The sequence below is a fragment of the Hibiscus syriacus genome, unplaced genomic scaffold, assembly GCF_006381635.1.
Source record: "Hibiscus syriacus cultivar Baekdansim isolate YM2019G1 unplaced genomic scaffold, ASM638163v2 tig00110372_pilon, whole genome shotgun sequence".
In the NCBI taxonomy this organism is placed as follows: Eukaryota; Viridiplantae; Streptophyta; class Magnoliopsida; order Malvales; family Malvaceae; genus Hibiscus; species Hibiscus syriacus.
The window spans coordinates 1,710,957-1,761,533 of NW_024062709.1; the positions used below are offsets into that span (position 1 = coordinate 1,710,957).

The 50,577-nt window shown below is 34.6% G+C and overlaps 3 protein-coding genes and 2 pseudogenes across 5 annotated transcripts; 2 read left to right on the plus strand and 3 right to left on the minus strand.

Annotated features, from left to right (window-relative positions):
- Positions 1-8,148: 8,148 nt before the first annotated feature.
- LOC120121395 (TATA-binding protein-associated factor BTAF1-like) lies at positions 8,149-9,261 on the minus strand. The gene is made up of 2 exons (XM_039140751.1): positions 9,109-9,261; positions 8,149-8,761 (listed from the first exon to the last, which is right to left on the minus strand). Exons 1-2 carry the CDS (start codon positions 9,259-9,261, stop codon positions 8,591-8,593), a joined length of 324 nt encoding a protein of 107 aa, XP_038996682.1. The 3' UTR covers positions 8,149-8,590.
- Positions 9,262-17,413: 8,152 nt separating this feature from the next.
- Positions 17,414-27,255, plus strand: LOC120121396 (annotated as a pseudogene).
- A 9,159-nt stretch (positions 27,256-36,414) lies between these two features.
- LOC120121397 lies at positions 36,415-41,546 on the plus strand (annotated as a pseudogene).
- A 260-nt stretch (positions 41,547-41,806) lies between these two features.
- LOC120121464 (protein GrpE-like) lies at positions 41,807-44,814 on the minus strand. 2 transcript variants are annotated; one of them, XM_039140814.1, is made up of 3 exons: positions 44,476-44,814; positions 42,410-42,928; positions 41,807-42,097 (listed from the first exon to the last, which is right to left on the minus strand). In XM_039140814.1, exons 1-3 carry the CDS (start codon positions 44,716-44,718, stop codon positions 41,822-41,824), a joined length of 1,038 nt encoding a protein of 345 aa, XP_038996745.1. In that variant the 5' UTR covers positions 44,719-44,814; the 3' UTR covers positions 41,807-41,821. The 2 variants fall into 2 exon arrangements, with proteins under 2 accessions (XP_038996745.1, XP_038996747.1); XM_039140816.1 differs by lacking the exon at positions 41,807-42,097 and adding an exon at positions 42,244-42,327 and having other exon boundaries at positions 44,476-44,781.
- Positions 44,815-47,329: 2,515 nt separating this feature from the next.
- LOC120121455 (F-box protein At5g07610-like) lies at positions 47,330-48,642 on the minus strand. Of its 2 annotated transcripts, XM_039140808.1 has the most exons (2): positions 48,345-48,642; positions 47,330-48,266 (listed from the first exon to the last, which is right to left on the minus strand). In XM_039140808.1, the coding sequence occupies exons 1-2, from the start codon at positions 48,619-48,621 to the stop codon at positions 47,416-47,418; spliced, it is 1,128 nt and encodes a 375-aa protein (XP_038996739.1). In that variant the 5' UTR covers positions 48,622-48,642; the 3' UTR covers positions 47,330-47,415. The 2 variants fall into 2 exon arrangements, with proteins under 2 accessions (XP_038996739.1, XP_038996738.1); XM_039140807.1 differs by having other exon boundaries at positions 47,330-48,642.
- Between the last annotated feature and the right edge of the window lie 1,935 nt (positions 48,643-50,577).

Genomic DNA, 50,577 nt, shown 5'->3' on the forward strand with positions numbered 1-50,577 from the left:
TTAGTTTCTAACCTTAATTTGTTCTTATAACTGGTAACTTAAAGTTGGTGACTTGTTTATTATTTTTAAATCTAACAAAATGTGCTTTTCAGGTTACTTTCAGCTGGTTACTTCTTTCATTTTTTATTATTTTTAAATTTCCATGTCACTGATCTGTTAAGAGGTAAATAGCAGGTAATGGTGAATGACTTAAATCGAACAAAATGATAACGACAGGTATCATTTCCTTTTAATTTTTTTCCGGTGACCAAAGTCGTTCATAGCAAAAACAAAAGGGACTATTCGCATAGTTTATCCTAAATTAAATTTGTTAACTGATGACACGTCAAAGAATTTGTTAAAAAAATTATATCGACTTGATGAACATAGGTGATGTGCATGATGCATGCCAGTTGTAGTTGTTATACACAATCATGCCAAATTTGACTAACTAATTAGTTATGACACTTTCACTCACTCACCGCAAATCATTTGAATACAACTAATCACTTACACTTTGCACATAGGTTTATTTCTTTATCTTCATATACCATCACCCCCTTTGCTCACCAATACTATATTTATGTATTCGTTTATAGTTCATATACTGTACAAAGTAAAAATAAAAATAAATAAATTTTATAGGTATAATTCCATATAATTTATATACAAATAGTTGTTTACTTTTCCATTTACTTTTTTAATTTGATTTAATTAAGTTATTTAAAATAATATTATTATGAAGATCTTTTAATAATTAACAAATTATTTTGTATTTTATTTAAATATGTGTGATATCACATTTTTAACTAGAAGATATTAGATGATATTATATGATTAAATATATTCGAACATACGTTACACTGAAAACGACATCAATCGAATTACACTCAATTAAATACACAATACACCTTTTGACATATAATACTAATAATGTAAGTCTTTGCCAAATAACATTTTGTAGTTTGTTTCTGTATTTTAGGTAAAGGTATCTAATCATGCAAGCCTCTCAACAAAATAGCATTACTTTTAAGCAAAGTGTCACACCTTCAGAACTTTAACGCCTCAAACCGTCGGAATATCAGAGTCAAGGTCTGACGGGGCGTGCGACCTTAGACGCTTCTTGACGTTCATCGGTCTTCTCTGCGACTAAGTAAGCCTTACCCAAGCCTAGTGAGCGTGCAAATTCACAAAGGTTGGAACCAAGCCCTCAAGGCTTCGGATTGCAGAAGCTTTAACACCAACGTTGCTACTCCAAGCCACAAGGTCGGATTATCGTGTGGAAGTGCAAACACGAAGGTGGCTACTCCTGGCCACCAAGAACAAAGAACTAAAAAACTCAGAAAGAATAGAGTAAATGTCTCAGAGCTATATTACTCTCTCACAAAGAGAAGAATGGAATGAGTGATTACAAATGAGGAGGAGAGCTCTTTATTTATAGGAGAGCTCCCTCTCAATCGATGGCAAATATCGTTTTACATGAAGGGCTAGGATTGATTCCCACCTTACCCACCTCCCTTAATTTAAGGCAATCCCACCTAACCTTATCGTTCTAGAATCCTCCAAGGAATGGGCCAGATCTGATGGTTCTGGGTAAGCCCAATAGTCTGTATAATTCTCTTACAGATATATGCTCACATGTCTCGGTTCGAATCTATGAGCCTTGACAGAATTTCCCCCATCACCCTCTTTGCTTCTCTCGGATGCCTCGGAATAGATCTTTCACGAACTTGTTAAGCATTCTCCAAGAATGGGCTAAGTCTGGTGGTCACGGTAAGCCCGATACTCCATATTGAACCTCTTTGTCGGACGCTTACACCAATGTGTCGGACCCAAGTTTCTAGCTCGTGACATTCTCCCCCACCGAACCTAGCGACGCCCTCGTCGCTATACTCGACGATCCTGGACAACACCATCTTGGATATCATTCGATGCCTTGGCTAGTTGCGGTTCTCCCATACGAACTGCTTGCCTTGACTTTTGCCTCATGTAACTTCCAAATCTTTCGCGCCATACTTCACATCAACTTGGTTGCATTTTGATGCCTCTACTTGCTCATGTCCCCCTATAAGGACTCGGCCTCCCATAATGGTTGTGCTTGCTTCGGCTCTTGCCGCCAAGTGATGAAACGGGCTAACACGCCCTCAAGTGCATCTCTACCGTATGAACTCTTTCCTACAAGTCTTGCTTTGCCTCGGCTTGGACCCTCTTATCCCTTGCGGTAAAGTCTTGGATCTCATCCAAACTTTGTTCCCTCCGCGTTAAAGGTTAGGTCTTGCCCGACCTACACTTGCTTAAAACGGCAAATCAAACTCAAAAGAACACATGATAATTGAGATGTACCTTCCCTCTGATTAGTTGGCATTTACTCAAAATTTTGCATCAACCCTTCTTATTCCATGAAGTCTGACATTCCTCGCATCGAACCCTTATCATTGGAGTTCTTTGCGTTACCATGCATCGGCACTTTCTCACGAAAAAGTCCGATGCCCCTTCTTGCATCATCCCTTCTAACACGAAGGTTGGAGCTCGCTTTTCACATTTGAAATGGGTGGTGTCTCCACGGTTGCCTTGTCCCTCAACGGTTTGGCCCCCTTCGACTATTCTCTACGAGTCTTTGAAGGATTGTTCCTCACTTGAACATCCTCGGTAAGCCCTTGCTTCGACCCTTCTTTTATGATGGTATCAGAAGCCATGTTCTCTACACGAACATGCTTGTCAAACTCCTTGGGCATGGGCAACGCCTCTTGCTCTTGGCTTCTACTCGCCTTGGCATAAATGAACCTTACTGAGCCAAGTCTCAACGCCCCTCTCGATCCTTGGTTCGTCATCTTCTCCGGACAACTCGATCCTGGGCTCATCCATCACCTTGGATGACTTGGCTCCCATCGGGTAATCTTACAACACTGTTGGCACCTCAAGTTTTCTTCCCTTTGCTTGCTCGACTCTTACCCTCGGCTTAGCGTCTGTGTCACTTGAACTAGTGTACACATCATCCCTAGATCCACCGTTTGGTTCATCATTGAGTAGACTTGCTCTGCCACTCGATGAACAACATTCCTCATCATCCGACTTGTCTTCATCTCGAAATCTTTTGCCGCTACCCTCGGCTTTGGGTTTTGGTTTGGAAGTCTTGTTCTTCTTGACCCCAAACTCCTTGATATACTCGACGGTTGTCAAGGCTTTAGATAACTCCTTGACTTCCCTTCGCTCGAACACTTTCTTCGCCCACGGCTTCAGTCCGAACATGAAGGTGAAGAACGTATCTTCTTCAGTCAAACTCGGGACTTTGAGCATGAGTCTTTTGAATCGGCTTACATCCTCTTTAAGTATCCCCTTATGCCTGAGACGCCTCAACTTGGACCACGCCTCCATCTTGGCATATTGTGAGCGAACTTGCTCACTTTGCACCCTCGGCTTGACGACTTTATCATTCACTATCGCACCGGGTCCTTTCCTGTGCTCGACTGCTTTGACACCCGCATTCTCGGCACGTCTCGATCCTGGGCGAACTACTTGATAGCTTGTAGTCTCACTATATATGTCCCTTGATTCGGCTACTTTGGAACATGTGGCCTCATCAAGTCTTGCCCTTGACTTGATTGCTTGAGCACCCGCAATCGCATCGGGCTTCCTTCTGGGTTCGACTGTCTCGACATCAACAACCTTACCTCGTCTCGATTCTTGCTTGGCCACATTGATCCCTTCAATCAGACCAAGTCTTTTTATATACTTGCCAGCTTTACTTGTGCCTCCGCCAATTCATGCTACTTCTCTTTCTCCCATCACCTTCAGGATGGTTGTGAGGCGATGCTTCTCGGGACATCCTCTAATCATGTGAGGACCATCACAAAAATAACACTTCAGCTTTTCTTTGCTCGCCTTCTTCTTTGCACCGGACTTAGCCTTGTCATTCTTTCCCGATGGCTTTCCTTGGCTACGAACAGTCGATGGCTCAACTTGGCCACTCGAAGAGCTTTCTATACCATCTCCCCGCTGCACCTTTTCCCGGTCTCCCCCATCATTGCCACTATCCTTGGGCATGTGCCTGGACGATACATTGCTACTTGGCTTGACATCAGCCCCTGGTATGAGTCATTCCAAGAAGGTCTTGAGCGCACCCCATTCACTCATTGCTCCCTTGTATATGAGTAGCTCCCTCTTGAGCTCATCCACCTCATTCCTCAAAGCTGTTACCTCGGCTTCTTAGGCATTACTCCCTCGAACTGTCTCGAACTCGTTTAGAACTCGTTGCGTCTCGACCTTGAATCTACCCTCCATGGACTCCAATCTATCAAGGCGAGACTCCACAACATCTTGAGCCTGGTTAGCCTCATCCTCGGCTTGTTCAAGTCAACCGACCCGTTGTTCCCACGAAGTTGAGATATACTCTAGATTAATGAGCCTTTCTGTGTGGTCAGCAATACATTCCATCCAATAGGCCCATTTCTCGTACAATGATAGTTCTTCTTCTTGTCTTCATGAGAGAACTTGTCATCTCCCTCGGACATGCCTTCAGCGTCACCCTTGAGCCTCTCTACCTCGAGAACTGGCTTATCTTGACGTGTTATTGTTGCTTCGAGCATTCATTGCAAACTCATCACGACATCCTTATGCTTGGACACCGACGATGCTCTTGAGCCCAACGGACTCTCTTCCCGTTTCCCACCATGGCACTCCTTGCCTTTGCTTGCGGAAACTCCTTTTCTCTTGTGCCTCATCTCAATTATCAAAGTAAATTGATTGAAAGTAAGTAAAATAAACTTACCCGGTTTCGCACCTTCCACCAAAACACGGTCGAAACGATCGTTGCTTGCCTACAATGACTCGCTCTAATACCACTTGTCACGCCCTCAGAACTTCGACGCCTCAAATCGTCGGAATATCAGAGTCAAGGTCTGACGGATCGTGAGGCCTTAGACGCTTCTTGACGCTCCTCGGTCTTCTTTGCAACTAAGTAAGCCTTACCTAAGCCTAGTGAGCGTGCAAACTCACAAAGGTTGGAACCAAGCCCTCAAGGCTTCGGATTGCAGAAGCTTTAACACCAACGTGGCTACTCCAAGCCACAAAGTCAGATTATTATGTGGAAGTGCAAACACGAAGGTGGCTACTCATGGCCACCAAGATAGGCAACAAGAACAAAGAACTAAAGAACTCAGAAAGAATAGAGAAAATGCCTTAGAGCTATATTACTCTCTCACAAAGAGAATAATGGAATGGGTGATTACAAATGAGGAGGAGAGCTCTCTATTTATAGGAGAGCTCCCTCTCAATCGATGGCCAATATCGTTTTACATGAAAGGCTAGGATTGATTCCCACCTAACCCACCTCCCTTAATTTAAGGCAATCTCACCTAACCTTATCCTTCTAGAATCCTCCAAGGAATGGGCCAGATCTGATGGTTCTGGGCAAGCCCAATAGTCTGTATAATTCTCTTACAGATATCTGCTCACATGTCTTAGTTCGAATCCACGAGCCTTGATAGAATTAACCTCATCGCCCTCGTCGCTTCTCTCGGACACCTCGTAATAGATCTTTCACGGACTTGCTAAGCATTCTCCAAGAATGGGATAAGTCTGGTGGTCACGGTAAGTCCGATACTCCATATTGAACCTCTTTGTCGGACGCTTACACCAATGTCTCGGACCCAAGTTTCTAGCTCGTGACAAAAGCAACTCTTATTTATTTATTTATTTCAATTTTTGTCTCATTCATGAACACAAAAAATATAAATTACCATTATCATAATATGTATATTATTAAATATAATAAAAATCTAAGCAAGAGTACGCTGCACGTTATAATTGTATCTAACTACATTGAATCATTATTTTCATATTAATTATTATGCATGTAAAATAACCGATCATTCAACGATTCATTTGTGAACCGTTTGACAAGAAGGTAGTTTATGTTCGTTTATTTATTTAAATGAATGAATATGAACAAAATTTTATGTTCGTTTAATTAAATAAACAAACATGAACAAAAGTCTTGTTCGTTCATTTACGTTCATAAACGTTCGGTAACTCATTTGTTTATGTTCACTCGTTTGTATTTGTTTGTTTATGTTATCCATATCCGTTTTGAAATATTAATACTTAATAAATTTCAACCTTAAACCCATTAATATTTTTAAATTCAATAAATTTGTAACCTAAATAAAAATAATCTCAAATCAATTAAAAACAATATAAATCCTAAAACTATTTGGAAATAAAAAAATCTTATAAAATATAAACCCAATTAATTTTATGTTCATTCATTTATATTCATTTATGTTCTTTCGTTTGTGTTCATTTATGTTCGTTCGTTTGTGTTTGTTTATCATTTTAACATACGGACATAAACGAACACGAACAAGCTAATTTTTTTAATGAATGAACACAAATAAGAAATTCCATTCATTTAGTTGTTCATTTTCATTCGTTTGTTCAGTTAAAACTAAACGAACGAACATGAACATACTCTCATTTGTGTTCGTTCGTTTCGTTTATAGACCTATTAATTATACATTTTATATTACTGACATTCAAAATTACTAAATCTAATCCAACCCAACACGAAAATAAAGTGGTTTTAGTAAAATGTTGGATGAAATTGTAAGTCAAGTAGTTAGCCGCTATTAAAGTTTTATAACATACGAGGTAGTGACCGATCTAGAAATTTAAGAATGATGATCTAAAATTTTAATTTTATTTTAAATAATAGGTATGTAAATTTTTTTTATTTTTTTCTTTAACACATTAAACTAAATTTAATAATTTTTCTAAAATAATAGGATGCATTTCACCTTTATGGAGGCTGAGTGCATCCACCCCTAATTAATATGAGGTTAGATGCATCAAACTTAGTTTTTTTTCAAATGATTATTGACTTTCTCTTTTTTAATTTACCATTGTAGATCTAAACCTCAAATACTAAAAGTTTAAATGTTCATTTAATTAATCTAATTTGGTTAAAAATATAAATTAATTCATTCTATATATTTAAATTTTTTAAAATCTCATATAATATAAAAAAATTTGATAGATATCAAAAACAAAAATTACTTTTATAAATCATTTTATAACGATAACAAATGTTACATCTATTTGCTTTTTAAATTTTAAATGTTACATCAAATTCATAAAATAATATAGTTTTGTTTTTATAAAAATAAGATATTCATCATGAATCAGTAGTAATGATTGATTCTTTATTGTATATGAAGATTGAACTCCAACCTCATTATTGAATGATGAAATGAGTAACTATCACATGTGTCCTACGATTAATATTTAATAAATTATGCCCTTATTGAGTTATAGAAAATAAAGTTCATTGAAATATATATTTTTAAAACAATTTTTTTGTAGAGAATGATATCTATTAAAGTGGATAAATGATATGAATAATTTTAAAACATAATGAGTTTAAATTACATTAAAATGATTCTAAGAAGATATATTGTTTAACTAGGAATTTTGTACCGTATTTCCCCCCCTCCTTTGAGGCTGTGGATTCTTCCATAAACCACGACCACCTTGGTACCTTAAACACGTTTCTGCCCACCCTACTCTACAATCCCCCCCCCCTCGGTTGATTTATGAAGTACGGTTTGTATATGACCATTTATTAAATTAGATTGGAAAATTGAACGTACCTTGTTTCATGCAGTTACCTTGTTGTTTCTTCCCCTTTGGACTTTGAAGTCAAAAATACAAATGTTGATGTGCATGACATCCAAATAGCAAAAGAAAACACGAATCAATTGACCTCAACGGTAAATAAATTAATGTTATTCCTTAAGGTATCGGGCTCGATCACTATAAATATTAGAATGTGAGCGTTTAATCTTAAAAGAATTGAGAATTATATTTGAATATATACTATCTTGTACTTACCCAAATTAATAAAAAAACAAACCAAAAGAACAAACAATAAAATTAACCGACCGCCGAAAAGAACAAAGCTCGATTTGAGGAGCAAAATCACATTGAATATGATCCGTCACCCCTCGCCCGTGACTAGAAAATGTGAAGACATTACCATTATTTAATACCTCTCTCTCGTCCGTCATTTAATCTAAACTTCATATATACCAAAAGGTTTCTAACAGACGATTCATGTTCATTCATATATATATATATATATTGTCGCTTAGGGATTGAAACTTTTTGCGCTATGACAAATCTATAGATTTATGAGAAAAGAAAGTTATATACAATAATCGGCTTTACAACTCTCTACCTGTAATTTCCGACCAACTCAAACTCTGATCTCCGGACTTGGGACCAACCACTTCAAAACCAGCCTTCGTTCTTTTCTTCCTTCTCTCCCCCGTCTCACTTGTGCAAACTTCGGGATAGACAAAATTTTGGCAATAACATCCCAAATTTTGGGTGAATATATTTCAAAAATTGAAAGCTAAACCTAAAATTTACCAAAATTAGGGTCCTAAATTAGATATATACATTTTCTTTTACAGATGAGCAGCTGGCTTCCGTCGATTAGCTTCAGTACTAACTGGCAGGAATCAAAATCTAGCATGCCGTGATCCAAAAACCCGAGTGGTCATCCGGGAATGATCTCTCGACCATTTGAAGTTTGTCTTTGAACAGCTTGATCTCAGCCATTAAGTTTAGCTAAAAACTGGTTCAAATTGTATTCCTCTGTATATTGTGATTGATCCCAAAGCTCCTCCAAACCACCAAGAATGGCTTTTAATCCCTTCTCCGTACCCATTAATTTAGGGTCTCCGTCAATACCGCTCTCTGCACGTTTTGAAGAACTAGCTCCCTGCAAACGAAATACATTGGTATCTCTCTTCTCAGAAGAACTGAAAAGATGAGCTACATTACTTGTACTCGAATGTAAGTGTCAAATACATAACGTCTAGACATAAACATGTTTAATCCATTCGAAGTTTCATCATGTTTTCAGAGGGTCATTCTCATGTCCAAATAAACCTCTATTTTGATAAAATGAAGAGTTGAAGTAATGTAGGGAAGGAACATGGAAATTCAATGGATTTCTTTCATTTTTGTATCTTGAGAAGAACACGAGACCACCATACTCAAACATTGAAAAAAGAAAACAAAAACCGATTAAGGAACAAAAAATGATGAAGTTCGAAATAAAAATACTTTTTTAGATGTTTCAGCAGAGGCAAATAGATCGAGCAACTGGTCAGCATTCATGGTTTTCAAACTGGCATCCTCGGCATTGACAACAGCAGTGGCAACCGATAGTTTGAACCTCTGAAGGCTCATAACTTTTTCCTCTAGGGTCCCTCGCATGATAAGCCGGTTGACATTCACAAATTTAAGTTGGCCCAATCTATGGGCTCTGTCCATTGCCTGAAAGAGCATATAAGATACAAAGTAGAACTTCGGAGGTCATTACTGAACATGAAAAAGGAAGTCAGCAGAGCCTTGTTGCAGCCATGAATATCAGAAAGACATGGAGAACAAAGAAGTTGGAAGGATGTTGCAGCTATAAATAACAATGAAGATAAGTCACCTAGATGAGTCACCTACGTTGCATGAATTAGGGGCAGGCTGTTATCATACGCAGTTAGTATTGATGAGTTGTTATGGTGAGCTGTCAAGTTTGTTAGATTATTCTAGAATGATGATTGTATGCAAAGTCTTATAAATAGCATATTGTAGTATTGCAGTAGAGCAATGAAGAAGAATCATTTCTATTTTTAATTTCTGTTTTACTGTTTGTTAACATGGTATCAGTCGCTTGTACTCGGGAATCTGTGGGAATTTAGTTTTTTTCCCTGATGGCCACTCCTTCTGCTGACTCCACCGGTGGCTCCTCTGAATCTCTCAGTGGTAAGGTCTTTACCAACAAAAAGATTAGCATTGTTCTTGACGAATTCAATTTTTTACTCTGGAAGCAGCAGGTTCTCTTAGCAGTAAGGAGTCATAGGCTTGAGAAGCTTCTCACCGGTGCTCTCCAGCCTCCATCTGCTACGATTCTTGGGGATGATGGGCTGAAAGTTCAGAATGAAGAATATGAAGTGTTCATAGCCCAAGATAGTGCCTTGGCGTCTTGGTTGCTCTCCGCCATCAACCCTTCCTTACTTCCTCAACTTGTTGGAGCTGAGACTGCCGCTGATGTTTGGAAAACTGTGAATCGATTCTTTGCCAGCAAGTCTACCACCACGCTTATGAATCTCCATTACAAGCTAAAGACAATCAAGAAAGGCGATCTGGGAATGCGAGCTTACATTTATCAAGTTAAAGAAGTAACTGATGCTTTGGATGCTTGTGGAAGTCCCATTTCTAAATTTGAGAAGATTGCCACCTTACTTAATGGTCTTCCACTAGAATACCTTCCATTCATTGCAGTTATCACTGCCAGCCAAGAGCCATTTACACTTGAAAGAGTCGTTTCAGTTTTGATCGATGCTGAAACTCAACAAAAAAAATTTGATCATTATGATATTGTTCATATGAGTGCTAATCTTGCTCGTGTTTCCCTTCAGTCCATGAATGATGATCAACTGGATACGCATTCCACTTTCAGAAGCTATGGTCGAACTCAAAACGTTAATCCTGGTCGCGGTCGAGGTCGCTCTAGACTTCAGTGCCAACTGTGTGGTAAAATTGGTCATCTAGTTGACCATTGTTGGTATAGGTTTGATAAAACCTTCAAGGGTGTTTCCTTTTAAAGCCGCAAAGATCGCTCGACTGATCAGTCTCCATCATCCAATATGTGTCATTACAAGGACACTCGTGAATGTGGATGCACCAATAAGACTTTTGTGCATTCTCCTAGACCTGCTGGACGGGGTCGTGGATCTCTGAGTACTGACTCAGACACTTGGTTTATTGACTCAGGTGCTACGCACCATGTCACTGCTGATGAGACTATTGTTGCTGATGAAGCAGATTATGTTGGTCATGGTAAGTTAATGATTGGGAATGGTAAATTTCTTCAAATTTCGAAAACTGGTTATTCTTCAATACCCACCTCCTCTCATTCTTTGACATTATTTGATGTGCTTCATGTTCCTTCTATAACTAAAAATCTTGTGTCGGTGTTAAAGCTTGCTAGAGACAATCGTGTCTTCTTGGAATTTCATGCTCGAGATTGTGTGGTGGGTGTTGAAGATTCTGGTGCTGTTTTGTTGCGAGGGAAGGAGGTTAATGGTTTATATGAATTTCAGTCTAGTGCTCCATTGCGTGAAGGTCCTAGTCCAAAAGTGTTTGTTTCGAACGGAGTAGGCGTTGATTACAATACATGGCATGATTGTCTTGGTCATCCCTCTTATGCTATTTTGATAGACTTGAGTAATACATGTATTGATGTTAATATCTTTGGTTTAAATAAAACTCCTCATTCCTTATGTGTTGCTTGTCAAATGGGAAAATAACATGCTTTATCGTTTCCAAAATCTCTTACGATCTATGATCGACCATTTCAATTGGTTTTTACTGATCTATGGGGCCCTGCACCCACTCCATCCAATGGATTTAAGTACTACATTGCATTTGTTGATGCATATTCAAGACATACTTGGTTGTATTTACTCCGAGATAAGGGTCAAGCACTGCACTGTTTTAAGTTGTTCAAACAACTTGTTCATACACAGTTTGTGGCTACTTGCTATTCAGAGTGATTGGGGCGTGGAATATCGTCCATTCACTAATCATCTTTCTCAAGAGGGCATTCAACATCGGCTTACTTGTCCTCACACTTCCTAGCAAAATGGTGTTGTTGAAAGGAAACACCATAATATTATTGAAATGGCCCTTACCTTGTTAGCTCGTGCTTCTTTACCAATGAAGTTTTGGTCCTATGCTGTTGTCACTGCTGTTCATTTGATCAATAGACTTCCAACTAAGGTTCTTAATGGTGTCTCTCCATTTGAACGATTATTTGGGAAGAAGCCTGGATATGCTCACTTACGTGTATTTGGCTATCGCTGTTTTCCATATACGCGACCATTTCACTCTACTAAACTTACTTTCAAGTCTGAACCATGCATTTTTCTTGGCTATAGTCCTCAGCACCGAGGCTATCAATGTTTGGCAAAAGATGGCAGGGTGTTTATTTCTCGACATGTAAATTTTGATGAATATGTGTTTCCATATGCGGATATCGAAATAAAAAGCGATACATCGCAGAATCCTTCAAGTTCGAGCAGTTCCCTGCTTGTTATTCCAGGTGCTAATCGTCTTGGCAAAGCACCTGTTTCATCCTCCTCTGAGTATCAATCTCAAAGTAGCCCTACTACACCTAGTTAGAGTGACACTGTTACTGTACCCGATGCATCATATCCTGTTAAAGATGAGAATAGTAATACTCACACTGTTTTGGCTTCTAATTCTCCGCTAATTCAAAATGCTCACCCGATGATAACACGCAACAAGATGGGTATTTTTAAGCCAAAGGTTTTTTTCTCTACATCTGACCATATTAATTCTGCCAATGAACCAACATCAGTTTATGAAGCTTTGCATTCAGTTGAATGGAAGCAAGCTGTTCTTGATGAGTATAATGCATTGGTTCGAAACAACACTTGGATGCTTGAACCTCTACCTCCTGGTCGATCTACTGTAGGTTGTAAGCGGTTATTTAAAACCAAGCGATATGTGGATGGAACAATAGCTCGGCACAAAGCTCATTTAGTAGCTAAAGGTTTTTCCCAAACACCTGGTTGTGATTTTGATAACACCTTCAGCCCCGTAGTAAAAACTGCTACAATCAATGTGGTTTTTTCTATTACTACTGCTCATGGATGGCCTCTGCGACATGTGGATATCAACAACGCGTTTTTAAATGGTGATCTTGGTAATGAGGTGTTTATGACTCAACCCCCTGGCTTTGAACAGAATGTTGTTAATGGAGAAGTATTAGTTTTTCGTTTGAAAAAGGCATTATATTGTCTAAAGCATGCCCCTCGTATGTGGTATGGAACACTGCGTAGGGTTCTTCTTGATTTTCACTTTCAAGAATCAGCTGCTGATGCTTCATTATTTGTACAATGTATGAATGAAAGCCGAGTGTTCATGCTTGTTTATGTTGATGATATTGTCATCATTGGGAATTCATTTTCTGCTATTGAGTCAGTTGTTCAACAACTAGGTAAGAAATTCTCACTTAAAGATCTTGGTTCTTTAAGCTATTTTCTGGGCATTGAAGTTACAAGATATACTGATAAGCTTGTATTAAAACAACAAAAGTTTATTAAGGAGCTTCTAGAAATATCAACCATGACAGGAACTAAAGCAGTTCCTACTCCAATGATCTTATCATCAAAACTTAAGAAGAATGCAGGTGGACCCCTTAGTGATGGTAAGCAGTTTCGGAGTATTGTTGGTGGCTTATTGTATCTCACTCACACCAGGCCAGACATTGTATTCAGTGTACATCGTGTAGCTCAATATATGCACAATCCATGTGAAGAACATTGGATAGTTGTTAAACGAATACTTCGGTATTTGGCTGGAACAATTAACTATGGTATTGTTTTCCTTGCTAATAGCTCAACAAATGATATTGTTGCTTTTGCTAATGCTGATTGGGCAAGCAATCCGGATGACCGTAGATTAATATCAGGCCAATGTGTCTTTCTTGGTAAAAATTTAGTTTCATGGAGCTCAAAGAAACAAAAAACGATGGCACGTTCTACCACAGAAGCAGAATATCGAAGTATTGCAGACACGGTTGCTGAAGTAGTTTGGATTCAATCTTTATTGCGAGACATGGGTGAAAAACAAGAAGATGTTCCTGTTATATGGAGTGATAATACTAGTGAAGTAGCGATGAGTGTCAATCATGTATTTCATGCTAAATCAAAGCATGTAGAACTGGATATGTGCTTTGTGAGAGAGAAGGTAGCAAATAAGGAACTAAGTGTAAACTATGTTCCTGCATGTCATCAACTTGCTGATGGATTGACAAAACCATTAGCAAATTCAACCTTTGCTTTGTTTCGGGAAAAAATCAAGTCATTGGTGAAGAAGCATTGTGAAAGTTGGGAGAATGTTGCAGCCATGAATATCATAAAGATGATGGAGAACAGAGAAGTTGGAAGGATGTTGCAGCTATAAATAGCAATGAAGATAAGTCACCTAGATGAGTCACCTACGTTGCATGAATTAGGGGTAGGTTGTTATCATACGCAATTAGTATTGATGAGCTGTTATGGTGAGCTGTCAAGTTTGTTAGATTATTCTAGAATGATGATTGTATGCAAAGTCTTATAAATAGCATATTGTAGTATTGCAGTTGAGCAATGAAGAAGAATCATTTCTGTTTTACTGTTTGTTAACAAGCCTAAACAAAAGGTAAAATACTCTAAGACAGTAAATATGGGGTGAATGCATCCATATTTATTGCGAAATAATTATATTGACAACATATTATACGAAGAAAGATGGGATGTAGCTAAAAGTATAATCAAAAGAAAACAATTACAAAACCAGAATGTCTCATCTTTCAATATAAATTTGTAGAAATGTTATTGGAGAACACTAGTTGAGGAATTAATTTCACTGGATCATCACAGATTCTATACGAAAATATGTAGTATTTAAGTTACCTGATGATCACGCATTGGATTCCAATCGTGTTCCATAAAGACGAGGGTTTCAGCAGAAGTCAAGTTCAGACCAAGCCCACCAACAGCGAAACAGAGCCGATAATTAAGTAAAACATCATAAAAGAAATTCTGTCAGCAAAAAGAAAATCTTACCATGTGTTGTAAGCAGCAGGACATCTATAGTTGGATCAGAATTGAAAGCTTTCACAATGTCAAAACGCTTTTCTGACATGTATGTCCACCAGTCATACTTGAATGACACCAAACCAAAACCCAAATATTTGGTTTGAGAGGTATATATTATATATTTTGAACCTAAAGATCATAAATGGAAAAAAATGGCAATCCAGTAGTTCTTTATAAACCCTCACCAAGGTATAGAAGAATTAAAAAACAGTCATCTCAACCTTACGAGTAGCCCAAAATTTTGATCTCCTAACAACATTTCCAGCTTTCCCCTAATGGACTCATCTCATACAAATCTTCTTTCCAATTTTTTTTTTATAAATTATACACACTTCTTTCTAGTACCATACAGTAATGAACCAAATATCAAACACGATAAAAATCTAAAAATATAAGCAAAAAAGGTACTTACCTGGACGTCTTTTTAGATTCTGTTTCTGGGGAGCCAATCTGTCTTTGGGATTCTTTAAGTTATCGTTCGCAATATCATACTCCTACATTGAAAATGGATTCCAAAGTTACCATTAGCGCAGAAAATATTACAAACTAAAAAAAGGGTGATGCACATTTGCCAATAAATTAACGAAAGAAATAATTAGAAACTTTTCTGTATGGCATGTGGGATTTTCCAAGGGCATTAAAAATTCTAATAAAAGAATACTGCATGATATTTAGACAAAATCCTTCAGAATGGAGATCATTAACCTGTCCACCTGAGGCCATTAAAGCACCAAAGTGAAAGAAGAATACTTGATATTGTTTGGAAAATCTCGTACTTGGAAAGATGCAAACTGGAATCCACAACAAGTGAAATATTGTTTTCTAAACAGAGTAAAGATTTGGTAAATCACATAAACAACCTTCTAAATGAAACACCTGATACAATTTTAGAGTGTAACTCAGGTGATACCACCACATCTTTGACATTAGCAGATATCCCAGCCCCGGTCATCTTTGTTCCAACAGAGGAGAATAACTCGGGCAGAGAAGTGTGCTTAACATTTTGAGCGATAGCCCCTATGGCATGAGCAGCAGCAACCCTCGTTTCCCAATTTTTACTATGAAGATATGAAGAAACCTGATTGCAAAAAGACAATGGTGTTCAGATAGATGGTAAATATACAAATCACAACACACCTAGCAACTGACAAGTCACCCAAGTGAGTAGAGATAATGAAAAGATTTATTTATTTAATTTTAAATAAATAAATCTAGAGTTAACATTTATATAAAGTATAAAATAGTATTGAAACTAAGTAATGAAAAATGTAACAAAAACAACAATATACAAATATATTAAGTAAAATGAATGATTAATATGAATATACTGGGAAGATTAAGAGAGTGGATGGAAGTATTTTCTCCCTAAAATTTTTAAATTTTCTTATATTTTAATTTTTTAAATATATTTTATTAATAATTTATTTTCTTCCCTAAATTTTATAAATTCATTTCATTATGAAATTTTATAAATTTGCTTCCTTAGTTATACGTTCATTTTTTTATTATTAATTTGAGGTAAATATAAAGTAGAATTCACTCAAAGATAACATGAATATTTGATTTTCTATTTAACTTGAATCATTATGATTAATCGTATAAATATTTACGATGCAATCAAAATGTTACAATAATTATATGAAATTGAAATTGCACTGCATGCATGGCTTAAGGAAAGCTCGTACACGTGCAGTACTCGTAGAAGTACAACGGCACACTTTGGTCCAACGTCTTGGCCCACTAGAATCTCGGCCGTAAGCCAAGGGCCAGTGCGCCACGTAGGACTCCACCCCAACCGCACCTCCTCGTCATCTGATCAAATTCCATAGCTATTACTCCCCTCATTAATTTTATTTATTCATAATCTTTTTCTTCAACGTAAAAGCAAATCACAAATCTTATCATAAGAACAATTTTCCGGTTTTCCATGCAGGTAAGCTTCTTACGTTTTTTCTTTGGTTTTGATCTTCTCAGCTGTTTCATCCATTTTTTCCTCCGTGGTTTCTGTAAGATTGTTTTGATTCATTGGATATAATTTCGGGGTTTTATTTCTTCATTAATTCATTGAACATTTTGTTTTCCATGTGGGTTCTTTTAGGTGCTGTAATGATTATTTGTGGTGCCAAATTCATTGATCAAATAAGTCAAGCTTGCTAAGGAACGGACTTCAAAAGGTGATTTTCTGGTTCCAAAAGCTTTTAGTTTTCTATGATTTATTTATGATCAGATCGTATTTCGCTATAATTTTTGTGTGGGATACTGTTAAATTCCATTCCTTTTTCGTTGAAGAATCATAATGATATCCAAATGTTACAACGTTTTATGGCAAATTTTGAAAATTTTCATATTGGAATTAAATAACCGAAAAGGTTGACATCATTCAAATTTGACAATTCTTGAAGGAAAGAATATCTGTTTATTTTACTGAATTTAATTTTACCATATTACGACTCAGAATATATTATTTTTCTTTTTATTATCATTAATTACTCTTCGATATCTGTTATTACATTACAAAAAATTATTCAATTATGGCATTCGCTAGTCCTTTTTCAGCTTTGAAATCCAAACGAATATATATGTTTCGGGATTTTTGGCTCTTTTTGAATGCTGCATTCTACCGTTCTCAATATGTACTCCATTGGTTATAGGTTCTAATCTATCCTGTCATTTTGACCTGCTGAGCTTTGTTAACATCGAAAATGTCATCTATACAATTGAAACGAGGGGCTAGCGACAAGTCTTTGTCCCCTGTCGAACAACAAGCAAAGGTACATTTTAATAGCAAAATTCTCGAAACAAGATCGACTATAGTGTGGATTGTTTTAATAGTGTCACTGCATGAGTAACTTTTGCTTTAACATTTAGCTACTATCGATAAGAAAATGAAGCCTTCCATGTGCTTCTAGTATATTGATGGACTTGTCTTCTGCTATTATCTCAGGTAGGGTTCAGAACAGAAAGCAAAAGAAATTTTCTTATGCATTTTATTTCATGAACTAATGATCATTTCTTGATAGAGGCTTTAAGGTAACCGTGAAACAATCCATGTAGCTGTCTAATATCTTTGTGCTTTACAGGTTCTATAGCAATGGAAACGAAAATTGGGCGAATCAAGTTATTATTCCAAAGAAAGGGGTGGAAAAAAAACAATTAGAAAAAACACTATGAAATCAACATAGCATGCCTTTGTTATTGGTCATAGTTTTCAAAAATGATTTGAGATACAGAGTAGCACTTCTATGCTATGTTACTTGAACTAAGATGTGAGTGTTGAACATGAGTATGTGTAACACAGATATGTTCAACATTACTCTAAGGTCACATTTATCTAGTGAGTCTTTGGAGTATCACATCCCTATATCCATTTTTAGAAATATGTCGGTCACGGGTACTTTAAGGAAATGAAGAGCTCTATGGGGGTGTTTCGACTTTCGAGTATGCTATGTTGCTGCCCTTAGTTGTCAAAAACAATTGAGTCGGAAATAAGAATACATCTCTTGCATCCAACACAAATTATAGATGTCACAGAATATTCTTATCATGTGGAAAGACTACAGAACAGAAAACTTAAATCACTCAATTCATGACTTTTTATGCTAGTATTAGTTTCAATGCATTGTTTATGTTTCCTTATGGAGTACAGAATCATAATAAGATAATGGCGAAAGCCAAACAATCAACATTGACAAATTAACTGGTGATTGTATAACGGCATATTAAGTCTTTTGCCACTAGATAATTATGTAAACATTGATGGGGTTGGTACATGTCAGATATAAGTTGGAATATGCGTTGTTTAAGTCTTTTGCATGATGCTGTAAATCAAAACAGTGCATCAGGATGTTTCAAAAGCTGTGACCATAATTTTGTTTCTTATTCTAGCCCGTATAAAAAGAACATAATTTATATAATCTTATACTTTATTTATACCAAACTGGTTGATTGCAAAATTTTAATTGAACTGACTATTCTCCTACTAATTGATTCCCGTCACTTCAGATTGATGATGTTATGAAACTATTTGGCCCAGTAGCTGACATACTACCAGAACTTTGTTCGGAAGCCTCAATATTAAGATTCCTCAAAGCAAGGAACTGGAGTACAAAGAAGGCAAGCAAAATGTTAAAAGAAACGTTGAATTGGAGACTTCAATACAAGCCAGAGGCAATCCAATGGGTTTGTATCCTATTCTTTCCAACTGAACATTTTTGCAATGAATTTCGAATTTCTTAAACATCTGCAAAGTCGAACACTACCGCACATTACTAAGTTATTGTTAGAGTTTAAACAGGTTTGTTTGATCTGTTCAACTGCCTCAGTCCGTGGGTTGAAGTTAGAGTTGTCTCAGAAATCGATCTCTTGATTACTATACTTAACGGTTTCTTGTGAGATTGAGCTTATTGTTAGCCATACTTTCCCTCTTAGTGTGAAGTTTGGCATACATCAGTATCTTGCTGAGGCTAACATTTTCTTTTGCATGTAGGAAGATATTGCTCAAGAAGCCGAGACAGGGAAAATTTACAGAGCTATTTACTGTGACAAACTTGGGAGGCCTGTTCTTGTCATGAGACCCGGTCTCCAGGTATTAGCCCAATGAATTATCTAGCTTTTCATACGTTGCTATTCTAGTTTTTCTTTATCGTGATGATTATCGTGACTTCGGACAAGTTCTCCCTTTTCAGAATACAAACTCACCAACGGGGCAGATCAAATACTTAGTTTATTGCATAGAAAATGCCATAATGAATATGGCCCTAGATCAAGAGCAGATGGTTTGGCTTGTCGATTTCCAAGGGTGGACAATGGCAAGCATATCTGTTAAGGTGACAAAGGAAACTGCTAATATCTTGCAGGAACACTATCCAGAGAGACTGGGTATAGGAATCCTCTATAATCCACCAAAAATATTTGAATCTTTCTGGACGGTATGATGTTACTTTCTCACTCTTCATTTCAAAATTCATTTTGAAAACAAAATCCAACAACTTTGTAGTTTTTCTATCAAAATAATCATATTTCTATAGTTTTATAATTATCTTTCAAATGATATGTACACTAACCACTATGTATGCACCTGTACGTTGAAGATTAGAAAGCCAAGAGCTGTAAATGAGATGCTTGTGCTTGCCAGCTCATTCGGTATTTGAATTTGACTCAGTTATTGTCCGATCAAGCTCGAGCTGTCGAGCTAACTGAATTTCAGTACCATAATTCTTGACTTGACAAGCTCACAAGCCTGGTTGATCTTTTTCTTTTTTAATTAGTATTTGAGAATCTTCAATTCAAACTTGATTTTTCGAGTTTGAAGCCAAGCATGGGAATCGAAAATGAGACTAATCAAGAAAGCTTGAATAGATCAACCTTTATATCAAATTGAGATCAAGCTTTCAAAGTGGAACTTAATTGAACGCAAGCCAAGTTTTGAGCTTTGAATTTCAAGTCGATCTTCTTATAGCTTGGACTCGGATCAGTTCAATTATACCCCTAAGCTAGACCTTACACATGAGATAAAAGTGTGCTTAATAATCCCCATGTTGCGTAAATTGAGAAGAAAATAACAACATAGTTGAAACTCTCTTTGGAATGTTCATTGGTTTACACGATATTTATGTGGTTTGAATGGATTGAAACTCCGTGGCAGATGGTAAAGCCATTCCTTGACCCTAAGACCTACAAGAAAATGAAATTCGTCTACTCTGATGATCCAAAGAGCACGACAGTAGTCGAAGAAATTTTTGATTTGGATATCCTGGATGTTGCATTTGGTGGGAGAAACGCAGCCGGATTCAGTTACGAAGAATATGCGCAACAGATGAAGGAGGATGACATCGAAAGGTTGAATTTCATTCGCTCCGGTTGTTCATCGCCATATTCTTATCCTTCATCAAGTTTGTCAGAATCAAAACAACAAGAGTAGACGGACTTAGACCGTGATTCTAATGCTTCGGATGAAGCTGTCGAGGAACAAGTACAACAAGCAAGTTGACGGAAAGATTCGATCCGCTTTCGAGTTTCTTAATGGTACGTTTAAATCTAGTTTCGAGTTAATTCCTTTACTCCCTTTAACATTTTGAGCAATCAAATTTCATATGCAGATAGTGAGATTGGCTTCAATCTTTCAATGTAACCAACGGATTAAGTGCATCAGATGAGCTTGAACTTGAACTTCCAAATGTAGTTTATTTAAAGTTTGAATCTCTTTAACAAATTAAGATAATTATTACTAGTTATTAACTAGTAGCTACCGAACGTAAAAGTTGGATCAATCATTGAATACTCCGACATTTAATCCACTTGAAATAGTTTTAAATATATATACTATGTTCAGACATCAAGTAATATGCATCATCCAAAGATTAAATATATAATATAAAAATTGATGAGTATTTATAGTCTCATTTTCAATAACTGTTTTATTTATATGTGTATCATTTAGTAAACGTTTTATTGATATTTCTTTCTTTTGTTTTTTTGTGATTTCTATTTTAAATGCGTTGTTTTACAGTTATTGAATTTTTAGAACTTGTGTTATCGTCATTAAATTTTTAATTTCAATACGGTTGTTGTCATCGGAAAATGTTGACATAAATACTGGTGTGAAATGTTAAATGTTTATAAAAAAAAAACCCTAAGATTTCAAAATTACAGTCACTGTAATAGTTAAATTTCTGATGAACAAAACGGTAGCCGAGTTAAATTCAATAGTAGAAAAGAGTTGAGTAGTTTGGTTCCATATAGACTTGATGGTTGATAATGATAAATAAAAAAATGATTTTAATTTCAGTTGAATTTGATTAAAGTTTAGAAAGATTAAAAGATTTTTCAGCACTTTAACTCCAAGGAAAGAAAGAAAAGATAATCATAAATAATTTGATGATCTTTTTAAAAGAAAAAAATTATCGAATAATGATAGAAACAGCCATGAAAATAATATTAAAATCTGATAAAAATTAAAAATTAATTTTTTTACTTACTATTATTTTTTTTAATTAATCGCCAGTATCCGATCTATTGACCGACTAATCCAGATCGTGTACTGTAAAGGCGAGGGCGACCCTCTCAACCCAGTTTGCTCTATTAAAAATGATAGAAAAGTGTTCGGAGATAAATTTAACTGATTTTTTATTTAATTATAAAATATGAATTATTAATACAAAATTATATTAAAATTTCAAAAGTACACTAAATAATTAAAATGATATTTCAACTTCAAACGAAGCAAACAAGGGAAATGGATTTCAAGGCACAATTTTGTTTTACATATGCACTAATTTCTTATATAAGAATTAAGTCAATATTTTTATTTTCCTTTGTTCATTAATTAATTAAATAGAAATGACAGAATAAACATGTGAAACTACTTTGGCTAGGCCGACATCAGAAATAAATAAATTAGTAATTATTATATTCTATCCTAAAGAATGAAAATAATACATAACAAATGAGAATGTCTCTGGTACAATAGTTTTAATATACGTTAAAGATAGACGTTATCGGAAATATTAATATTTTTTTAATATTTTCGGTAAAATATTGTCTAAAATATTATTTTTTTCTATCGGAAATGTTAATATTGGGTGCTACCTAAAATGTTTAACATTTCATGTAAAACACTACCTAAAATATTATTTTTTTCTACTAGAAATGTTAATATTGGACGCTAACTAAAATGTAATTCTTTCTACCGGAAATTAGATAGCGAAATTAACATTTTCAGTAAAAAAATAATGTTTTAAGTAGCGTTTTACCAAAAATATTAAAAAATTATTAATATTTCTAGTAAAATATATTAAGACCGAATAGATCATAAATACCCATTACAAATGGTGGGTTGAATGTTTGTACTTTTGTCAATATTTACCAGGTTCTTTTACAACATATTAAATATATATATATATATATATATATATATATATATAGTATATAATATTTTAAAAAAATGCAGTACCTGAAAACAAAGACAATGATTTTAAATAAATATTGAGTAAATTACACGGTTCCTCACTATTTTGCTCACCAAATTTTCAATTTTTTTAATTTGCTCACTGAATTTTACAGGTTAAATAATTTTTCACTCTGTTATTAACTTTTTAACGGTGTTACGATATGGCATAGGAATCAAAACGATGTCGTTTTGAAAAACTCAAATATAGTCTAAAACGACATCGTTTTCGTGAGAAAAATATGAGATAAAGTAAAGTTTAATGACTCGCAGTGTAATTTTCCCTTTTTCCTAATGACTCACGGTGTAATTTACTATTTTCCTTCTCTTCTCCATTTTCTCTCCGTCGGTCATCACGTCATTTTCTTTTCGGCCATCGTCGACCACCATAGATGGTGGTCGTTCGATCCCAAAATGGGTTGGGTTTGTTCGTCTCAACCCTTTAGTCCGGATCTGGTGTATGTTTCACTGAAAAATGTCTCAAGACTTCTGAATTTGGACAGAAACATTTTGGTTTCCTCACTTTCAATCTCAAATTCGTAGACTTCATAGCAACTTCTGACAATATGGAGGTCGGATTCGAACTCACGTCGTCTAGGCGAAAGCGACCTATCCCATTTAGGACCAAACAACCACCATCTACGACGGTCAACAGTGGTTGGCGGTGGTTGGCGGTGACATTCGATCACCTTCTATTTTTATTTTATTTTTAAAATTATTTGATATTAAATAATAATAAAAAATACCACGTTAGAGAGAAAATGGGGAGTGAACAAAATGATACAATTTTTAAAGTTTAATGAGCAAATTAGAAAAATTAAAAGTTTGGTGAACAAAATATGAGAGAGAGTAAAGTTGAGTGAAGAACGGTATATTTACCCATATATGTTTTACAAAATGTCGTAGTCATCTCAGCACGATATATTGTCAATAAGACCACAAAATTATATGTCAGAAGGTTGTACGACAATTTTATTCAAATATCACCTAAAAAAATAAAAAAATCATTATAACACCTTTTTTGAATGGCAAAACTCATGAGATATTGCTGTGAAAAAAAATAATTCACGTGATAATGTTGTCCAAGAAATAATTGTTCAAATGGTGTGAATTATACAGTGCATGGATTGGTGGTCGACATGCAAGCCAAACGAGATCATAGGTCGCCATACACTCGGTGCGACCTTGTAGGTCGCCATGCAAATGGCTCGAATTCCTCCGTGATTCTGCTGAAATCACAACAAAGGTGGCTTTGCCTCCCTCACACCTGTCTCCCTCATGCATGCAGCAATGAAATCACGATAAAAGTGTTCTATACGAGCTGTGGCGAGAGGATGAAGCTTTGCATGCGCCATGCACGTCAGAAGAGGTCGCCTGCATGCAGTGGGGAGCAAGCGAGCATGCAACGAGGAGCAAGGCGCAGGACAAGGTCGCCCAACGTGCATGGCGACCTACCATGTCGCCTGGCGTGCATGGCGACCTACAAGGTCGCCCGGAGGGCATGGCGACCTATGCTGGGAAGCTGCCACGCCGTAGGTCACCCGGAAGGCATGGCGACCTACGGCCAACACTGTGCAATTCGCCCTATTTGAGCATTTAATCTTGGGAGTACGTTATATCCTTAAATAAAAAATTCGATAACGTTATCTCGAAAGTTTTGCCTTTTTGAATATGTAAAAAAAATATTAATATAGACATATTGGGCAAATTAAGTTATAAAGTTTAGGAAGGGTTAAAATAAAATAAAAATACTTCAAAAGGATTTAAATTAAATATTTGACAAGGATTAAGTATACTATTATTTGATTTAATCAATGGGAAAAGACCCTAACTGCGCAGTAGAAAAACAAAAGAATAATAATTACTAACGGAGATTGGAAGTACTAAGTAACTTCGTATCATTTAAACAACGACTTAGGTTTGAGTCTTTGTATAGAGAAACTCATTCACCAAAAGTTAGGTGTACGATCAGTATCAGTTTAGATTAGTTAAGGTAAAGCCTTTGGACCAAAGAGCAACAAAAAAAAAGGCTTAATGCTAAAAAAAACACATAAGTGCCTACTATTATGCTAATTTTTTATTTTTTATATAAAATTAAAAAATAAAATTATATATATTTTAAAAAGAAAACACATAAATTTTGAAATAACCCCTACTTTGAAAACCTTCATTTCAACCTTTAAACCCGTACCTACTGTCGTACTTTAGCGTCGAAGAAGCTCCACCCAACCTCCCCTCCCCGCGACGACCAAAATCCCTATGAAATCATGACCGATTGACGAACGATTAACAAACGATTGGCGACAAATCAAAGTTTTAAATCCCACGAACCCTAGGATGAAAATTGAGATCTCATATGATTCTGATGGTGAATCGACGACAAATACAACGACATATAACTAGGGCGATGGCAAGAACTATGTCGACGACAGTGGTCATGGCCGGAGAGGGTGGCGACGGCGGTCATGGCCGAAGAGGGTGGCAACGACGGATTAAGGTTAGGATTTGGAATTTTATGGTTGTTTTATAATATAATAAAAGTTAGGTTTTTTATAAATATAATTATGTTTTTAATATGTTTTTAAAAATAAAATTTAAAATTACCAAGTTGTTACACGTGTCACTTAACAGTTAAAACTAACAACATTGACAGCTCAAACACCTAAAATGTTAATGTTTGTAACGTTAGGCACTCTGATAGAAAAAAAGTTGGCACTTGTTCGGCACAAAGGTCATGATTTGGGCATTAAGCCAAAAAAGAATAATATAATTGGACCATTCTTTTTTGCATCTTTCTTTTCTTTTCGTGCCACCTTAATCTACCATTTCTTCATTTTTTAAAAAAAAAATGAATTTCAGAAAAAGTGAATCAAACCCCTGCCAACAACTTCTTTGCTGTTTTGCTAAGGCATAAAAAGTAAGCCAGAAAGAAATTGAAAAAGAGCACGAAAAGCTGACCCCCTACAAGGATTCCATTTTCTTCTTTGTTTTTAGCTATTGGTCGCTTTGTATTCAACACATTTTGAAAATCCCATTGGTTTCAATTTCTCAAACTTCAAAGACCTTGGTTTTCTGAGTTTTATCAGGTTGGGTTTGTTATATCTTTCTTGAAAATTTTAGTTCTTTATGTCATTGAGAAATTTTCAGTTTTGCTTTAAATTTCTCTCTCTTTTTTTTAGTAATTTCACTACTAAAAAACTCTTAATTGTTGTTTTTTCAACTATTGGGTTGATCTTCATTTAGTTGCTCCTTGTTTCATTTAATTCTAGCTCTAAGGTCAGTTCACACTTAACTTTTGTGATAAATTTGCTTCATTCGGATCTGATGGTTTGTTTTGTTTTTAATTTGCTTTTCTTTTTTTTCTTTTTAAACAGATTGGAAATTGAGAAGAAATATATATATATATATATATATATATATATATATATAGAGAGAGAGAGAGAGAGAGAGAGAGAGAGAGAGGAGAGAGAGAGAGATGAGGCTCGAAAGAATGGACTTTGGAGTTAAAGTTAGGAAATACATGTAGATGTCAGTTAAAATATGTGGTAGTTTTGTTTGTAATCATCCATTCTTGCTTGGTTTGGATTTTTTTATATTATTTTGTATACATCATTTCCATTGTTGTTTTCCTTTTGGTTACTGCATCGTCTGTTATGGTTTGCAATAACGACTTACTTGGTATCCTTTTGAGTTTCGGGTCATCAAACATACCCGAAATGAACGAACAAGAATAAGAGAATGTTACTCCTGAAGTTTCACCTTTGAAAACTAGGGCTGCTGAAGATGAAACTGTTGTTGAAAGAGATTTTACTGATGATGGTTTTGTTGTACAAAGACATGTAGAGAAAGGGTGAGATATAGTAAAGAATGACGATGAGAAAGTTACTTTAGTCGATACTGAGGTTAATGGAGTTGGGGATGGTGATGATTCGATTCTTTATACACCGTTAGTCAATGATGATTTGGATTCTAGGGATATTCATTGTGAGAATGGGGTGATTAATGAGGTTGAGGGACTGTTGAGTCATTCTTTGTTGGAGAAGATAACAAAAATTTGGGAGGAAATGCTAGAGAGTGAACGAGTGTCAAGCATGAGGGAGGCTGAGAAGAGTCAACATCTTGGTAGATGAAGTAGGAGATATGAATCTTGAAGTGTTTGATGGTAAACTCATATCCGATATAAATGATTGTCCAAGGGGTAATGAACTGGATTCTTCTTTGGCATTTTCTAGGCAACGTGTTGCGGGTGATGAGGATGCTAGTGATGGTGGTAAGGATGATGATGATGAAGATGACGACGTCGTTGAATCTTTGGATTCTGGTTCTGATGGTGTTGAGAGTTTCTTTCTTGATGCTTCACTAGCAGATATAAGTATGATGCTTGACGAGTTGCATCCACTTTCAGGCTCAGAAGCTACACAACCTTCTCATTTGTCTCATGATGGTTCGGATGCTGCCCCAGAGAGTTTTTGTGATAGTAGTAATAATGAAAGTGTTGAATTAGATGAATTAAAAAATAAGAAAGAGGTAGATAATAATGATGTGGGAGAAGGAGCAAAGGGAGATAAAGTGGATGAAAATAAATCTGTAATTAAATAGACAAAGGATGATCATAAGTATCTCATTGATTTAGGGAGAGGTTGAAAGAAACCTACAACTGGATAAAATTATGGCAAGGAGAATAGCCCAGAAAAGTATGAGATTAATGGCTGAGATGAATCTAATAGACTTAGATAGTGTTAATATTCCATTAAACTTAGCACCGATTTCAACCTCAGGAGGTAACCTTTTCGACCTTCCATATGTTTCCTACGGTGACCTCGGGTTACCTTCCATTCTTGGGTTAGATCCACCCAATTGGTAGCCTCGAAGAAACCCTTTTGATATTCCTTATGACTTGAGCAAGGAAAAACATAATCTTAAAGGAGACAGTTTCCATTAAGTGTTTTCAGATTTTAATCAAAAGGGAACTTGTTGGGATTTCAAATAAAGCTTAATGATTAACCGAATGATTTGCCAAGATAGGGTGAATTGGTTTTTTGAGTTTAGGGAGTAAGGAGTATAAAAATATAGACAATTTCCACAAGGATTTATAGTGGTTCGACTTCTCAACCAAGTCTACATCCACTACCTAAGGTCATCACTTAGGCTTTCTAACAAATTCACTAATTTGTTCTTTCTTTTTACTGGATCAAGAGATAACATTCACAACTCCCTAGCTTTTCAAAGGCTAAGCTAGAACCAATCCCCTTTACACAAAGGATAAGAAATGTAAACAAGAAAACCTCTCAAAGGAAGGTGTTTACAAAAGTTAAACTCACTAAAACACTAATATTTACAAGACAAAGGAAAATAAGAATGACAAATTCTTCTCTTGTGTTTGATTGCTTGGATAGGTGTTTATTAACCTTATTCAAGTGTCCTCAACTTGTTTTTATATATTTGAATGAGTTTGTGGCTATTTTTAGCCGTTTGGGATGTTTGGAGTCGTTAGGGCTGATACCAATTGTTGGTATTTCAAATGAAGCTTAAATGATCAACCGAATGATTTGCCACAATGGGGTGAATTGACTTTTTGAGTTTAGGGAGTAAGGAGTATAAAATATAGATAATTTGCACAAGGATTTATAGTGGTTCAACTTTTCAACCAAATCTACATCCTCTACCTAAGCTCCTCACGTAGGATTTTCAACAAATTCACTAATTTGTTCTTTCTTTTTACAGAATCAAGAGATAACCTTCACAACTCCCTAACTTTTCAAAGGCTAATCTAGAACCAATTCTCTTTACACAAAGGATAAGAAATGTAAACAAGAAAACATCTCAAAGGAATGTGTTTATAAAAGTTGAGCTCACTAAAACACTAATATTTACAAGAGAAAGGAAAATAAGAATGAAAAAATCTTCTCTTGTGTTTGATTGTTTGGATAGGTGTTCATTAACCTTCTTCAAGTGTCATCAACTTGCTTTTACATGTTGGAATGAGTTTGTGGTCGTTTCTAGCCGTTGGAGATGTTTTAGAGCCATTGGGGATTAATTTTATTCAAAATAAAACTACCCAGTATAGGGAGTATCGATACTCCTTGAATGAGTATCGATACTACCTTCGTAATATTTAAATAAACTAGCCGTTAAAGACCGTTGGGCTTGACCAATATCGATACTATGCTTCATGGTATCGATACTACTGTGTAAAGTTGTATCGGTACCCCCTTAGATATTGATACCTATTTTGCATTCTGGAATTTGAGCAATTTGGAAAACAACTGGTAGTATCAACACTACCTTGTAACATCCCAATTATCGGGTCAGTAATTAGAATGTAAGAATTTTAAATTCGATGGTTGAATTAGAATAATGTGATAAATTCAAGGATTTATGGTGAAATTTTTATATATGGTTTGATAGCAAATATGGATTTTTAACAAGGAAAAAATGGTAATTTGCAAGGAATGATATTTTATTTGCTTTCTTATTGGATAAGTAAGGGGTAAAGAGAGAGAAGTGTCTGGAACTTTTCTTGCTTCTTCTTCGTGTCGTGGATTCACATATGCAAAGGTAAGATTTTGTAACTTTGATTGGATTTCTTAATTTTGGTTGGGTAATGGAAGTTTGGGTGTTATATAAGCTTAAGGAAAGCTTATATAGGATTAAAACAACAATATGAGTAGATTAGAGATGGAATTGTAAAATGGGTTTTGAAATGAAATTTTTATTTGGAGTAATTTTTGAAGTTTTATTAAGATATTTGACTTGTCAATGAGCTAACTAAAGGGTTAGGAGTATTAGAAATGATTAAGAGCTTGGTTGAAAACACGGTATGATTTTTAAATGTAAGTGTTTAAATGAGGACAAGTTGGTTTGGAAGTATAAGGGCAAGTTTAAAGGGTTAAGGTGTGATGAATATAAGAGATTTAGGAGGATCTTGGTTTATTTTAGAAGTGAAAATAGCCATTATGGGTTTCGATTATCGGTACCGTTAGAACAATACCGATACTTCAAGGGTTAAATATGTGGTTTTCTAATGGTAATATCAATACCGTTTAAAGAAGGTATCGATATTGAGTGGGAAGTATTGATACCATGGGTATGGTATCAATACCATTTTTAAGATACAATTCTAGAACCTCGGAATGGTATCGTTACCTTGAGGAGGTATCGTTACCTTGAGGAGGTATCGATACCCTGAAGGGAAGTATCAGTACTATAGTGGTAGTACCGATACTCTTACGCATGAACGAGAAGTTATTGTTTCTTTTATCATAAGTTATTTTGATTGGATATAAGCGATTCGAAGAATGATATTGATTTTTCATTGGTTTTGTGTAGTGGTTGAACGTAATCAACTTCTGGTCAGCTCAACATATTAAGTATCGATTCAAAGGTGTTAAGGATTTTTCTTAGAACTTCAGTGAGGCAAAGGTGAGTGCAACTTCTCGGTTTTATAACAGAATTGAGGAAGGCTTGCGATAAGCCAACCTTGGTGTTTTCGATCGAAAACTTTATAATTTCTTATATGAAATATTGCAATGTTTTATTCAATTTATATTATATAAGTTATGTTTTATGATTATATGATTATGGGAATGTGAACTCTGAACAAGTGTATCTAAAAAGACTCAATGTGAATAAGAGACACTTCGAATAGTGATTGAAAATAATTATGTGATTAATAGCCCAAGGTATATGTATGAGGACTAGAGGTATTGTAACATCCTTAATACCGGGTTAATAACCGAATTGTAAAATTTTAGAATTTTGTGATTAAAGTAGAATAGTTGAATAGTTCAATGATTTATCTGGAAATATTTCCTGAAAGTTATTAGTAATTATGAAATGAAGTAAAGGGCAAATTGGTTATTTGTCATGAAATATATTTTCCCCCTTTAATAGGAGAGAAACACGTAGGGGGGAGTATCTGGAAAACTCTTCTTCTTCTTATTGCTTTCTTCTTCTCCACCGTGAACCAAGGGAGCAAAGGTGAGTTTTCTGATTTCTTGATTGTTTATTGATTTTAAGTATGGGTTTTGATCCTTAGGTGATACTTAAGCTTAAGGAAAGCTTAAGTTGTCTTAAAATCAAAAGATGAAGAAGTTATGAAAGATTAAAGAGAATGAGTTTTTAAGTGAATTTCTGGAAAATATATTATAAGTTGAATTTGAAACTAAATTTGACTTGTCATCAACTTAAAAAAGAGATATTAAGTGATAGAATTGGATGTAAAACATGTTAAAAATTGGGTATGATTCTTGAAGTTCATAAAGAGGGGAAGATTTTGAGGTTTAAGATGAGATAAATGAATATAAATTGGTTTAAGTATATGTATGTGAGTTAAGAATATACAAGGGGATGAAACATGAAGAATTGAATCTGGAAATAGTGAATTTTTGTTTTTGAATAGTAATTTCTGGGCAAAATTTATAGATTTAAATAGGGGTATCGATACCCTAGGTATGGTACTGATACCTCAGTTAGGGTGTACCGATACCCTGTATACCAATACCTACATTAAACAAGAAATGAAAGTAATGTTTCATTTAGTTTAAGAAAAGAAAGATTAGAGTATATCAATTGGAATATTGATATGGATCTATGTATTTTTATGTAGATATAGAACATAAGCTTGTTCCGGAACAATCAAAGAATTATGATCGAATCAAAGCAAGGTCAAGGTGAGTGCAAATTTAATTTGTACTTATATTATCGAATAAACATTGGCTTGCGATGAGCCAGTGACGGAGTTACTATGGTAAGAAGTGACTCCGAAAATGTTATTTGATTTATAATGCATGCATAAGTTATATGTGTTTAGATGATTCGATAAATGATACATGATTTATATATATGAATGAGTATATGTGTTAACACGTTATTATGTATGTTATATGATTTGTATAAGTATATGTTAGTGTGATAAGTCATGTGAAACAATACAAATGATCTATATGATGGTAAATATCTATGAAGACATATGAGAAAAATTATATGAGCTATGTTGAACTGAACTAAGTAAATGGATTATATATATAAAAGAAATAATATAAGTGATATGTGTTTATAAGTATGATATAGGTTACACGATTTAGGAATATAAGAGAAGAAAGCATAAGCTATATAAAATGATATGAATTAGTATATACTTATATGATATATTGATTATGAGAAGAAGATTATAAATCATGTGAATGCAAGTTTATAAAATAATATATATGTCTATGAGAAGTCATAAGAATAAGATATGAATCAAATGATATGAATTATATGGGAAATATATGTGAACGAGATATGATATATATGTTTATGTGAAACCATGCAAAGTAATACGATCTATGTGACATATGAATATGAAATCATATGAAAAGTGATATGAATTATATGAAAGTAAACTACGTGATTATATGCACATGTGATATGTGACAGAAAAGAAGAAATATGTGATCATAAGAGCAATGATATGAGTACATGAATATATGAAGCATAAGAAAACAAATGCCCATGTTATATGATACGAGAGCTATAGGTATAGTTGGCATGCCAAGAGTCGAGGGTCTATGCGGTTCTTCGAGACATATACAATATACAGAGGTCCTTCGGGACAAATACATAGGTTATTCGGGAAAAATTTCACATGCCCCTAGTGGGACCCCATACGAGTTATGGTGACAATATATGTGCACAACCTCTATGTACTCACATATCTTTAGTTCTCACAAGTGTACCATGAGATAATAAAGAGACAATAACAAATACAATATATGTGATGTATATACTTTTGACGATATGAAATGTGTTACATGAATTATATGATGTTATGTGTGTTTCTTTGTGGATTGGTATCTGATATATGACGTGCATAAATGATAAGTTCAGGATCATAGGATAGTAAAAATGAATATAATAATATAATTAAATAAGTGTATTTGTTATATGAGATGATATGTGTTTGTACATGATATGAGATTAGTAATGTTTATACGTTGGTGTGATTTAGAGTTTACATTATATGTTGATATGGTATAAAAAGAAATTAGTAATGATAAGCATGTTAATGATGTGATTAAGTATGTATATATGTATGATGTTATGTTACATGATATGTGCATATATGCATTCTGTTATATGAAATGTTTTATGGTTTTATTATACGTTTTATATGCCTCACTAAGTTAACGACTTAGCATGTGATTGTCTCACACGTATGTTCTGAGAAGAGGAAGATTGATGAAAGTTATGCAAGACAGGCCAGTTTCTCCTTTCCAAATATCATATCAGAAAATAATTGAATAGTATGTATTTTGTAATACTGATATTGGTTGGCATGTAAATAAAGATTTGAATCCGATAAGTTCTAATCGGTTTTGTAAAATCATATGATAGAGTTTTGTAATGTTTTAAACGTATTTATGTAAATGGTAACTTATAGTAATGAAAGATTAAGTTTTTATGAGTTTTTTATAAGTGGACCGAAATTACTGTAGCAAGGGTATCGATACACTGTAGTAGGGTATCGATACCCCTATAACATTATGGAAAATTTTAGCATTCAGTACTGTTCACGGTACTGTTCATATCATATATTACTATTCATAAAAATGTTTTTTTTCTTAAATTTGTTATAACGAACATAATTCAACGTTATATTATCGTATTTTCTTAATATAAGTCCAAACGTTTTGTTATTTTGTAAGAATTTTATTTTAAAAAGTCAATGTGACATCTCGGACTCGTATTCGTGTCGGGTACGGGTTGGGGTGTTACAGGTATAGTTGGTATGCCAAGAGTCGAGGGTTTTATGTGGTCCTCCGAGACAATTATATGGTCATTCGAGATAAATATGTGGCACTTCGGTGCAACCCTATGTGGTCTTTCAGGACAATTATGTGGCACTTGAGCTGTGGTGACAACATTAGTGCACAACCTTTATGTACTCAAATACCTAGAGTTCTTAGTAGTATACATTGGGTAATTGAAATGAAGCTAAATAAAGTGAATTAAATACATAAGTATACCTTCTTGATATGGAAAATAAGTTGAAATTCTTTATAAAATGTTTTGATAAAAACCAATAAAGATTTCGTTTATTAAGTTAGCACTATTAGTATTTGCCTTACTAAGTCGTCGACTTAGCGTGTGATTTCCTCACGCGTAGGTTTGAAGAGAGCAGAAGACTGATTAGTTGAGGATAGTATACCACTTGAAGATCAGATCAAGACAAATTAAATGTAGGTTTCTGTTAATTTTGTAAACTGTTGGCATGTATTATATGTTTAATTTGAAATGCTCTGATCAATTTTGTAAACTCCTATATTTTGTATTTATGTAAACTATCAAAGCTTTTATGTAAATATGAATGTGAAATACTTATCTTTTTTAAGTTAAGATTTATACTTTTTTATCTTGATAAAAATTTTAAATTGTTCTTATTTGTTAATTACATCTGTTTAGAAAAGTCAACGTGACACCTCGAATTTGTATTCGGGTTTGAGTACGGGTTAGGGGTGTTACATACCTAGAGAGTATCGATACTTCTCTTACCTTTGGTATCGGTACCACATGAAAAATATTGATAATGTTCATGTAGTATCGATACTGTAAGAACAGTATCGGTACTACGTACCTAGAAAAATGTTTTGTGCTCAAATTCTAATTTAATGAATTTTGAATCATTTTTGAAAACTTTGAACAAATTCAATCAAGTCCAAAAATATTTTTCTTTAATTTGTTATATCAAAATATTATAAAACATGATTCAACAATCTTCCCCTTTTTAATATAACAAAACATTTGAAAAATTATTTTTGTCAAAACTCCCATTTAATAAAATATTTCATGAAAAAGAGAATTTTTTGGAAAATATTAAAGCTCCCATTTTCATTGAGAAATTGGATTTTTCAAACCTACACTTCTCCCCCCTTTTTGTTATATAACAAATAATTCAAAATTTTAAGGTCCAAAACAACAACGGAGAGTAAGTAAAATTTTTAGCATAAAATCATTTAAAAAATCAAAGCTCCCCCTTAATAAAAGCATTCCAAACAAAAAACTGACTTTAAAAGTTTGACACTTAAAATACATTGAATTTCAACAAAGATGAACAAACATGTTAGTAGCGCATGAAATTCAATATATCCAAGTCTAATATACTTTGTGCAATACCAATTTTTGTATTTAAAAAATGTTATGCATTTGAAAAATTGATATAAATTGTTATAGATATATTATTTGCAATAAATCACATGCATAAACATTTTAAATTAAGGTCAAAAATTAAAATTTGTAAAACAAATTTTTAAAACCAATTTTGACCAAAATTCATTATGATGAACAAACATTTAAAAAATAATTAAAACTTTAGAAAATGTTCATCACAACACTTTTTAACATATATGAGATAGAAAACATAAAATTATTTAAAATCAAAACTCATGCATGCTTAAAAATCAATAGGCATCCAATTTACAAAATCAAAAAACTTTAAGGTTAGAGGTTACCCATTCATTTTCAAGTGTGACTAGAGCATTTGGCTATCTTCACTTTCATCATCATTGCTCTCACACACCTATAAGAGACATTAATTAGATTTTGGTATCCAAATTGTTTTGGATCCTTGAATGTTAGTTTCAATACCCCTTGTTCCTTTAGAAACCCATACTTGTCTAATTCTAAAATATTTTCCTTTCTTTATAGGACAAGTATGTTCTATATGACCATGAAAATGACAATGTGAGCATTTTGTCATTTTTAACATAGAATAATTGTTTTTAGAAATGATTTCTTTTTCTTTTGTTAAGCATTCAAGCTTAAATTTTAATTCAAGATTTTCTTTTTTTCAAATCTTTAATTTTGGTTTTTGAAAGCTAAAAATCATTTTTTAAAATTTCATTTTGTTTTTCAAAATCTAATTTTTCTTTCATAAGAAAATCATTTTCAACTTTGTATTTTGAAATCAATTTCTTATATTTGGAATTCATGGTCTCAAATTCCAAATACAATTCATCATATGCATCTTGTAACTCATCAAAAGAATATGAATTTAATTCATTTGAGTTAGAAGATACATCGGGCTCTTCAAGACCCATTAAGCACACTGCATTTGTTGATTATTTTTTCTTGTTTCCATGAATCTCTTCAAGCTTATTCCAAAATTCCTTGGCATTTGAACAAGAATGAACTCCTTCATAAAAATCGAGACCAAATGCACAAAACAATATGTGCATGGTCTTAGCATTTTGTTGAATTTTCTTCTGTTCTTGGGCACTCCACTCCTTCGTCTTTTTCTTTGGAGAAGAGTAGCCGTTCTCGATCATCTCCTATGCATCAAGATCATTGAATTGGATAAATAGCTTCATTAATTTCTTCTAATGACAGTAATTTGCTCCATCGAAGTATGGAGATTTGTCGATCGGTTGAGAGTCTTCCATGTGGAATGAGCCGGAGGTGGAAGTCATCTTCTCGGTTGTGTCGGAAATGGATAGAGCTTATTCAAGGATAGTCTCAATGTTAGACCTTCTAATGAGTCAAGCTCTGATACCAATTGTTTGGATTTCGAATGAAGCTCAATTGAATAATCGAATAAAACTATTTTTTGGGATATCTCCCTCAATGTGATTTATAGAAACACTTGCCCCCCCTTACTATCTGTTTTACTCATTGGTTTCGTTTATTCATCACATGATTATTTTGCTTCTTTCCATTTTTTTTAACATTATAGCAGTTTGAGTTACTGATAGTTGAATCTTTGGCTTTTTTACAGTAAACATGGTCTTTAGATCTAGATCATTTATTGCACTATTTTTACCTCTTCATTCTAAAAGCTAGAAAGGATCAAACCAGAAACTTATCTCGCCTACTCTTAGTACTTTACAGGTGTTATCTGCATTACTCTTTTTCATTGTAAATTTTTGGATCTGAATAAGCTTTTTATTTGGGGGTTGGAAGGGGTGTTTATATAGGTACATCTCTAATAATCAACGTATGTTTTCCCCTATGTTATTTGCTTTGTTTTTAATTTTATTTTTTCATTTGTCTTCTATCCCTGTAGTGGGGGAGAGGTAAGGAATCTTTTCCCCTCTTTTATGTATCCAAGAGGGTTCAGCTAGGATTTATCAATTTATATCCTAAGGTCTAGAAGCATCTGTTTATGTGCCCGTAATACGACAAATATTGGATCTACTCATTGGGAAATTGACAAGTGTCATTGGGGCTGAAAGAAAAATTATTTTGAGTTTTGAAGTTTGTTCTAAGAATCTGCTTGGTGATATTTGAAACTCATGGGTAGGAAGATCCTTTCTCGTAGATTTCTCTGTAAAAGAGTTGAGTCAGAAAATAGCACAACTTTTATGTGCTTAGGTTATTTTGTGTTGTCTTTGGGAAGAGAAAAAGACCTTGTTGTCACTGACCATCATGTTGACTTTATTATTGCTAATTCGTTGTGTATTGATGTTTCCATATTGTGTTCTCGTAGGAAGCAAGTCTGAGAAATCTACAGCAAAGACCGGGAGTCCCATTTGATGGATCTCGGTTGGACCATCAAGTAGGTTTCACTATAATTAATATTTAGTATGCTTGTTACTTTTTAATCCTTAGTTTTTTCCCCATTTTTGTTAATTTATTTCTATGAATTATAGTATGCATGGGATACTTTTTAATTAAAAGAATTTGCCAATTCCGTCAAATTTCTTTTGTAAGCTAGCCACCCCCATCAATACCAAATATATGCACAAGTTAGAAGTTCCTACATATCATTATATGGCTGCCGATGTCTTCTTTTTGCTTCCATTTGGCGTGTAGGATGCTCTGAAGCAGTTGTGGAGATTGGCTTACCCTAACAGGGAGCTTCCATCTCTTAAGTCAGAGCTTTGGAAGGACATGGGATGGCAAGGCCCAGAACCGTCAACAGATTTCCGGTACGCCAAGGATTTTTCCTTAACTGTTTATCTTCCACCATTTTCTCACCCTGACGTATATGCTTGTTCTTGGTTGTTTCATTGTTGTTCCAAGGGTGGAGGTTTCATATCATTGGAGAATCTCATCTTTTTTGCTAAGAAATATCCGGTTTGTTTCCTTTTCCATAAATATCACGGATTACATTTCTTTTGGTTATGATATATCATATGATAAAGGGCTTCTTGTTTATTTCATTTATTAACATGTGCCAAACAATTATTTTGTTCATCAGCATGAAATATAGCCATGGCCAATCAAACTCTGATTTGGTCTTTATTTGAACAGGAATTGTAACACCCCCAACCCGTATCCAACCCGGATACGAGTCCGAAGTGTCACATTGACTTTTCAAACATTTATTCGTATAAAATAGTGAGTAATTTAAAAACTTTGATAACATTTAACTTATTCAAAACGTTTACAAAATGTATCAGAGTTCATACAATTTATATCTTTAGACTACATGCCAACTACACTCTATAAACAGTACATATATTTTCTGATCTGACATTTGGTAAGGAAAACTGACCTGTCTTGCTCCGCATTACTCTTTACTCTTCTCGAAACCTACGTGTGAAACAATCACACGCTAAGTCGAAGACTTAGTGAGGCATAACGACTTATAATGCACTTCATAACATATATCAATACATGCATGTTCTGTTCTATCATGTTATACCAATTCCATGCATTCTTCGTATCATATAAAATCATATCAGATTAATTACAGTAAATACATACATACACATAATTCATCATTAACAGTTTATCATGTAATCACATACTTTTATTGTTAACCTTTTCAATCAAACACTATACACACACAACATCATATGGTTCACGTAACACATTTCAAACCACTTATAACCCATCGTATACATATCACATTTAGTATGCTTGTTTAATCACTTTATTAGCCCATGTACACTAGTGAGAACTTAAGGTATGTGAGTACATTGAGGTTGTGCACACATATGCTGTCACCACAGCTCGATCAATGTCCCGAAGGACCAGTCCATAGATTCCGAAGAACCTAGGTAATCAGTCCATATGTCCCGAAGGACATAGGTAAACAGTCCATATGTCCCGAAGAACATAGGTAAACAGTCCATATGTCCCGAAGAACATAGGTAAACCCTCGAACCTTGGCATGCCAACTATACCCCTAGCTCTCATATCACATAACATGGGCATTATCATTTATAACAGTTCACATTACTTATTCATATGCTTTCTCTTATAAACACATATCTTTTCTTTTCAGTCACGTATCACATGTACGTGTAATCATTGATCTCATAATCACATGTTCCTTCTTTTCTGTAACATACCACATGTATGTGTAAACATATATCTAATATCATATGTTGCATGTAATCACATAGATCTTATCTCATAACATATACTTGTTTTCACATATATATTTCATATCATTTCTTATACCATCACATAATCCATTTAACATACATAACATATCATGTAACATTATAATAGAAATACCTATAAGTCATATCACTTAGAGCATATAAAAGAACAGATCAATTCATATAATCAAGCATACATACATGCATATTCAACTCATGCCTTTAATCATGAATTCATGTGTAACACTTCAGGAAATAGACTCATCGCAAGTCTTATTTCCATCGCACATCATATACTATTGAATATGCACTCACCTGGCCTCACTAGTCAATTCCAATCTCTTATCTTTCCCCTTGATCGATCTTACTTGCCAAACGTTCCGGAATTGCTTTATGCGTAGAATCTACATAAATGTACATTTTGAGGCAATCATTATATACCTACACCTTGTAATTGGATACTAGCAACTTAAACGAACTTATTAAACCAATATGCATATTTTTCCTTTAGGGGGAATCGGTTCCCTACTAAGGGGGTATCGATTCCCTAATGACATTCTGGAAATGTTGTTCGTTTGAAGGGGTATCGGTTCCCCTTGAATGGGTACCGATTCCCCTTGCCCAGAAATCATATTTTCAACCCGAAAATTACTTCATTTCCACTCAAACACTTCATATATCATCCCCTTTTCATTCTTAACTCTAGTACACATACTTAAACCAATCTATATTCATTTATTTCATCTTAAACCTCAAAATCCTATCTTCCATATGAGATTCAAAAATCATACTAAATTTTCAATGTGTTCTAATTCCAATTCTAACACTTCATACTTCTTAATTAGATTGATGACAAGTCAAATTCATCCATAAAACTTCAACAACCATACCATATCAAAATTTCATCTTAAAACTCATATTGCAAATTCCTTCATAATTCCTTTATCTTATTGTTTAAATCACATATAAGCTTTCCTTAAGCTTATTTAATACCCAAAGAATCAAAACCAAACTTAAAATTCAAATAATAATCAACTAATAAAACTCTCACCTTTGCCTTGCTCTCCCACGTATGAAGAAGAAGAAAGGAGAAAAGAACTCTGGATGTTTCTCCAAATTCCCACGTTTATATTACCTTAAAAAGAAATATAAAAATCTTTCTGGTCAAATGACCATTTAACCCTTAATTTCCTTTAATAATTACTAAATAACCTTCAATATATATTCAAATAATCATTGAACTATTTCATTCTTCTACTTTAGTCATCAAATTCTGAAACTTTACAATTTGATCACTAACCCGGTATTGAGGATGTTACAGGAATCTTTCAATAGGTTGTTACACAAACAAGATGGAAACCGAGCTGATTGGGAATATCCATTTGCTGTAGCTGGTATCAACATTTCCTTCGTGTTAATGCAGATGTTGGATCTGCAAGCAGGTAATGTAATTCAGAACTGGTTAATAAAAGAACCCTAAACTTATACCAATTGCTACATTTTTCAGATATGTCCATGCACCTCTTTTTTTTTCTTTGATAGGATATAACCCTATGCTTTTGGTTATACCCAAACACGCCCTCTACCTTTTAACATAAACTGAAATATAAGCTTCTAAACTTTAATTTATATATAAATAAACCTTACCATAAATCATTATCTCCTTTGAAACAAGGGTTTAATCAGGTACAAATCAAGATAAGGTGTATTTGGGTATAATAGAAGTATAGGAGCTTGTTTACAAAACAAGTAATTGTAGCTCAAAAGCTTTTTCAATATTTTAGCCATAGTTGTGTTGCAGTCAATTGCATCGGCTGAGATTTGACATTACTTGCTCAAATAATTGCCACTACGTTTCTACTCACTGGAAACTTGTGTGTAAAAAAGCATGTTTTCTGCCTTCTATTCGACTCTGTTGAGTTATACTATAATCATATTTTACCTGCAGGAAAACCATCTTCCATGGCTGGAATCCGATTTTTGAAACTACTTGGGGAAGATGAAATGGCATTTGATGATCTTTATTGTGTAGCTTTTCAGATGATGGATGCGCCATGGCTTGTGAAACGGGCTTCGTACATTGAATTCAATGTAAGCTATTCTAACCTGTAGATCTTTAGCTTTCTACATTTGTAATTCCATGGTTTGCATCTATGTTTCTTGAACTATTCGTGTTCAACACCAGTATATGATACGGCCTTCCTAAAATACTATAAATACATGAAAAAAAACAGAAAATAGAACATGTCGATTGATGCTCAAACCTAGATCAAACACAAATATTTTTACAGGATGTTCTAAAGTCTACAAGAACACAATTAGAACGAGAGCTCTCACACGAAGATGTATTCAGCGGGAAAGATTTACCTGCATACAATCTGTTGAGAAGGTAAAGGCGGTCAGAGAACAGATTTGTTTCATCGTTTAAAGAACATTTGGCATATATTGTTCCTTTGTATAGCAGTAATAGACAGATGAAAATTGGGTATAGTTCATGTCGACTATGGAAGAAGGTTAGAATTTGCAAATGCCCCCCATAATATGATAGAGATTTTTATTATCAAAATTCGATATACAAAATGTACCGTGTTAATTATTTGTTTAATATTACATGAATGGTGGAACAAAAATAAGTTTAATATTACATATTGTAAAACGAGAATGATTTTAGATTTTGTACTTGACAACCCCGTTGGAAACATTCCAAGCAAAGATACATAAATTGTTCTCAATACATTTCATTTCCTCGTTTCATTGTAAATTACTCTCTAACAAAATGAAAACCAAAATTGAGTTCTAACATGGAAGTAACATTTAACTCTGGGTTTCTTAAAACAAAACTGAATCCATCTTCTTTAAGATGCCTTCGCAGATCCTGGGTCGGTCTTGGTAGTTTCACTGCTCTCAGCATCATTGTTCTCAAAGGTTTCACAGCTCTTGGAGCTTTCACCTGCAACTGCCCCTTCTGATGAGTCTACCTGTTCAGGCTTTGCTGCACCTGGTCCAGCAGATACTTTAACCATTAATGGCCGTAACAGCCGGTCTCTGAGCTTGAACCCTTTCCGGAACTCTTGAAGTATGATACCTTCTTCAAATTCAGCAGAATCCACACGCATAATCGCTTCATGCAACTTTCACAAGAGACAACACAATACAATTAGTAAGAAAATTGTCAAAACGTTGATAAGCAATGCACGGAAAATCTAGTATTCATATCAACATATCCTATCATATTACTCGTAAACTCAACGAGTCAGCTTGAATCAATCAAGACCTGGTTTGCATTTACGTATCAAAAGCCCATCAAGTAAAATGAAGTTGGATTATCATAGCTCGCAAGTGCACGATTGACATCGAGTTCCTAAGAAATATTTTGTAAAATTTGTCAGGCCTAGAAATGTTTGGGAGAACAAAGAGTATTCGTGTAACAAGTATTAACTCACCATTGGATCAAAGTGATTTCCCACATTTTCGACAGGTTCGACACCGAGTGAGCCCAAAATTTCCATAAACTGCTTGTAGACGCTATGGTAGCTGTTATTGATATTCTCTCCTCCCTCTGTCTCAACCTTAATTTGAGCTTTAGCTCGTTCAAAATTATCCAAAACCGGCAACAAATTTTCCAGAACCTCTCCCTGGGTATTACTTACCAATGAAAGACGCTCTCTCTCTGTTTTCTTACGAAAGTTGTCAAAGTCGGCACTAATCCTACGAATCCGATCCTTCTCGATTGAAAATTCTTCTGACAAAGAAGTCATTTTCTTTTCAAGATCAACTTTCTCGTCTTCAATGGAATTTAAAAATTCTTCTATAGCGGCAACTTTCGAATCGTCATTACTAGCCAAAGCTTCTTTATATGTTAGGAGCAATGATGGGATAGTTGAAGATGTGGTGTCTTCAAAATCACTACTCTCATCTCCAGTGGTGTCCTCTTCAACACTGACAGCACCATCCAAAGAGTCCTGTATATATATCCATCATGATGAAAAATGTGGCCACAAATATGTCTCCGACACAGCAATAAAAGGTAACCAGGTAAAGAAAATGTTGAAATAAAATAGAATCATACGGAAGTCTCTACATCCCTGAATACTTAACCTTATGCCAGTGATCACAAACAGTTCAATCAGGTTAAGAAACCGGGTAAATCAACCCTAAAGAAATCGTATCACGCAATAATAGTTGGAAATTTTCAAAGTCAAATAGTCAATCTGATCTTAGTACTTCGTCAGGAATGAGGTGCATTTTTTAGCATGCTGGGATACAAACTTGCCAGCAAGGCATAGCCGCATAGGATGTGCTGTATTTTTAACACTTCAAAGTTCAAAATACAATTTCATTGTGGGGTGGAGGGGGAACAATAGAAGGGTTCAAGGACTCCACATTTTGGACACAAAAATAACAAAAGAATTGTGGAGTCGATATGATTAAAACCCATTTTTTTATCCTACCTCACTACAGAGCACCTCCAACAAGTATCAGTTAGTAGGGGCAGTGTTGGTTCTCATTTAGACTCGCTAGTTTAGGGTTTAGGGTCACTACCACACATAAGCAAGTAAATATCGAGCCCAGAATTATTTGTAACATAGCAACCTATAATTTCCAGAAATATCAAGCCCAGAATAAACTTATTGTTATCAAAGTATTCAGAAGTCAAAACCATGTTTTTTTAGAGATATTCATAGGTAGCTTTGAAAGAGACGACTATCAATTGTTACAAGTCAAATCACTAAACCTATGTTACTTCCATCGACAGAAAATAACCAACCACCGGATTAGACTAAATTTTAATTAAAAAATCCGATTCCAAGACGACTAGCATTGAGCCAAATACAAAGTTTGATGTTGTCAATTCAGATTTACAGCTAGCTCATGAACTTCACCATAGTTCTCGACCACCTTCTGATCCTTGAGGCGTAAAAGATAAAAACCTCCAATTCATTGCTATGTTTCATCCATTCTCCCCTTCCACTCAAAACAGACGATTGCTTGTTCATGCGAATTATCAAATAATTTGATTGGATTCTATTATCATTCTATATCTATCCATCATAATCCCAAAACCAATCAATACTTGGCACTAGCAATATACACTAATAATCATAGAAAGCTAAGACAGCCAAGATAAGGGAAAATATTTCCACCAGTTATTTTACTTTCAAGCTATGGCATTATGTCTACTTGAACATGGTGTCAGGCAAAAATATTAAAAATTAACAAACAGTCGATGTAGAACAACTAGGATTCTATGCGGAAAGTCATCCAATAAAGAGAGAAGATTTTCGATAAGGAATCCTTTGATACAGCTAAATTCTATAAACTATCGAGTCACAAAATTTTAGCTCATTTCCGACATTTCAACCATTCAATTCCAAAACCCATAAATATTTTCGTCAAATTTATAAGGAAATCGTAAACCTAAACCTAAAATGAAGGCCAAAAGAATCAAACCCATAAACTTGAATCCATAGAAGAAGTGCAACCTTGTTCAGAGAAAGTTAACAGTTACCTCAATTTGAGCTTCTTGCTGGGTCTCAGTGGTCTCGGTTTCACCGCCATTATTAGCAAAAGGAACCAACTTTACGAACCGAAGAAGAGGAGTGGAGCTGAACCGGAGGACACCGGTTCTACGAGGAAATCTCTCTTTGAAGCAGACATCAAAGGGCTTTGGAAGGTTTAAGGAAGTGGGTCTTAGAGATGGAGATATAGAAGGAGGACACCTAAACGGCGGCGTCTTGAGAAGAATAGCCATGGCAGGCAAATGAAAGAGTCTTTGAGATGGCAGAGAGCTGAAGAGAGAAGCGGAGGAAGAGAGGCAGTTACCTCCCGTTAGTTTTGTTGACACGACACTTAATTCCCGTTAACTCCCCTTCCTCTTCTCGTTCTCCTCCTCCTCTGCACATAAAAATAACTTCCGTTCACCTAATCTAGGGGTGTTCACAATTTGATTAAAACAGAGTTAACCAATCGAACAGAGATTTCGGTCGATTAATTTTGGGTTTAGTCAATGAACAGTTAATGTTTTTTTTTTAAATTTCAGTTTCGATTAATTTGACTTAAAAACGGTTAATTAACTAAATTAATTTAATTATTAAATATTTAATATATTATTTAATTTTATAGGTGTTTAAATTTCGGTTTTAACCAAATTAACCTACCGGATTAATCGAATAAACTAAAAATATTTAATATTTAATATATAACCTATATTATTTATAAATTTCATTTAATTCGATTAATTGATCAATTAACCGAACTTCAGTTCGGTTAAATTTTTTTGAAAAAAATTCGATTCAGTTTAACGGTTAAAGAGAAAAAACTTTGGTTAATAAAATTTAGATAATTTGATTCGGTCGGTTAATCGAATTAACCGTTTGAACACCCTTAATCCAACCTCTGATCACCCCTCTTTTTCTCTCTCAGGGATTCGAAAAACTTCACGAGTTGGTGGACAAATGGGAAGGTCTAGTGCGATCACCGGCAAGGTACATCTTAAAGCCTTTCGCTGATAAAGAGATGTATGAAGCCATGGAAGAGCTTGCCAAGCTGCAGAACAAGAGTGCTCATCAGCAGGCGATGGAAGTCATTCGCAATTTCGTGGCTGCTCAACAAAACGGTAAAAGCGAATGAGTCGGTTTACGATATTTGCTGTTGGCAGCATTGTCAATAAACGAAATTTGTCAGGTGTCTCTTTCGGGCCTTTTACTGTTCGGTAACATTGTCCGACAACAGACGAAATTTGGGGATTTTGTGGTCGTTTCGGCATCAATCTAGCTTTATATAGGATTTGTGAGTTGTTGAGGATTGTGGACTTTGGTTTTAGAATATAATGCCTGTAGCTTAGGAATGAGGCATCAAAAGCTAATGAATAAAGCTTTTATGACAATCAACAATGGCAAATTCTAGATTTAATGAAAGCCAATTTCAAAAATCTTAAACAAACTTAAAAAAAAGTATAATCTTTTAGACAAATTACATGTGAAGTGGTCCCCAAGTGGCTATTGGGTTTTCCGAATCAAACATGTATATGGTGCATGCCTTAATTCTATCTGACTCTGATGTAGTAAATTATAGCATGATTAATACTATTGATCAACATTTTCAAACCAACAAAGCATCTTTGTGTCTTGGTCCAGACCGTTTACTTCGAAAATGATAAAAAGGAAAAACTCGGTCAAGACTCTAGATGGAGAGAGTAAGACTCAAATAGCAGCTCAAATGACGGTGGGTGAACATAAGTTATTTTTATGTTTATTAGAGAATAAGAAGAAAAAGGGGATTAACAGGAGTAAGTGTCATATCAACAAAAACTAACTGGAGGTAATGACATGAACTTTATTGAAAACGAACTAAAAGTTTGATACATGTATTGCAAGTTTCCAAAGTTGAATGACCAAAATGCAAGTGTCTTAAAAGTTCAGGGACTATTTATATATTTTACCCTAAAATTTATCAAGTGGCTATGATGATTAATTTGCTATATTTTTCAATGAAAAAGATAAGTGGCTATGATGATTAATTTGCTATATTTTTCAATGAAAAAGATAAATCTTTTTCTCTTGTCCATAATTAAATTTTAAAACTATTTTTTAACATTTAAAAGAATAATAAATTTTTTTATCATAATATTTTAAATTTAATATTATTTAATTTTTCAAAAGTATTTAAATATGATCTTCTAAACGTATATTTATTAAATGATTAAAAACAAAACCTATACACGTGCATGTCACTGCCCTCCAGCCTACCGGTGCTCACTCAAAAATATTTCATACATCTAGGATTCAGTCAATCAGAGCACACAAATCAAATTGCTAATATCAATTGATAACAGGTAAAAGTTCCTTGATGATCCAAACTCCTATAAATGCACAAATTACTGAAATGAGACCTCATAAGATTGGTGCAAGCTCCATACATACCGCATTTGCTCAAACACTTAAAGGGGGGGGGGGGGATTCTCAAAACATTATAGAATGGCATTTCAGCTCCATTCTAAACAAGACTTCAACCAAATGCACGCTGCCAGTGTATATTGTGACATGGCTTTAGCTCATAAACATTCATCAAAGTTCCACCATTTACCTAGCAGCAAATAACTGGAGAACCCATTAAAACAACGATTTTCAACACTTCGCCCTTTGGATCAGATAATCGAAAAATTTGGAATCTGTAATGTCTGTTACAAGAACATTAGCCTCAAAACTAATGTAGGAATCATCCCATTTTCCAGATTTTGATGAATACAAATATGCACACAACTCATCACTTGGAGAAAGCAATTGCCGTAAACAACAATACTTGAATTCATATAGCATAAAAAATAGTTGATAAGGGAATAAGACTTGCTAAATATTTGCAGAATATCCAAATCAAAACATACATCATCAAATCCACTATACACGCACATACATATGTCTTACCCTCAAATATGAGTGAAGAAGATTGTTCAAATAGAGGATAGATTCTCATAGTATTTGTAAGAAATAAACCTTTGTTCATGTAAATGATTGTAAATGTCATGATGAGTGCCAAACTTGAGACCAGGCCCTGGATCGTACACCATTTTCCATGCCGCATCGCCGAAATCATAGCATATTATCTTACCATCCGCCCATATCACAACCTTTGCCTCATCTTTTTTCTCAAGTCCAACAAAACTCACACCGGAGAACCCGGGTACAAATGGATGACACCCCAAGTTCAGCTCCGAGAAAACCTTCATGGCATCGCCGAGATTCAAACGGTCTTTCAAGAACCAATGGGAATAATCGCTTGACATCTGATGAACATCCAAGTCCAATGCGGTGTAAGCATGGTATGTCACTGCAAGATACAAACCCCCATTGATCTCTCCAAAATACCTATGAATCTGAACCTGATGGTGCTCAATTGGTGGCGTTGGCATAGGCATTATCTGAAAACTTTCCTTCTCATCATCGAAATACAGCGATTCGTTTATGTAACTATTCCAATGAAGTCTCCCATTACAGAAAACTGCATCCTCAAAGGCCATGCCCTCACCCTTGGCCTCGAAAACGAATTCGGATACTTTCCAACAATTCGTTTCAGACACGTATATATCCATCTCAAACATATATGGATTCTCTGACACTTCCCGAACAACGATGACCTTATAATGAGGCGACTTCAGAGGATCGAAAGCCAAACTAACATAAAACTCATAATCTTTAGGGTTTCTAGGAAAAGATAGCTTCTTAAATTTCTTGGTAGTTGGATTGCAGATGGAATAGCCGTAAACATCGTTGTCATTGTCCTCATCATCACCATCGACGGATTCTAAAAGAAACAATCCATTACAAGATTGAATCAAGTTGAAGTTAGAGCTCGAGATATAATCAAAGAAAGGAACTTTACTGTAATGTTTCAAAGGAACCACATCGAATTCAGGTGATGCGATGCACTGTACTGTCAGCAGAAGAGCAGTAGGTTCGAGATATCGATCACCATCTCGATGTTGGTGGCGAGTGTGGGAGAGACAGAACTGAGGGTCTGAAATGAGAGAGAGCCATTGCTTGGAGACACACTTGAACTTGAGGAGGGATTTGGTCGGCAATCTGAGGAGGAGTTGGGTTAACAAATCGTGGTTGTTGCCGATCTCTTCTGCATATCTGCTCATCATTTTAGGCTTCATTCTTGAAATCAGATTGAATGAAGAAACCTCAATTCTTTTAACAACGTTCTTTAAAAGAGTAAAGTTATATGATTCAATGATTTTTTAGGATAAACTACGTATTTAGTATTTAAATTATCAGTTTTGATCCGTTTTAATATTTAAGCTTTCAATTTTTTTAAAATCATCATAACATTTAGTTTCTATAAAGGGGAAAGAATGCCCTCAACTATCTTCTCACTCTTATTATGGTCATTAAAGTTTACTTTTTATTTTTTCTAAATATGGTCCTCATTAAAAATCCCTTTTAGTTTCTATAAAGGGGAAAGAATGCCCTAAGAAATTCTATCACTAGGAAGAATATCATTTGATACATCAGAAACAATATCCTCGAGATAAATCGAGTCAAAGAACAACACATTCCTAGAGCAAAAGGCCCAAACAACTAAGTTGTGGGAGACTTTATTACAAATACTAAGTTGTCGTCAACACGATACATGTAACATCCAAAAACCCAGATTGGTGACTAAAAAATTAAGTTTTGAAACTGTGTGTCTGATTTTGAAAAATTGAAAAGTTTAGAGACTTAATTGTAATTCCTTTAGGTAGGACTGATTTGAAAAGAAGAAATGCCAAAAAGGTCTTTTAGCAAGAATGAATTAAAAAATTCATTTGTGTTATAATATCCACGTGGAGAGTAAGGAAGTAAAGAGAAGAAAAAATCTGGAGAGTTTTGGTTTAGCTTTCTTCTTCTTCCTCTTTTTCCACTGTGAGTGCTTGGCATATGGTAAGTTGCTCTCAAGTTGACTATTTCTTTCATTTTAAAGTTGGTATTGATTCTTGGATTGTTAAGAAAGCTTATGGAAGCTAAAAGAGAGGTTGAAGCTAAAAGAGTTATAAATTATAAGAGATTGAATATAAGGGGTGTTAAGGTAAATTCTTGATAAAGAGGTTATAAATGGATTTTTAAGCCATATTTGACTTTTCAATTATCTAATTAAGAAGTTAGAAGTAATAGAAGTGAATTAAAAACATGTTGACTAATTGGTGTGACTTTTGTTTCTAAATGTTTTTTGAGGATTGTGAATGATAAAGTGTGCTTAAGTGATATAAGTTAGTTTTAATAAGTATATTTGAGTTTAATGAATTGAAAGGAATTAGTAGAGTGGAAGTTAAGTAAGTTTTGGAAAATTTTTAGGTAAAATAAATAAGTTATGTGCATGGGGTATCGGTACTGTTCATCTAGTATCGATACTTCAAAGCTACATGAGTATAATTTGAGCTTGGGGTATCGATACTGAAGGAACAATATCGATACCATAAGATAAAATCTGATGAAATCTTTAGGAAGTATCGATACCTAAAGAGTGGTATTGGTACTGGTTAAAGGAGGTATTGATACCAAGTATCTAGTATCGATACCATTACCAAGTTATATGTACAAAATGTCAAAATGGTATCGGTACCTGGGGGTATCGATACCATATGAGGGTAGTCTCGGTACTATAGTAAGAGTACTGATACTATTAAGCTTGAAATGTTAAATTCAGAGTTTTTTTCAGCTTAAGTTATATTGATTAGTTATACGCGATTCGAACTCCGATATTTATATAAGTCGTATAATTGTGTAGATATCGATCAAAAGCAGGTATCTGATGAGTCACCGAGATAAGATCGAGCAAGAAAGAGATAAGTGTAAGACTTGGACTAGTGAGGCTAAGGTGAGTGCATATTATATGGTATATGGTGTTTTAGGGAAATAAGACTTCTGATGAGTCTATTTCTAATGTTTTGGTTGTATGATTCTATGAATGCAAGCATATTGTTTATATGGTTTCTATGTGAATACATGTTTATATATTATATGTGACCTTATGTGATAATAATTTACGTGAATACATGTATGCAAGAGAACATAGGTGAAATAATACAAATGATCTATGTAAATAAATAAAAAAGTGAGATAAGCTAACTATC

Bases quoted from the DNA above. Each gene is read 5' to 3' on its own strand.
- LOC120121455 (XM_039140807.1), bottom strand. From the start codon at position 48,621: ATGAAGCCTAAAATGATGAGCAGATATGCAGAAGAGATCGGCAACAAC.
- LOC120121395 (XM_039140751.1), bottom strand. From the start codon at position 9,261: ATGCGAGGGACCCTAGAGGAAAAAGTTATGAGCCTTCAGAGGTTCAAA. The intron at 8,762-9,108 runs GTATTTTTATTT...TTTCGTTTGCAG, and splicing joins CTGCTGAAACATCTAAAAAA to GGAGCTAGTTCTTCAAAACG.
- LOC120121464 (XM_039140814.1), bottom strand. From the start codon at position 44,718: ATGGCTATTCTTCTCAAGACGCCGCCGTTTAGGTGTCCTCCTTCTATA. The intron at 42,929-44,475 runs GTAACTGTTAAC...ATATATATACAG, and splicing joins AGCAAGAAGCTCAAATTGAG to GACTCTTTGGATGGTGCTGT. The intron at 42,098-42,409 runs GTGAGTTAATAC...CTCTTGTGAAAG, and splicing joins GAAATCACTTTGATCCAATG to TTGCATGAAGCGATTATGCG.